General features: G+C 47.8%; 1 protein-coding gene across 1 annotated transcript; it reads right to left on the minus strand.

Annotated features, from left to right (window-relative positions):
- Positions 1-8,711: 8,711 nt before the first annotated feature.
- On the minus strand, positions 8,712-59,191 carry LOC132831010 (insulin-like growth factor-binding protein 4). The gene is made up of 4 exons (XM_060849032.1): positions 58,658-59,191; positions 18,401-18,564; positions 15,847-15,975; positions 8,712-14,417 (listed from the first exon to the last, which is right to left on the minus strand). Exons 1-4 carry the CDS (start codon positions 59,022-59,024, stop codon positions 14,280-14,282), a joined length of 798 nt encoding a protein of 265 aa, XP_060705015.1. The 5' UTR covers positions 59,025-59,191; the 3' UTR covers positions 8,712-14,279.
- Between the last annotated feature and the right edge of the window lie 12,898 nt (positions 59,192-72,089).

Below are 72,089 nucleotides of genomic sequence, written 5' to 3' on the forward strand. Positions count from 1 at the left end.
CCCCAGTGAGAGTCAGTGTGTGGGGGACTGTACCCCAGTGAGAGTCAGTGTGTGGGGTACTGTACCCCAGTGAGAGTCAGTGTGTGTGTGGGACTGTACCCCAGTGAGAGTCAGAGTGTGTGGGAGACTGTACCCCAGTGAGAGTCAGTGTGTGTGGGACTGTACCCCAGTGAGAGTCAGTGTGTGTGGGGGACTGTACCCCAGTGAGAGTCAGTGTGTGTGGGACTGTACCCCAGTGAGAGGCAGTGTGTGTGGGGTACTGTACCCAGTGAGAGTCAGTGTGTGGGAGACTGTACCCCAGTGAGAGTCAGTGTGTGGGGGGGACTGTGCCCCAGTGAGAGTCAGTGTGTGGGAGACTGTACCCCAGTGAGAGTCAGTGTGTGTGGGGGACTGTGTCCCAGTGAGAGTCAGTGTGTGGGAGACTGTACCCCAGTGAGAGTCAGTGTGTGGGGGGGACTGTGCCCCAGTGAGAGTCAGTGTGTGTGGGACTGTACCCCAGTGAGAGTCAGTGTGTGTGTGGGACCGTACCCCAGTGAGAGTCAGTCTGTGTGGTACTGTATCCCAGTGAGAGTCAGTATGTGTGGGACTGTACCCCAGTGAAAGTCTGTGTGTGGGGGGGACTGTACTCCAGTGAGAGTCAGTGTGTGTGTGGGACTGTACCCCAGTGAGAGTCAGTCTTTGTGGTACTGTACCCCAGTGAGAGTCAGTGTGTGTGTGGGACTGTACCCCAGTGAGAGTCAGTCTGTGGGGTACTGTACCCCAGTGAGAGTCAGTGTGTGTGGTACTCTACCCCAGTGAGAGTCAGTATGTGTGGGACTGTACCCCAGTGAAAGTCTGTGTGTGTGTGGGACTGTACTCCAGTGAGAGTCAGTGTGTGTGTGGGACTGTACCCCAGTGAGAGTCAGTCTGTGTGGTACTGTACCCCAGTGAGAGTCAGTGTGTGTGTGGGACTGTACCCCAGTGAGAGTCAGTGTGTGTGGTACTGTACCCCAGTGAGAGTCAGTGTGTGTGGGACTGTACCCCAGTGAAAGTCTGTGTGTGTGTGGGACTGTACTCCAGTGAGAGTCAGTGTGTGTGTGGGACTGTACCCCAGTGAGAGTCAGTCTGTGTGGTACTGTACCCCAGTGAGAGTCAGTGTGTGGTGGACTGTACCCCAGTGAGAATCAGTGTGTGGGAGACTGTACCCCAGTGAGAGTCAGTGTGTGGGGGACTGTACCCCAGTGAGAGTCAGTGTGTGTGGGACTGTACCCCAGTGAGAGTCAGTGTGTGTGGGAGTGTAGCCCAGTGAGAGCCAGTGTGTGTGGGACTGTACCCCAGTGAAAGTCTGTGTGTGTGTGGGACTGTACTCCAGTGAGAGTCAGTGTGTGTGTGGGACTGTACCCCAGTGAGAGTCAGAGTGTGTGGGAGACTGTACCCCAGTGAGAGTCAGTGTGTGTGGGACTGTACCCCAGTGAGAGTCAGTGTGTGTGGGGGACTGTACCCCAGTGAGAGTCAGTGTGTGTGGGACTGTACCCCAGTGAGAGGCAGTGTGTGTGGGGTACTGTACCCAGTGAGAGTCAGTGTGTGGGAGACTGTACCCCAGTGAGAGTCAGTGTGTGGGGGGGACTGTGCCCCAGTGAGAGTCAGTGTGTGGGAGACTGTACCCCAGTGAGAGTCAATGTGTGTGGGGGACTGTGTCCCAGTGAGAGTCAGTGTGTGGGAGACTGTACCCCAGTGAGAGTCAGTGTGTGGGGGGGACTGTGCCCCAGTGAGAGTCAGTGTGTGTGGGACTGTACCCCAGTGAGAGTCAGTGTGTGTGTGGGACCGTACCCCAGTGAGAGTCAGTCTGTGTGGTACTGTATCCCAGTGAGAGTCAGTATGTGTGGGACTGTACCCCAGTGAAAGTCTGTGTGTGTGTGGGACTGTACTCCAGTGAGAGTCAGTGTGTGTGTGGGACTGTACCCCAGTGAGAGTCAGTGTGTGTGGTACTGTACCCCAGTGAGAGTCAGTGTGTGTGGTACTGTACCCCAGTGAGAGTCAGTATGTGTGGGACTGTACCCCAGTGAAAGTCTGTGTGTGTGTGGGACTGTACTCCAGTGAGAGTCAGTGTGTGTGTGGGACTGTACCCCAGTGAGAGTCAGTCTGTGTGGTACTGTACCCCAGTGAGAGTCAGTGTGTGTGTGGGACTGTACCCCAGTGAGAGTCAGTGTGTGTGGGACTGTACCCCAGTGAAAGTCTGTGTGTGTGTGGGACTGTACTCCAGTGAGAGTCAGTGTGTGTGTGGGACTGTACCCCAGTGAGAGTCAGTCTGTGTGGTACTGTACCCCAGTGAGAGTCAGTGTGTGGTGGACTGTACCCCAGTGAGAATCAGTGTGTGTGGGACTGTACCCCAGTGAGAGTCAGTGTGTGTGGTACTGTACCCCAGTGAGAGTCAGTGTGTGTGTGGGACTGTACCCCAGTGAGAGTCAGTCTGTGTGGTACTGTACCGCAGTGAGAGTCAGTGTGTGTGGGACTGTACCCCAGTGAAAGTCTGTGTGTGTGTGGGACTGTACTCCAGTGAGAGTCAGTGTGTGTGTGGGACTGTACCCCAGTGAGAGTCAGTCTGTGTGGTACTGTACCCCAGTGAGAGTCAGTGTGTGTGTGGGACTGTACCCCAGTGAGAGTCAGTGTGTGTGGTACTGTACCCCAGTGAGAGTCAATGTGCGTGGGACTGTACCCCAGTGAAAGTCTGTGTGTGTGTGGGACTGTACTCCAGTGAGAGTCAGTGTGTGTGTGGGACTGTACCCCAGTGAGAGTCAGTGTGTGGGAGACTGTACCCCAGTGAGAGTCAGTGTGTGTGGGACTGTACCCCAGTGAGAGTCAGTGTGTGTGGGGGACTGTACCCCAGTGAGAGTCAGTGTGTGTGGGACTGTACCCCAGTGAGAGGCAGTGTGTGTGGGGTACTGTACCCAGTGAGAGTCAGTGTGTGGGAGACTGTACCCCAGTGAGAGTCAGTGTGTGGGGGGGACTGTGCCCCAGTGAGAGTCAGTGTGTGGGAGACTGTACCCCAGTGAGAGTCAGTGTGTGGGGGGGACTGTGCCCCAGTGAGAGTCAGTGTGTGGGAGACTGTACCCCAGTGAGAGTCAGTGTGTGGGGGGGCTGTGCCCCAGTGAGAGTCAGTGTGTGTGGGAATGTACCCCAGTGAGAGTCAGTCTGTGTGGTACTGTATCCCAGTGAGAGTCAGTGTGTGTGTGGGACTGTACCCCAGTGAGAGTCAGTCTGTGTGGTACTGTACCCCAGTGAGAGTCAGTGTGTGTGTGGGACTGTACCCCAGTGAGAGTCAGTCTGTGTGGTACTGTACCCCAGTGAGAGTCAGTGTGTGTGGTACTGTACCCCAGTGAGAGTCAGTATGTGTGGGACTGTACCCCAGTGAAAGTCTGTGTGTGTGTGGGACTGTACTCCAGTGAGAGTCAGTGTGTGTGTGGGACTGTACCCCAGTGAGAGTAAGTCTGTGTGGTACTGTACCCCAGTGAGAGTCAGTGTGTGTGTGGGACTGTACCCCAGTGAGAGTCAGTCTGTGTGGTACTGTACCCCAGTGAGAGTCAGTGTGTGTGGGACTGTACCCCAGTGAAAGTCTGTGTGTGAGTGGGACTGTACTCCAGTGAGAGTCAGTGTGTGTGTGGGACTGTACCCCAGTGAGAGTCAGAGTGTGTGGGAGACTGTACCCTAGTGAGAGTCAGTGTGTGGGGGACTGTACCCCAGTGAGAGTCAGTGTGTGTGGGGGACTGTACCCCAGTGAGAGTCAGTGTGTGTGGGACTGTACCCCAGTGAGAGTCAGTGTGTGTGGGGTACTGTACCCAGTGAGAGTCAGTGTGTGGGAGACTGTACCCCAGTGAGAGTCAGTGTGTGGGGGGGACTGTGCCCCAGTGAGAGTCAGTGTGTGGGAGACTGTACCCCAGTGAGAGTCAGTGTGTGGGGGGGACTGTGCCCCAGTGAGAGTCAGTGTGTGGGAGACTGTACCCCAGTGAGAGTCAGTGTGTGGGAGGGACTGTGCCCCAGTGAGAGTCAGTGTGTGTGGGACTGTACCCCAGTGAGAGTCAGTGTGTGTGGGGGACTATCCCAGTGAGAGTCATTGTGTGGGGGACTGTACCCCAGTGAGAGTCAGTGTGTGTGTGGGACTGTACCCCAGTGAGAGTCAGTGTGTGGGGGGGACTGTGCCCCAGTGAGAGTCATTGTGTGTGGGACTGTACCCCAGTGAGAGTCAGAGTGTGTGAGAGACTGTACCCCAGTGAGAGTCAGTGTGTGTGGGACGGTACCCCAGTGAGAGTCAGTGTGTGTGGGGGACTACCCCAGTGAGAGTCAGTGTGTGGTGGACTGTACCCCAGTGAGAATCAGTGTGTGTTGGAGTGTAGCCCAGTGAGGGTCAGTGTGTGTGTGGGACTGTACTCCAGTGAGAGTCAGTGTGTGTGTGGGACTGTACCCCAGTGAGAGTCAGTGTGTGTGTGGGACTGTACCCCAGTGAGAGTCAGAGTGTGTGAGATTGTACCCCAGTGAGGGTCAGTGTGTGTGGGACTGTACCCCAGTGAGAGTCAGTTTGTGTGTGGGACTGTACCCCAGTGAGAGTCAGTGTGTGGGGGACTGTACCCCAGTGAGAGTCTGCGTGTGTGTGGGACTGTACCCCAGTGAGAGTCAGAGTGTGTGGGAGACTGTACCCCAGTGAGAGTCAGTGTGTGTGGGACTGTACCCCAGTGAGAGTCAGTGTGTGTGGGAGTGTAGCCCAGTGAGGGTCAGTGTGTGTGTGGGACTGTACTCCAGTGAGAGTCAGTCTGTGTGGTACTGTACCCCAGTGAGAGTCAGTGTGTGTGGGGGACTGTGCCCCAGTGAGAGTCAGTGTGGGACTGTACCCCAGTGAGAGTCAGTGTGTGTGTGGGACTGTACCCCAGTGAGAGTCAGTGTGTGTGGGACTGTGCCCCAGTGAGAGTCAGTGTGTGTGTGGGACTGTACCCCAGTGAGAGTCAGTGTGTGGGGGACTGTTCCCCAGTGAGAGTCAGAGTGTGTGAGATTGTACCCCAGTGAGGGTCAGTGTGTGTGGGACTGTACCCCAGTGAGAGTCAGTGTGTGTGTGGGACTGTACCCCAGTGAGAGTCAGTGTGTGGGGGACTGTACCCCAGTGAGAGTCTGTGTGTGTGTGGGACTGTACCCCAGTGAGAGTCAGAGTGTGTGGGAGACTGTACCCCAGTGAGAGTCAGTGTGTGGGGGACTGTACCCCAGTGAGAGTCAGTGTGTGTGGGACTGTACCCCAGTGAGAGTCAGTGTGTGTGGGAGTGTAGCCCAGTGAGGGTCAGTGTGTGTGGGACTGTACCCCAGTGAGAGTCAGTGTGTGTGGGGGACTGTGCCCCAGTGAGAGTCATTGTGCGTGGGACTGTACCCCAGTGAGAGTCAGAGTGTGTGGGAGACTGTACCCCAGTGAGAGTCAGTGTGTGTGGGGGACTGTGCCCCAGTGAGGGTCAGTGTGTGTGGGACTGTACCCCAGTGAGAGTCAGTGTGTGTGGGGGACTGTGCCCCAGTGAGAGTCATTGTGCGTGGGACTGTACCCCAGTGAGAGTCAGAGTGTGTGGGAGACTGTACCCCAGTGAGAGTCAGTGTGTGTGGGGGACTGTGCCCCAGTGAGAGTCAGTGTGTGTGCGACTGTACCCCAGTGAGAGTCAGATTGTGTGGGTCTGTACCCCAGTGAGAGTCAGTGTGTGTGAGATTGTACCCCAGTGAGGATCAATGTGTGTGTGTAAATTTAATTGCCAAAGCAATGTGAACAGATGGTGGTCATTCATCCAAGTAATTTGGCTGTGCCTGACAATTACATCATGACTGATTTGTGACCTCAACACTACCTTTTGAGCTGGAGGTTTCCAATGATTTACAACCTTAAATTGAGGCAATTCCTCCTCATCTCATTCTAAATTAATCAGCCTTCTGTCATGAGACTGTGATTGGAGTTCATCGTGTTCCCTTCGTGTTCCAGCCTTCGAATGTCAACTGAGCTGCAGTGGAATGTTGTTTGAATTGGATTCCGTTTGTCCAGATATCCTGAGGATAATCCTAGCTGTAGGTGCTGCTCTGGTGCCAGAGCCACACTTCTGTTCTGTTCAGACTGCCACCAGCGCTGCTTGGTCAGTCTGATTCTTTATAGGAATTTCTGCATCGTTCCCTCTTTCTATTATTCTAAAGCAGCTGTGATATTTCCTCGTTGGCTCAGTCCTCCTCCAATCCTAATCCCTAGTGCGTGAGCAATAGCAGACAAAAGACATGGAACTGGCAATGTCAGCCATGAAAAGAAATAACCAGCAACTGGTCCATATTTGCAGTGAATTGCTCACCATGTTCTTTAGCATCAGTCAGCCTTGATGTAAAATTACTGCGACAGTTCTGGATTAGATTGTTCAAACTAAATGAACGTTTTTGGACAATTTTTGGTTCTAAATCAAATGCTGCAGGAGACTCAAACAGCAAAGAGTTTGTTTAACTGTGAAAGGTTACAGTTATTCCTGGCATTTCTAGCAGACACTGCCTCAGCTGTTAACTAGAAGACTGGCTCCAGGCCATTCAGTCCCTCAAACCTGTTCTATCTTTCAATCAGCTGATACTTGATTTGTATCTTAACTCTATCTATCCTCCCTCTGCTGGAATCTCAGGAGATCAGAACTCCTTGACTATGGGGCTTTCTGAGTCCAGGTATTTTTACACTTTTGAGTTTGTGAGTATTGGGGTGTATGTTAATTAGTGATTCTCAACATGACAGTGTTTTGTCTTTCTGCAGCAGCAACAGGAACAAAGATTAATCTGGACATTGGAAACGAAGGCTGGTTTTTCGAGCAACTGCGTATCTCACCTTGAAAATCTGATCTGGATGTTATTTGGGGGTTACATGGTCTAATGTGGTGAGTGACTGAAAAGGACCAGCCTCACCTGTGCTGAAAATGTCAGCGTTTTGACAGATGTTTATATCTCATCCACAAAAACCTTTAATAAAAAATTCTTATCCTCAAATCCCTCCATGACCTCTGTAACCTCTGCCACCTGTAAAAGCAATCCTGCAGGAATGCTGCTCCCCTCCAACAGTGACATTTGGTGAATCCCTCACTCCCCTTGTTCATCCTATTTGTGCTAAAGAAGCCTGGGGCCGAAACTCTGGACTTTCCTGAACAACTCTCTCTGGCTATTTTAAAGATGACCTCTTCAACGAAACACTTTGATCACCTTTCTGAATACCTCCTGCTTTGTCATGTTGTCAATTCTGCGTTTATGTCACCATTTCGATGTAAGTTGTTGAATGCCTCCTGCTTTGTCAAGTTTCCAAAGCTTCCTGGAAATGCGGCAGATTCTCTGAGAATGTGTGACTGTTGCTGCACTCAGTCTGTGGGTTGGCACTCCTCACATTTCCAGACAGTCTTGAAGCCAAAACTTGTGATCGAGGGAGAGTGTACAGGGGAGCTGCCAGAGTGACAGGCCATTCAGCCCTTCTGGTGTTAGTGATCCCATAAGTCTCCTCCTTGGTCTCACCCAACTAGCAAATCCTCCAGCCCCTTTTCACTCACATATTTCTCTGGGGTCTCCTTATACACATCTCAGCCACTCCTGGTAGTATCCAGCTCCCCCAGGTTAGTAGCTGGGGTTGGGTGGGTGTGTAGAGGGTTGACAGTTCACAGCCTCTACCCAGTCAAACCCTCTCAAAATCTTATTTGTTTCAACTGGATCATTTCTCGTCCTAAACATCAGAAACAAAGTCTCAATATCTGCTCATTGAACAATGCCAATCATCCCAGGATTCCACCTACAGCGAGGATATCCTGAGGTTAGTAGAGGGACACTAAGACAGGAACTAAACTCCTATCTCCCAGCCAATGGCATGCCTCTTACAATGGGCCCAATGTCCAGGAGAGAGTACAGCAGCTGAAGAGGGATTTCTAGACAGTCTTGTCCTCTCTGAAATCATCAGAGTGTTTGATGGGAAGGATGTAGAGAAGCTGAATTACATGGGTCTGGCCAATGGTATTCAGCTATTGGAGGTGGAATTGCCTTCCCTGAAGGGGCTGGAGCCACCCCCCTCTCCCCCCCAGCCTTCTCCAGTGTTGGTGGGGTCAGTTGGCTGGTGCAGCCCTGGAAAGTTGTTGTGAAGCCACGTGGGAACAGGGGAAGGGGTTACACCTAAGGCTGTCCGGCAGTGACCCCCAGAGTCTCGTAAGGAGATTTCTCCCTTGTGTCACTTCAATGAAACCTGGTCATTTGGAATGAGACTCTCCGTTGCTGACTTACTCCAAGTGTGGGGTAAATGGCCTTTACTGGACACGACTGTGACCCACCTTCAGGTCTCACTGGCCCCACAGGCAGTGAGCCGCCTGTTACTGCCCCAATTCACTGACAAAACAACTGGGAAGGGGGGGTGGGGAGCTGGGGGTCTGGCAAGACGGCAATGGCACAGTGGCTGTAAAGTATGGTCCATCAAGCTGGTTTTCTGCCTGAGCTGTGCATGTGGTTACATCTGATCAGGGAATGAGTTAAAGTGGGATCCTGTGGAACACTGAGGGCTGGGTCATTATTGTGACCTTAAGTCATCAAAATAAACTGTCTCTTTAAACTGGATTAGAAGTGTCGCAATGTCAAAAACACAGCAATCAATTCATGCACAGAAAGGTCCCACAAACATCAGAGCAACAACCTGATAGACAGGAGATCCTGAAAAAGCTGGGCACAGCAGCACCAATGGAATTTGCATTTATTACATTCCAATATTTTGCAAAAAAACACACTCTAACATAGTATTTTAAAAAAGATTCTGAATATCACAGGGTGTTAAAGATTGTTACCAGTAAATATCATATATAGGTCAACTGTGTTGGTAGGCACCTGTCTTCAGGCTCTGTACCAGTGAAAGTCACATCATCACATTTGGATTCCTCCCTTTGCTCACAGTCACAGGGCCCTGTGAACGCCCTTCCTGTTTCTCACACCAGTTCCTGTCACAAACAGGTCACTATTGAGCCTGTCCCCCATCCAATGATACCAAACAAACTGAATTTCTGTTCACACTTTCATTACACCAAGCATGAGGTGAGATTGAAAGAGCAGAGGTGGAAGGAATGACATCCATTCAAGGTCTAACCTTGTTACAGAGGCAGTTAACTCAATTCTCCTGACGGCCCCCTTTCTGTGTGGCAGTGTCAAGTTGTGCAGAGACCCTCAGTATACCAACACCAAGTGTCAGTGTGTATGATGGTTCCACCTGTCCCCGGAGTTGGGACTGGTCTCACTGCTGTGGAACGCTGCAAGTAGTTAGACCATTCCATGCCACCCGTCCTTGGGAAAAAAATCCATGAAGGAAAACACCTTTGACCAGCAGTCCATCAGGAAGTGGTCCACACATAGTGGGAAAAGGAGAGGGTGGATCCTGTCGGGTTGTTTCCTGACAGACTGTCAAAGTCAGAAGGTCTCATCACCAGAACTTTCCAACAAGCACCAAGTCATCACTTGGTCGGTGGTCTGTCAGATTTGTATGCCCAGTTGTTCTGTACCATCACACACCACCCTTGGAGCAGCTGTGGGGTTGGGGGAAGCAGTACAGAGGCTGTCACACATCTCCATCTGAACGTGCCTCAGCAAAGGGAGTCTGGAGGAAGATGCAGTGGTTTGTGTTGAGGTTCGTCCCGAGCAGCTCCGTGACACGGGACTCTGTGCTCTACTGCCTGGTCCCCAGGACGCACACGGAGACAAAATTGGACTGCGCCTGGAGGACCATCACCTCAGTGAGAGACACGTTTTTGGTCCGCCCGAAACCTGTGGGTCTTCCAGAGCAAGGAGTTGACCCTGATCCAGTGTTCCAGACTGGCACATTCCAAGGTTCAGGGCTACGTGCTGTGGGACACACTAAAACTGGGCCAGCAGCTGCCAAGGGGCATTGGGGAAAGACCATGGTCTTCCCGTCAGAGTATAATGAGGGTCCGTTCAGTTACCAGACCCTCCCGGTGCCTCCAATGTAAATGTATATCAGTATAGTCCTGCACAAGGAAGAAATGCCTTTGGTTTTCGCAGGGAGTGTCAGATTTCAATGTTTGCTTTTCCTGAAATGCAAAATCTGTACAGAACTGCTTTAATATCTGTGCATGTACATCGACTTTTTATGAACAAAGTATATTTTGCAATAAAAAAAATCTCTCCAAAGTGAGCAGAGCCCTGTTCTACTGGGGTCCTAAAAACTTGGCACTCAGTCTGGGCATTATGGTGGCTCAGTGGTTAGCACTGCTGCCTCTCAGCACCAGGGACCCGGCTTCGATTCTTACCCTCAGGTGACTGTCTGTGTGGAGTTTGCACGTTCTCCCTGTGTCTGTGAGGGTTTCTTCCGGGTTCTCCGGTTTCCTCCCACAGTCCAAGGATGTGCAGATTAGGGTGGAGTGGCCATGTTAAATGTGGGATTATGGGGATAGGGCAGAACGCTCTTCAGGGGCTCTGTGCAAACTGGATCCTTCCCTCGCTGTAGGGATTCTAAAGTGACAATGCTCACTGCTCCTCAGGAATTCTTCAGGTAAACTTCAACTTCAATGGTATCTGCGATCATTGTCAGCTCAGATAGTGACAGTACTAACCCCTTCATCTGGATGAACATTGGCTGATGGTTCCTGCTACAGTCTGATCTAGGTCTCAGCGTGAGGAAGTTGTTGAGGGGGGAGACGGATGGGCACTACCTTAATGTGACAGTCCCTGAAGGGTCTGCTTTTGAAGTGACACAATGTGGACCAGGGCAGACCTCAGCTGGGAATCTGCTCCCAACGGCCAGTGTCTGCCTTCCCACTGGTGACCTCCTTGTAACAGAGGTCACAGGTCACCCAGCTCTGAGCACAGCAATGACCAATGAGGAGGCTCCCTACTGCGACAGAGTGACATTAAATGAAGCATTGTGACAGGGAGCAGGGGGCTGGAAGGTGAAACATTCTCACTGAACGCTCCAGCAGGCAGCTATAGTGCATCTTCGGATGACCAGCCCAGACAACCCAGACCTCCCTGATGCTGCACGTGCTTGTTCTCCCAATCTGACCTGGTCACATTTACCTACATTTAGTCCATATCCCTCGAAAGCCTTCCTACTCATGTAGCCTTGCATAGTGACAGCAGTTTCAGTTCTGGACTCGGTCTCTCAGAGTGGCGTTCATGTTTTGAAACCAAGGGGAGCCCAGACATTGACAGGCAGAGTGGAAAGAACTCAGGGAGAATTATTCCTGCCTTTTATGTTCACCATTATTCTCTTTTTCTAAGTGACCGATTGCGAGATGTTCTTACACACCACTGCAGCAGGTGGGACTCGAACCCAGGCCTCCTGCTCAAGGGGTAGGGACACTACCATGGCATCACAAGAAGGGCCTTCAATGTCTACTATTGAAAGCATCCAGAATTACATTCAGCTGCAATCAATTCGAGGGGAGCTCTCCATTTCCCAGTGTTGTAACTGGGACTGAGAGGATAGTCACTCCCGCAGCTCCAACATTCACTCTCCCTTTCTTTGTGGGCTTGGTTCAAAGCCCCCAATCTCGCCAACAGTTTCCAGGTGATCGAGTCACTAAACAGATTGACATCCTCCACCATAAGTGAGTCTGAGGTTGGATCTGGCTTGGTTTCTGACCTGTGACACCAGCCTTTCCCCTGCATTATCTAACAGCTTCAGGTTATTGGCTGCTGTTGCATAGGAAGCAGCATCTCTCCCTTTTAACAAAAAGAACTCAACCACCAACTGTCCAGCGGACATTCTAAACTATCCTACAGTCTGAAATACCAATATAAGCAGAGGGTCTCACAACAGAGATCCAACCTCATTCCGGGGAAATAATACAACCCAGAAAATGTATTCTTTGGCTGAACCACCCTCCTCCCTCCTTCAGGAACAGAAACACTGAACCCAAACCCTGGGGAGGGATTGAGTGTGGACAGTCCCAGTTGATCAGCTGAAGACAAACTGATCCATCACCCAAGTGAAGGGAATGGCTCAATGTCCTAGTTTGGGGCAGAGGAGGTTTTATTATCCACCAACTCCAACAATTACAATGGTATAGGAACAGTCCCTATAATCAGACCAGAATATCTTTTCCCACACGTCTCCTGCTCTCTGCTTCAACCATTCCAGACTGGGCTTTGGTTAGTATCTAGGTGAAAGGGAGGACTGCAAATGCTGGAGATCAGAGTCAAGCTTAGAGTGGTGCTGGAAAAGCACACTGATAAAGGGCTTTTGCCCGAAACGTCAATTTTCCTGCTCCTCGGATGCTGCCTGACCTGCTGTGCTTTTCCAGCACCACTCTAATCTTGACTTTGGTTAGTATCTGCCAGTTGGCCAGATGGAAAGGTAGTTCTAATAAACAGGAAAGTGTAAATAATCAATATCAATGATTGATACTTCCAATACTGAAATGTATAGGCACCAGTGGAATTAATGGAGCATTGAATAATCCATGCTGAGTGTGGAACATGGAGAGTTTGATCGTCTCTCCCAGGCCACAAGCCTTCAAACAGCTGCCACATCTTGTGTTCCTAGCCAGCAGTCACCCAGACAGCCTGGGGACACACTCAGGGGCAGGAGAAGACCATCCACCCCAATGCTGCTGAAGCTGCCTCATGTCTCACTGGCAGACCGTCACTTCCTGAAAAGAGATTGCAAACACAGAGATTCCTCCTTTCATTCTTCCATGGGACGGATACACTATTGATGAGGGCTGTCCCTGACTGTGTCCACACACTCTCCCTGATTGTTCTCCCAGATGACAGTTACACATCAATCACATCGCTGTGTCTCTGGAGTCATATGTAGGCCAGACCAGGTAAGGATGGCAGATTTCCTTCCCTCGAGGAGATTAGTGAATTAGGTGGGTTTTTCTAACAATCAATGATAGTTTTAGGGCCAGTAAGATTGAGACTAGCTTTCAATTCCTGATTTTAAATGAATTAAAATTCTACGAGTTTCTGTGGTGGGATTTGAACCAATGCTGTCAAACCATTCTCTGGGTCTCTAGTTTATTTGTTCAGTGACATTATCGGTGACTTCTGAAGGCATAGAAGCATTCACGGTGAAACTTTGCACAATTTTAAATTCCTCCTCTCCCTGTTGCTCAGGAATTAGTGATCTCTGCAGCAGCGATAACAGCCAACTATCTTCCTCCAGCAATCTGCCCCAACGGCTCAGTGACTACCCCCTCAGTATCCCATCTGCCACCTTTCACAAGAGATTTATAAAACTTGATTGAGAAGCCACAGGGCTGAATGGAGCTGCGAGTGGACAGAGGCTGAGTGAGTGAGGTATTCATGTCATTGGGAGGATCTGTCCTAGTAACCCACTGGGTGCCATTAGAAGGACTAAGGCTAGGTGCAGAATAATAGGCAAAAGGAGAGTCATAAGGAAGGAAGGAAGAGCTCTTTAAGGGTCACCTTGGTGGTCATCCCATCCCAAATATCAACGGACAACACAAGCCCCTTCAACACTGGATCAAACTTCCATTGGCCATGAGTAAATATCAAAGAGACTCCTGCAAGAAACAGGTTTCTGGGCTTCTCATCGAGACAGAATGAGGCACTAAGTGAGATGTGGATGCATTTTTGTTTGGAGTGTCAGTGCCCTATTGGCACTTTGTAGGATTTAATACTGATTCATGCATTTCTCCCCTATCCCCAATATTTCAATACCCTTTCTTACGGGCTCGGGTGAGACTGTTTAGCACCAGGTCACTGGAAAGACACAACGACTTTGGTTGGTTGTTGTAAGTTAAGGAGTTTGGTTCAGTCAGCTCAGAGAGTTAGACTGAAAGACCATGAACACCTTTAGGCTAGAATGGCACACAGGTGAACATAGACTTTCCCTCATGGTCCTCACTCCCTGTGACCTGACACTCACTAATTATCTGACTACAGTCTGAGCACAGGCCACAGGGAGAATGGCCACTTACTGTGGGTGCTCACAATGGGACCTACTTGGAGTGAGAGATTGAGAATGTGGCAAACCCACAGGAACAGGCAACAGGAACATCAGAAAGATATCAAAATTGGAAGACGTTAGACAACAGAAACACTTCTATAAGGAGCAGACAAAAGCTTAAAGGGATTCTGTGATTGTCAATGTAACTGAGCACTGATTCAGTGAGGTTTGAATGAGCAATGACTGCACACTCCTGCATCTCACAGAAGACACTGACTCAACTTGTGGGAGTTCCCTCTCCATCTTACAAAGATAACATCAGAAAGAACAGTGGATTTTTTTGGAAAGAACAGTGAAGCATCATTCTGTTGGAAGCAGCTGCTCAGTCCTTCTCCTGCTCCAGGAGAAACTGCTGACAGTCAATGTCTCCCTTCACCTCTGGAGAGCCAATCAGCTTCACCCCTGTTTTTGGTTCGACACACCAGCACTTGCCCCTTTCTCCATCCAGCGAGGGGTGACACTGTGAGGAGGAGGAGGTGGGAGGAGACGGGAAACAGAGTCATCAGAAACATGGATTCCACAGTCAGCAGCTCAATAACATCACTTTCAAATTCAACCCGAAGTTGTCTACACATGGCGGGTTAGGCTGGGACTTTATTTCCCAGGAGCGTTGGGGGTTGAGGGGTGACCTTATAGATGTTTATAAAATCATGAGGGGCTGGAGGTGTTTTTCCTGGTGTGGGGAGGTGGGGTGGTCCACAACTAGAGGGCATAGGTTTAGGGTGAGAGGGGAAAGATTTAAAATGGACCAAAGGGGCAACATTTTTCCACACAGAGGGTGGTGCGTGTGTGAGCTACCAGAGGAAATGATACAGGTTGGGACAATTACACCATTTAAAAAGACCTGATACATGAACAGGAAACGTTGAGATGGAGTTTAGTTAAATGCAGGCAAATGGAACTAGCTCAGTTTGAGAAGCCTGACCATCATTGACCAGTTGGGCCAAAGGGCCTGTTTCTGAGGAAGGGTCACCAGACATGAAACGTTAACTTTGATTTCTCTCCACAGATTCTGCCAGAGCCTGCAGAAAACCTGCAGCAATTTCTGTTTTTGCGTCTGTTTCTGTGCTGTGTGACTGCACAACACAATCCAGCCAGGAATCAATTTATATACATAACAAACCCTTCCATTTGACATCATTGGGATTAATTTATAAAACTCCAAATCAGAAAGGCCAGTCAGCTTTACTCTGTATCTAACACCGCACTGTCCCTGTCCTGGGAGTGTTTGATGGGGGGACAGTGTAGAGAGAGCTTTACTCTGTATCTAACCCCGCACTGTCCCTGTCCTGGGAGTGTTTGATAGGGGACAGTGTGGAGGGAGCTTTACTCTGTATCTAACCCCGTGCTGTCCCTGTCCTGGGAGTGTTTGATGGGGGACAATGTAGAGAGAGCTTTACTCTGTATCTAACACCGCACTGTCCCTGTCCTGGAAGCGTTTGATGGGGGACAGTGTAGAGAGAGCTGTACTCTGTATCTAACCCCGTGCTGTCCCTGTCCTGGGAGTGTTTGATGGGGGGACAGTGTAGAGAGAGCTTTACTCTGTATCTAACCCCGCACTGTCCCTGTCCTGGGAGTGTTTGATAGGGGACAGTGTCGAGGGAGCTTTACTCTGTATCTAACCCTGCGCTGTCCCTGTCCCTGGGGAGTGTTTGATGGGGGACAGTGTAGAGGGAGCTGTACTCTGTATCTAACCCCGTGCTGTCCCTGTCCTGTTGTTTGGTCATTGAGACGTGTACAATCAGAGCAGCAATAGGCATGCCTCCAATTGTCGGTGTCTCTGTGGGGAGAATTTCCCGGGTGGAATCGAGGAGAGCTGACTGTTCTTCTGGAAGTGGAGAAGCAGCTCTGCTGGTGCATTTAGTGATCATTGCCAATGAAACACAAACCTGCTTTGGATGATAAAATCCTTTCCTGTCACAGTTTGGGATGGGAATATGGTACAGGTTTTCATGTGTCTGACTCAGTGACATCGCAAACCTCTCAAGCGCTCGCTGCAGCTGTCCGTGACAAGGTCCCTGTGAAAGGAAACATCAAGAAGACGTTGATTAATTCACTTCACCCGCATCATGGCTGATAATAATCATAAACAGGAAATTGCTGAATAAAATGAAATTCAAAAACTATAATTGTTGATTGGAGGAAATGTGACAATGTCCTCTGAAAGGATGGCACTGGTAGGAGGGAGAGAGAAGGTTGAAGTCTGCAGTTAGAAATGAAAACCTTCAGAAGAAACTCAGTCAGGGAATTCTAATATTAATTCGGAAAAACAATACCGAAGAGTCATAATCTGGGAGAGTGGAATCAAAACAGAGAAATTCAAACCGATGGAGAGCAATTTGAAACAGAAAGACCAAATTGGAAAATGGTCACTTGTAATTGAAGGGGCGATATTCCGAAGAATTGACAGGTTAAGTTCACAAATAAAAACATTATACTGTTTCAGAATATAGTGAGATGTAGAAAATTAGAAGTGTGAGAGGGAGGGTTTCAATGGGATAATATTGATGAAATTTCTTCACACAGAAATATTTACAAAAAATATTAATCACACTGCGGGCGGCAAAATGAAAGAACATTATTGAAGTTTCAGTTGGAAAGTCAATCCATTAGATTGGATCCAACCCAATTATTAATCCACTTGGAGAGCTAGCAGCAAGAGTTAAACAGTTTGGATTTGAGCTTCTGCTGGGTCTAGTGAAAGAGGAGTTAGGGTTTTATAGCAGGTGCTCAGGCCGACTGTGTTTCCAAAGTTTATTTTGTTTTGTTCCCTGATGTTGGGCAGGTTTGTTCTCAGGCAGCCTGCTCCGTGGAGAATGGGAGAGTGGAGCCACAGAGCAGCTCCATAACAGCACTGCACCCAGGCCTAAAGCACATGGCCAAGGCACTTAAATCATGAGAAAATGGCTGCTACTAAACAAAGAGCTGAGAGGAGGGTAAGAAGTAGAGGTGAAACTTGCTGAGGAGTAATGGAGTGCATTAATAGCTTCAGCCATTTAACAGAGACAGCTGCACAAGGCAGCGTGGTGACTGACTTGCTGTTTGTACATTATTCCCCTGGTTCCTCAGATGTCAAGCCAAGTTTAAAGCAACTTCAAACATGGTCAATGCTGCACTGATCCAACACCAGAGCAAACCATTCCCCAGCGACACGGAAACAACTGGGTTTATCAACATTTTGCAAATCATTTCACATCTACAGAATCATAGAGTCACAAACAAAGCAGCCACTATTGTAATGTAGTTTACAAACAGCAAGCTCACACAAACAGCAGGTCAGCATCAGATCTTTATGTCAGTGATGTTTGTTGAGGGATAAATATTGTTCATGTCAAAAATGAGAAATCCCTGTTCACCTACAAGACAGTAGGTCATTTCCAGCTGCCTGTGAGAGCAGACAGACAGACAGACAGCACTGCACTTAGCAACTCACTCAAAAAAACACTCTCATTGAGGGAGCATGGTGCTCTCTGACCGTCTGCTCTGACAGGAGCACAGCAAGGAGAGAGAGGGAAAGAGAGAGAGAAAAAGAGAGTGAAAGAGAGAGAAAAACAGAGGGAAAGAGAGCGAGAGACACAGGGGAAGAGAGAGAGAGAGACAGAGGGAGATAAGAAAGAGAGACGGGGAGAGGGCAAGAGAGAGAGAGAAATGAGAGAGATAGAGATGGGGGGAGAGAGAGAGACAGTGGGGAGAGCAAGAAAGTGAGAGAGACATGGAGAAGGAGAGAGGGAGAGAAAGACAAAAGGGAGAGCCGAGTGAGACAGAGACAAAGGGTGAGAGAGAAAGAGCGCTGGAGAGGGAGAGAGAGAGAGAGAGCACGCTGGAGAGAGAGAGAGAGAGAGAGCACGCTGGAGAGGGGTAGAGAGAGAAAAAGAGCAGAGCGCCAGAGAGGGGGAGGGAGAGAGAGAGAGAGAGAGAGAGCAGAGCGCCAGAGAGGGGGAGAGAGAGAGAGCGCGCTGGAGAGGGAGAGAGGGAGCGTGCAGGAGATGAGGGAGAGAGAGCGCGCCGGAGAGGGGGAGAGAGCGCGCCGGAGAGGGGGAGAGAGAGCGCTGGAGAGGGGGAGAGAGCGCGCCGGAGAGGGGGAGAGAGCGCGCCGGAGAGGGAGAGGGGGAGAGAGAGCGCGCCGGAGAGGGGGAGAGAGAGCGCGCGCGAGAGGGGGAGAGAGAGCGCGCCGGAGAGGGGGAGAGAGAGCGCGCCGGAGAGGGGGAGAGAGTGCGCACTGGAGAGGGGGGGAGAGAGAGCACCGGAGAGGGAGAGAGAGAGAGCCAGAGAGAAAAACAGAGATGAAGACAGACAGAATGACTGAGAGACAGGCAGAGAGAGACACAAACAGTGACATGGAGAGACAGATCGACATAGAGTGAATGAACATTAGACATCCAGACAGACACACACAGACAGAGACTCAAGGTGGAAATGGTACAATACTGATACCAAACTTGCCATTATTCGTGGTTCATCACGGATGTGGTTGTTCTTTGACCTCCCATTGTTGTGAGTTTTCTCACGAATCCGAGCGTAGTGTTTGGCGATGCATTTCTTGTCATAGGAGTGGCAAGGGATGTGACTGCTGTCTGGGTGTTCCAGTTCCCAGTAATCCTCCAACTCTGCAGCAATAACGACAGCTTGAAACTTCAGTAGGAAAGCAAAAACACAAACGTTTCCAAAACCTCACAGCCAATCACTTCACTCCTGGAGCCACACACACAGTTAACAGGAGGCGTAGTCAAAGAATGTGGTGCTGGAGAGGCCCAGCAGGTCAGGCAGCATCTCAGGAGCAGGAGAGTCGATGTTTCAGGCATAAACCCTTCATCAGGAATCTGCCCCTCGGATGCTGCCTGACCCGCTGCGCTTTTCCAGCAACACACTTTTCGACTCTGATCTCCAGCATCTGCAGTCCTCACTTTCTCCCAGTTAATAGGTAGCAGTCTGTAACAAATCTCTGTGTTTCACTCATCAACGCAGACACACACAGGCCCAGACACAGAAACACTAGCTGAACATTCTAAAGAAATCTACACTTCAGTACAACCCCCCGACAGTGCGGCACTCCCTCAGCACCGACCCTCCGACAGTGTGGCACTCCCTCAGCACCGACCCTCCGACAGTGCGGCCCCCCCCAGCACCGACCCTCTAACAATGTGACACTCCCCCAGCACTGACCCTCCGACAGTGCGACACTCCCCCAGCACTGACCCTCTGACAGTGCGGCACTCCCTTAGCACCGACCCTCCGACAGTGCGACACTCCCTGAGCACTGACCCTCCGACAGTGCGGCACTCCCTCAGCACTAACCCTCCGACAGTGCGGCGCTCCCTCAGACAGGGATTTGAAAGAATAAGTGATAGTCACAGGTGAGGTGCCAGAAGTCTGGAGCTTGGCTAACGTGGTGCCACTGTTTAAGAGGGGTGATAAGGACAAGCCAGGGAACTATAGACCAGTGAGCCCGACCTCGGTAGTGGGCAAGTTGTTGGAGGGAATCCTGAGGGACAGGATGTACATGTATTTGGAAAGGCAAGGACTGATTAGGGATAGTCAACATGGCTTTGTGCGTGGATAATCATGTCTCACAAACTTGATTGAGTTTTTTGATGAAGTAACAAAGAAGATTGATGAGGGCAGAGCAGTAGATGTGATCTATATGGACTTCAGTAAGGCGTTCGACAAGATTCCACATGGGATACTGATTAGCAAGGTTAGATCTCATGGAATACAGGGAGAACTAGCCATTTGGATACAAAACTGGCTCAAAGGTAGAAGACAGAAGGTGGTGGTGGAGGGTTGTTTTTCAGACTGGAGGCCTGTGACCAGTGGAGTGCCACAAGGATCGGTGCTGGGTCCACTACTTTTTGTCATTTACATAAATGATTTGGATGTGAGAATAAGAGGTATAGTTAGGAAGTTTGCAGATGACACCAAAATTGGAGGTGTAGTGGACAGCAAAGAGGGTTACCTCAGATTACAACAGGATCTGGACCAGATGGGCCAATGGGCTGAGGAGTGGCAGATAGAGTTTAATTCAGATAAATGCAAGGTGTTGCATTTTGGGAAGGCAAATCTTAGCAGGACTTATACACTTCATGGTAAGGTCCTAGGGAGTGTTGCTGAACAAAGAGACCTTGGAGTGCAGGTTCATAGCTCCTTGAAAGTGGAGTCGTAGGTAGATAGGATAGTGAAGAAAGTGTTTGGTATGCTTTCCTTTATTGGTCAGAGTACTGAACACAGGAGTTGAGAGGTCATGTTGCGGCTGTACGGGACATTGGTTAGGCCATTGTTGGAATATTGTGTGCAATTCTGATCTCCTTCCTATCGGAAAGATGTTGTGAAACTTGAAAGGGTTCAGATAAGACTTACAAGGATGTTGCCAGGGTTGGAGGATCTGAGCTACAGGGAGAGGCTGAACAGGCTGGGGCTGTTTTCCCTGGAGCGTCAGAGGCTGAGGGGTGACCTTATAGAGGTTTACAAAATCATGACGGGTATGGATAGAATAAATAGGCAAAGTCTTTTCCCTGGGGTTGGGGAGTCCAGAACTAGAGGGCATAGGTTTAGGGTGAGGGGGGAAAGATATAAGAGAGACCTAAGGGGCAACATTTTCACACAGAGGGTGGTGCGTGTATGGAATGAGCTGCCAGAGGATGTGGTGGAGGCTGGTACAATTGCAACATTTAAGAGGCATTTGGATGGGTATATGAATAGAAAGGGTTTGGAGGGATATGGGCCGGGTGCTGGCAGGTGGGACTAGATTGGGTTGGGATATCTGGTCGGCATGGACGGGTTGTACATCTCTATGACTCTATGACATACGATCTTGAGGGGTCTTGATGGGTGGATGTGGAGAGTGTTGAAGGATTCTGAGGAAGAGTCATATCAGCCTCAAAATGTTAGCGCTGCTTTTCCCTCTACACATGCTGCTGAGTCTTTGAAGCATTCTGTGTTTATGCCGGATGTGGACGAATCTAGAATGAGGGATCACTGCTCAGAATCAGAGGTCTTCCATTTACATCAGACAAGAGGGACTTTTTAATCGGACAGAGGATTGTGGGTCTTTAGGCCTCTCTTCCTGAAAAGCTGGTGGAAGCCGAATAGAAATATTTTTATGTTGGAGGTGAATCGGTTTGTATTCAGCTCGGAGGTGGACGGTTTCCAGCGGTAGGTGTTAATGTGGACTGTGGGTTCCTGTTGAAACAGCCATGGTCTTACGGATTGGCACAGCAGACTCAAGGGGCTGAATGGCCTCCTCCCACTCCTTGCTGGTATATCCATATGCTACAGGCTGGGGTGGAATCTGGAGACAAATAGCAGCAGCTCCTCAGTAAGTCATACAATCATAGAGTCAGAGAGATGTACCCTTTGGTCCAACCCGTCCATGCCGACCAGATATACTAAATTAATCCAAACCCATTTGCCAGCACCTGGCCTATATGCCTCCAAACCCTTCCTATTCATATACCCATCCAGATGCTTGTTAAATGTTGCAATTGTACCAGCCTCCACCACATCCTCTGGCAGCTCATTCCATACACGTACCAACTTCTGTGTGAAAAAGTTGCCCCGTAGGTCTCTTATATATCTTTCCCCTCTCACCCTAAACCTACGCCCCCTAGTTCTGGACTCCCCGACCCCAGGGAAAAGACCTTGTCTATTTATCCTATCCATGCCCCTCATAATTTTGTAAACCTCGATATGCTGACCGTCGAAAAAAGTATGTTGCTGGAAAAGTGCAGCAGGTCAGGCAGCATCCCAGGAGCAGATTCCTGATGAAGGAATGCCTGAAACCTCGACTCTCCTGCCCCTCAGACGCTGCCTGACCTGCTGTGCTTTTCCAGCACCAGACTTTTTTGACACTGACTCTCCAGCATCTGCAGTCCTCACTTTCTCCCAGAAGGTCACCCCCTCATCCTCCAACGCTCCAGGGAAAACAGTCCCAGCCTGTTCAGCCTCTCTCTACAGCTCAAATCCTTCAACCCTGGCAACATCTTTGTAAATCCTTTCTGAACCCTTCCTCATGATTAAACCACTTGTTTTCACATGTGGTCTGATTCAGCTGCAGCAGTGAGTGAGGCCTATTAGGACTGGGGCCACTAGGGTTTGGAGTAACTGTTCATCATTGCTCTGGGTCAAATGTAACACAATGTCAAACCACACCTTGGTGACAGAATCTCACTTGGGCCACTCTGCTGCCACTTTTCCCACTTCAAAATCTCCAGATTCCAAAATCGCAGACTTCCTCCCCCCACCCCCACTCTCTCTCATTCCTCTCTCTCTCTCACCCCTCTCTAACTCTCCCTCCGTCCCTCTCTTCCACTCTCACTTTCCTCCTTCTAACTCTCCCCCACTTCCCTTCACCTCCTTTCATCACCCCGCCCCCACTCCTCTCCCCCTCTTTCTTTCTCTCTCGTTCTGCGTTCTACAGAGAATTGAAGAGTTAAGGAAGCACTTCCCTTGGTGCCAGTTCTAACTGCAGCCAATCAGATTCTAATTCCAAAAATACACAGAGTTAAAGGCATTGAGGGAATCTCTTCTGCTTCCGACCCTCGCCAAGAAATTCTTTTAGGAATTGCTTTTGCAAAAGCAACAAGTCAACAGACTTCAGCAGCGCGCAGCTTAAAAATGTGTTGCTGGAAAAGCGCAGCAGGTCAGGCAGCATCCAAGGAACAGGAGGATTTGACATTTCGGGCATGAGCCCTTCTTCAGGCTCATGCCCGAAACATCGACTCTCCTGTTCCTTGGATGCTGCCTGACCTGCTGCGCTTTTCCAGCAACACATTTTCAGCTCTGATCTCCAGCATCTGCAGTCCTCACTTTCTCCCTCAGCAGCTCGCAGTCCCTTACCAAGATTTAACAGTTTGTTGGTTCACACTCTGAAGGGTTTCATATTAAAAAGCAGCCCCCCCACACATGATCCAAACTGCACCTCGCTCCCCACCCCCACACACAAACATCCATCCCATTTGCTCTGTGAGGGCTCCTGGCTGAAGGGGGGGGGGAGGGGAGGGACAACGGAAGGGGCTACTCTCTCAGGCTTTGGAACCACAGAAAGCGCCACATCAGCCCTGACCCAAGGGGAAGGAACAGGCTGAAGGAGGCAGAGTCTCCTGTTGTTCTCATCGCAGGGAAGGATACTGAGGAGGTGGCCATTTGATCCATTCTCCCTGTGTTGGCCCCTGCTATCAATTTAATGAATCCCATTCCTCTGCCCTTATTCATACAGTGGTTTTGTTTATGCGTTTCTCTACATGCCTTTTAGAAGTTGCCATTGGATCAGCATTGAGAGTGTTGTGTTTCCCAGATCATGATGGATCCATTTGTAACAATGTTAGTGTAAGGAGGGTGAATGGGCTTAAAACAATAACTCTTGTTTCCCTCTCTCTTCACAGACGCTGAAACACCTGCTGAGTTTCTCCAACTCCCTGTTATCCCGGCTAATTTCACCTCTTCCTACAGGTTATTTTATTAAACTAGTGTACCTCCAGTGCAGCACAATTCGGGAGTCTCGGGTGCGGCTGAGTGACTGGGCTGTCTCTCTCTCTCTCTCTCTCTGTGTAGGCACTGCCTGTGAAAGCACCATCCACATCTGAGAGCCTCAGAACCCAAGGTCAATGTGTAAGATCGTTCCTCCCATCCTGGCCGGAGGTCAGGGGAAAGCAGGAAATGACTGGGTTTTTAAAAACTTTCCTTTTCAGTAATTTTGATTCTCTCCAGTGGGTCCAACTGATAATTTTATATCAAATAGAGAGTTAAAGAAAGCATTTTTATAACCATTCTAATAGCTCTGGTACAACCGCAAAGACTGAATCATTATTCAAAAGCCTCAAACACATGGTTCTCATTACACAGCTCACAAGGGGATAATTAACAATACGAACCCTGCGTTGGCTGACAGACTGTTTCTGATCCTCTAATGCAAGCAGCCAGGTGAGCTAATTACACCAGACAATCATTTCAACAGTTTCTCCAGAATTCCTTGGCTTTAAAAAGGTTCCTGAATGGCTGCATTTGCACTCGGTATTAGAAAGGCCAACAAACATCAAACTGACTAGACATCAATGGCCCACAGGGATAGCCAGGCACACACTGACAGCAGCACTATCAGAATGGCCAAAATATGTGTCTGCCAGAACATCAGAGAGTGTGAGCTCAGGACAGCAACAAACCCAGAGGGACAGAAAAACCACCAATAGCAACTTCAGAACAAAGTCAAGGTTTGTTTGATTGGGTCCAAATCATCATGGAATCAAGTCCAGATTGCCCTGGGATGTTCAGTGGAAACCCTGTCCCTTGCAGGCCACCTCTCTGAATGGTAAATTGAAGTCACTGTAACGGTCTAAACTGTTGGGGTTACATTGTTCTTGCAAATGTCAGGCTGCAGATTACAGGCACACTCATTAGTAACAAAGTCCCAATGCAGTACATCCTCTGAAGTCAACGCAGTAATTCTGGATGTAGTTTTCTGTTAACATCTTCAGTGAGCCTCCGATGTGTTTGGGTTTCTTTGGGTTGGTGATTACATTTCCTGTGGTGACATCACTTTCGGCGGTGACGTCATTTCCTGTTCTTTTTCTCAGTGGGTGGTAGATGGGGTCTAACTGAGATATAAGGATACTAGTGAGAGAGGGTCACCAGGGTATGTGAACACCAACTAGCCACAAAAAGACATGACCCTCTCACTGGTATCCTCACATACGGATGAGGAAGGACACCACTTCAGATGGGACAACACATCCATTCTAGGACAAGCCAAACAGAGACACGAATGAGAATTCCTAGAAGCATGGCATTCCAACCGGAACTCTATCAACAAACACATCGAGTTAGACCCTATCTACCATCCCTGAGAGAAAGAACAAGAAATGACATCACCACAGGAAATGATGTCACCACAGAAAATGACATCACCAACCCAAAGAAACCCAAACATATAAATAGAAAGCAGGAATTTTCAGCAGTGCTTTGCCCGGAGACCCACTGAAGATGCTACCTAGTAGGGTAACGAAACGTCCAGAAATGAACTTTCCCATCTCAGTGGGCAAACCTACATCCAGATCCTCAACCTGATCTATAAATCTTCTCAAAACTTGCTCAATGCATTAGTCATTAGTCATTAGTCATTTATCTAAAGTCAACACAGCAAGAGTTGATCAATGCTTCTCAAAACCACTAGACCTAGGGGCAGAACAGGCCATTCAGCCCATTGAATATGCTTCATCATTCAATAAGATCATGGATAATCCTCAACTCCACTTGCCTGTTTTTTTCCCAGGATCCTAGATTCCCTTTTTACTGTTTCAATATCTACCTCAGCCTGGAAGATACTAAATGACCCAGCCTCAACAATCCTCCATGGGAAAGAATTCCACAAATTCATTACCGGGAGAGGGAAAAAAAACTCATCTTCCTGAAATGGGCAACCCCTTATTCTGAGATAATGCCCTCAGCTTCCACAAGGGGGATATAAGTGGACATCGCCATCTGGAAAAACGTCCCCTTGATCCAAACTTTTCTGTTAATTAGCCAATCCTCCATCTCCAGAAGCATGGGGTTATATCTTGTTAAGTCAGTTAACAGGTGGTATCTTGTTAAATCTCTTTGAAAATCCAAATATATTACATTTGCTGATTCCCCTTTATCCATCCTACTTGTTGTCCCCTCAAAGAATTCCAATATATTTTTCCAGGCATGGTTTCCCCTTCCTGAAGCTGTGCTCACCCTGCCTGATCATATTATACATTTCTAAATGTTCTGCTGTTACATCCTTCAGAATAGATGCTGCCATTTCCCAATAACAAACATGAAGCCACCTGACCTATAGGTACCTGCTTTCATCTGACTCTATTTTTGAATAAAGCATTACATTGACAGTTTTCCAATCTGGAACTCCTGAATCTAAGAATTCTTGGAAGATTATTACCAAGGAAAGTATCTTGGTAGCTACTTCTTTTAAGTTCCAAGAATGGATCCCATCAGATCCAGGGGACTCATTGGTCTGTAGCAGAGTAGTTTCCTTATTACTATTTCTATAGTTATAGTATTTATTTCCTTCTCTTGAATATTTAGTAATTTTGGAATGCCAGTAACATTCTCCACCTTAAAGGCTGATGCAAAGTATTTATTAAACTCCTCTACCATTCCCTGGTTCTCCATTATTATTATTTCCCCAGCCTCGTTCCCCAACAGCTCATTTTCACTTTGGCCTTGTGCCTCCTTTTGATGTATTGAAAGAAGCTAGTACTGTCTTTTTCTCTCACTTGTTAGTTTAGACAATAAACAATAGGTGCAGGAGTAGGCCGTTCTGCCCTTTGAGCCAGCACCACCATTCATTATGATCATGGCTGATCATCCTCAATCAGTATCCTGTTCCTGCCTTATCTCCATAACCCTTGATTCCATTATCCTTGAGAGCTCTATCCAACTTTTTCTTGAAAGTATCTAGAGACTGGGCCTCCACTGCCCTCTGGGGCAGAGCATTCCACACAGCCACCACTCTCTGGGTGAAGACGTTTCTCCTCATCTCTGTTTATTTACATTATTTATCTTCTTGCTTTTTTTAGAATATTTTGACTTTTAAAATTTACCCAAACCTCTGGTTTACCACTAATATTTACCACATTGTATGTGGTTTTTCTTTCAATTTAATATTATCTTTAACTTCTTTGGCTGTTTAACTCCTTCCTAGGATCATCCATCCTCATTGGGGTATATCTTTGTTATGATTCTTCAACTATTTTCCTACACAACTGCCATTATTAATCAACCTGATTTTGATAAACTCCTTTTCTAGTCCATTCCAGCTACCTCAGCCCTCATTCTGAATGCTAAATGCTAGCTTGTTATGGTCACTGTTTCCCAGTGAAACCTCAGCTCTCATTCCGAATGCTAAATGCTAGCTTGTTATGGTCACTGTTTCCCAGTGAAATTTCACTCCAAGATCATTTATTAAACTTGACTCATTACACATTCCCAGAATCAAAATCACCCGAGTCCTGGTTGGATCTAATCAAACTAGTTCTGGGAAAATGTCCCGAGCGCACTCGATGAATTCTTTGTGAATATCTCTGCCAATTGATTTTCCTAAACTACATGATGGTTACTGTACTGCCTTTTTTATATGTCCTCCTTACCTCTTGATTTATTCTCTGTCCTACAGCATTGTTGTTTTGGGGAGGGGGGGGGGTTGTTGCCAGCAGTGAGTCTCCCCCCTTTTCATTTTTAATATCCAATCGTTAGACCCAGGAGTTGCTGACTGGGCTCAGTATTTATTGCCCGTCCCTAGTTGCCCCTGGGGGTGAGCTGCTTTCTAGAACCACTGCAGTCCATGTGCTGTAGGTAGACCCACAATGCCCTGAGGGAGGGAATTCCAGGATTCTGACCCAGCGACAATGAAGGAACAGCGATATATTTCCAAGTCAAGATGGTGAGTAGCTCGGAGGGGAACTTGCAGGGGGTGGTGTTCCCATGTATCTGCTGCCCTTGTCCTTCTGGATGGAAGTGGTTGTGGGTTTGGAAGGTGCTGTCTGAGGATCTTTGGTGAATTTCTGCAGGGCATCACTGCTGCAACTGAGTGTCAGTGGTGGAGGGAGGGGCTGCTGAAGGTGGGGGATGTGGTGCCAGTCAAGTGGCTGCTTTGGCCTGGATGGTGTTGATCTTAAAGAGTGTTGTTGGAGCTGTACATCTGCAGCTGAAATTGTTGCCTCCACCCTTATGAACTGTATATTTTCCAATCCAAGGTCATTTCTTGCTTTCATACTCCATCTGCTCCGCAGCGATAGATCTACCCCACCAGCCTTTCCTTGCTGCATAGTTTTTCAAAAAAATCACATTCCCTGAATAATTTGTTCCCAGCTTTGATGTCCTTGTCTCCATAATGCCCACAATACAGTCCCCCTTTAACTCTACATGCTACTCATTCAGTTCTTGTCTCTCCACTTTGACCCTACCTGTTATGGACGCTGGTCCTTCCTGTCCCACACTGGATACTATCATCCAGAGGGATGCCTTGTATCCCACCTTACTTTCTAGGCCTATGTATCCCTCTCCAGAAACTCTCCCTCGATCTAGTTTAAAGTTGTCTCTACAGCCCTAGTTATTTGATTTATGAAGGACACTGGTCCCAGTATGGTTCAAATCAACTAGGATCCAGGTACTGCCTTTCTACTCCAGCTTGGGTGTCAGTGCCCCACCCAATCACTGTGCCACATGTTTAACTCCTTGGCATTATTTACCCTGGGTCAGTTTGTCCATAGCTCAGGTAGTAGTTCAGAGATTATTACCTCTTGGTTCTGTTTTAATTTAGCTTCTAACTGTTCAAAATCTTTCAACAAAATCTCCTTTCTCATCCTACCAATGCTTTGCTGCTGATGTGGACGACAACAATTAGATTCCAACCCACTGTCCTCCCCCCAGCTAACTCTAAGCTCACCTTCCCCAGCCCTGGCAAGGTGTCCTGACTTCTGCACTGGCTGATTTCACCAACAAGTTAATAAAACAGTGTTGACTACTGGAGTTGTGGGAGCTCAATTATCAGGAGCATGTCTCCTGCACCAGCCATAACATACTGTGGAAACACACCCCACTTAAGCACAGTGTCGATGTGGGTTTAACAGTGAAAAGCACAGTGCATGCGTGGTACAGTGAACAGGGTTTGGGATGGAGGTGCCCCACACCATAACCCATTGCTTTGATAAACACACAGTTTATCACGAGATGTTGGTGTTGGACTGGGGTGTACAAAGTTAAAAATCACACAACACCAGGTTATTGTGACAACCACCTGATGAAGGAGCGTCGCTCCGAAAGCTAGTGCTTCCAATTAAACCTGTTGGACTATAACCTGGTGTTCTGTGATCTTTAACTTTGTCCACTATATCACGCAATACGTTTCAGTGCACGTACCGATGGAACCAGGAAAATTACCCTCCACTTCCCCTGACAAGACGCATTCAGTGTCTGGATCAGCTACACATGGTGCTGTTCACTGGGACTCAGTGACAAAGTACTTTGCAGAGTATTTCCAGCAGGAGTGGGCCATTTGGCCCTTCAGCACCATGCTGGGTTTTCTGCTGTACATGAATGTTTACTCAGCCCCTTAACAATCAGCTTCTCCTTCTCTTCCTTTCTTCATCCCGTGTTTATGTGGCTACCTCCCCCACCCCCACTCCCCATACTCAATGTATCAACACTATTTCAGGAATAAAGGATTGAAAGAACAGGGCATGCACGGTGACACAGAGTCAGCAGCACAGCTTGCCATGGAGACGTTATGCCTGACAAAGCTGTCGGAATTATTTGAGGAGGTAACAAGCAAGTTTGACAAAGAAGAGCCAGTGGATGGGAGCTACCTGGATCTCCAGAAGGGCCTTGGCAAAATAAGGTCAGAGTTGATGGTGTTAGGGGCAAAGTACTGGCATGGACAGAGGATCGGCTGACTGGCAGAAGGCAGGGGGTGGGGAGAAAGGGGGGTCTTTTCAGGATGGCAGCTGGTGACTAGTGGAGTTCCACAGGGATCTGTGTTGGGATCACAACCATTCACACTGTACATGAAGGATCTGGATGAAGGAACTGAGGGCATTATTGCTAAGTTTGTGTCATCTACAAAGTTAGATGGAGGAACAGTTAATGTTGACAAAGTGGGGAGGCTGCAGAAGGACTTGAACAGGTTGGGGGAGTTGTAGATAGAATACAATGTGGGAAAGTGTGAGGTTGTGAACTTTGGTAGAATAGAGGCATGGACTATTGTCTAAAATGGAAAGGCTTTGTAAATCTGAAGCACTAAGGCACTTGGATGTGCACGTTCATGATTCTCTTAAAGTTAATATTCAGGTTCAGTCAGCAGTTAGGAAGGTAATGCAATGTTAGCACTTCATTTCAAGAGGGCTAGGTTACAAGAGCAGAGAGGTACCGCTGAGGCTGTATAAGGCTGTGGTCAGATACCGCTGAGGCTGTGTAAGGCTGTGGTCAGACCACATTTGGAATATTGTGAGCAGTTCTGGACCCTGGATCTAAGGAAGGATGGGCTGGTGGTGGAGAGGGTCCAGAGGAGATTTACAACAATGATCCTGGGGTGAAGGGTTTGTCACATGAGGAGTGGGTGACGACTCTGGGACTGTACTCGATGGAGCTTAGAAGGGTGGGGGGAGGGGGGGTGCAGAATACTGAGGGGTCTGGATAGAGTGAACATGGAGAAGATGTTTCTGGTGGGCTTCAAGGGCCAAATGGCCTACTCCTGCATTTATTTTCTATGTTTCTAGTAGGAGGAGAGACTAGGACCCAAGGGTGCAGCCTCAGGGTGAAGGGACGACCCTGTTGTAGTGAGATGAGGAGGAATTGTTTCAGCCAGTGAGTGGTGAATCTGTGGAACTCAATGCCAAAGAGGACTGTGGAGGCCAAGTCATTGAGTATATTTAAGACCGAGATAGATGGATAGGGAGGTTCTTGATTAGTAAGAGGGTCAAGAGTTACAGGAGAATGGCAGGAGAATGGGGTTGAGAAACATAAAAGCCACAATTAAATGGTGGGCCAGACAGTATCAGGAGGTGGAGACATCGATGTCTCGGGTGTAACCGATTGGTCGTGAAGAAGGGTTACACCCGAAACGTCGACGTCCACACCTCCTGGTGCTGTCTGGCTTCCTGTGCTCTTCTTGTCTCCTGCTTGTCGATTTTGGATTCCAGTATCTGCTGTTTTCCTGTCACGATCAAATGGTGGAGCAGACTCAATGGGCTGAATGGCCTAATTCTACACCGTGTTCGTACACCCTACTGGGTACACCCTGACATGTACACTCTAAGACTGCCACTTCTTTACATCACAGATGGTGTCGAATTCAGCTGTATCTAGGAAATGTTCAGGCTGGCCTCAGTCTGTCAGGAAGCTTACTTCCTAACCAGCTTTATAGTTCTCACACTTTATCAGGAAATAAGCCAAAGGTACAATGGAATTTCAGTAATTCCCACTAGCAGGGAGTCTCAGATTTCAATTCCCTTATCTCTGGAGATTGCTCTCATGTTAAACATTAACAGATAAACAGTGAGCTGGCTGGCAGGGAGTAAGATTGAACAAAGCAGTTACTGAGAGGTCAATACATGTCTTTGTTCGTTCATGTGGAGAGCAGGAGTGATTAAACTAACCTCATCAGGAGAAGTAACTAAGACAAAAGGAATCAGCTGGAAACCCTCTACCTGATGCCTCCCAGAGCCTCACTTTAAACCTGCCTCATGTGTTGCGAGTCCAGTTTTATTTTGGATCAGTACTGACCTGGCTGTTTGGGTCTGTCACATCGGTTACCAAGACGCTGGCAGAGTGAGAGCAGAGAGGAAAAAGCAAACTTCAAACACTGGCTTTTCATGTTGAAACTTTGTACTTTCTCCATTACAAAGTCACTTTTCAAAAGGTTTGTTCCCGGAGATTTAATTTCCTCTCAGACCAAGCAATAGGGTCCATTTAAAATCAGCACTGTCTCCACATGGAGCTCTCCTGCTGCTCTGGGCCTGTTGAACAGTTGAACCCAATTCCATCCTCACTCCAGCTAGTATGGTGAGTGAGACAGAGAGGGGCACAAGACACGGGAGTGGGGGTAGGGTCGTTGTTTCGAGCCACTCCTGCTCCACTAACCCTCAGAAAAACCATGTGGCACCAATTAATGGCACTTAATTTCTTTAAGTAATTTGTCACAGCATTTTTTAAATCCAGAACAAAATGGAACTTCCAGTTTTTTGCTGGATGAAACTGAACAACCATCAGGAAATCCATTTTAGCTCCGTCTTCAACACCGTAATTCCAACCAAACTGATCTCCAAACTCCGAGACCTCTGCCTCTACTCCCCCCTCTGCTACTGGATCCTCGACTTCCTGACCCACAGACAATCAGTAAAGATAACCAACAGCACCTCCTCCACGATAATCCTCAACAGGTTCCCCAGCAAGGCCGCATACTCATCCTTTTGCTGTACTCCTTATACACTCAAGACTGTGGATAAATTCAGCTCTAACTCCATTGACAAATTTGCTGAGTGAGTTGGATCTCAAACAACGACATGATAGAGTATAGGAAAGAGACAGAGCTGAGTGACATGGCGGAAAGACAATTTCTCCCTCAACGTCATTGACTTCAGGGAGCGGAGTAAGGGACATCCCTGCCTGTATCAGTGGTGCTCAGGTGGAGATGGTCAAGAGCTTCAAGTTCCTGGGAGTAAACATCACCAACCAGAAAGTACACCGACGTCTCTACTTCCTCAGGAGGCTAAGGAAATCCCTGATGGCCACAATGACTCTGACCAATTTTTATTGATGCACCACAGAAAACATTCTCTCCGGATGCATCACAACTCAGTCTGGCAACTGCACTACCCAAGACTACAAGAAAGTACAGAGAGTTGTGAACGCGGCCCAGTCCATCACATAAATCAGCCTTCCTTCCATTGCCTCTGTCTACACATCCAGCTGCCTCAGGAAAGCAGTCAACATCAAAGACCCCCCCCACCCCAGTTATACTCTCTTCCTCCCACTTCCATCAGGTAGAAGATATAAACATTTGAAAACATGTAACAACAGATTTAAGAACAGCTTCTTCCCCACTGTTGTCAGACTCATGAATGGATCTTTCATATATTAGAGTTGATCTTTCTCTGTAGCTGTAACACTACTCTACATTCTGTTGTATTTCCCTGATGCACCTACATAAGGTAGGTATCTGGACAGCAGGCAAACCAATGAGAGAGACAGGCAGAGAGAGAGACACAGGCAGAGAGAGAGACACAGGCAGAGAGAGATACAGGCAGAGAGAGAGACAGGGGCAGAGAGTGAGACACGGGCAGAGAGACAGACACGGGCAGAGAGTGAGGGAAGGAAGGAGGAGAGAGAGGGGAGAAGGGAGAGAAGGATGAGGGAGGGAGCAGTAGAGAGAGAGATACTGCAAATACAGAGAGGCACATTTCCAGCAGGGGCTAAGTGGATAATGATCAGATTGGCGCCTGGCTGACTTTCCTGTGCCTATCCTGAGGCTCACAGGCTACATTTAGCGTCTTCATTGTTATTGCAGCTAATGAGCTACAGATGGATTGGATGCCTTTACAGCAGCTGAGAACTGACAGAGAGAAGCTCTCATTGTCTCACGGTCTGCTGTGATGCTGAGGCACACTCACCCCAAGGTGCACTGATCCCTGTTCCAGTCTGCACACCTTCAGCAACCGCCCATTTCAAATCAGCTCCTTAGGACCAGACTCTGAGTCAGGGTTAATGTGTGAGGCACTGGCATGGCTTTAGGAGAGAGTCCGAGAAAATCTCAAACCTCCGTCAAACTACAATCAGATCAGCAAGAGCAGCATTCCTCCCCCTCCCTCTGCCCCCAAACCTGCACTCTCTGGGGAAGCAGACTGCCTCACACTTTGTGAATCTCAGTCATTACCACCTGCTGTGCACAGGATTCCTACTCACCTCAAGCTTCACAGAAACCCCGCTCAGTGTAAAAGCACAAAACAGTAATTCCCCAACTCCATCCCCTCCATCCACCTCCCCAATAATCAGCTTCATTGTACACACCAGCACAGTGGCTCAGTGGTTAGCACTGTTACCTCAGGGCACCAGGGACCCAGATTCGATCCCAGCCTTGGGTGACTGTCTGTGTGGATCTTGCACATTCTCTCAGTGTCTGGGTGAGTTTCCTGTGGGTGCTCGGATTTCCTCCCACAGTCCAAAGATGTGCAGGTTAGGTGGATTAGCCATGGGAAATGCAGGATTACAGGGATAGCATGGGATACTCTTTGGAGAGTCTGTGCAGATTTGATGGGCCAAACAGCCTCTAACTGCACAGTAGAGAATCTACAGAGGGGTGGCTTAGTATTTAAAGTAAAACTAAAAAAGGAGAAGGCTGAAAAAGATCACGGTATCTACAAGAGACACAGAGAGAGACGACAGCAGCTACGGGTGGGGTCAATGACTGAGAGTAACTTATTTTTGATCAGGGGATCTCAATGATTCTGGAATAAACAGAGGTAAGATATAAAGCAGTCATGTTCACATCAGGGTGGAGCAGCCCGAACCTGTGCCTGGGCAATGAGAGGGCACGAGGAAAGGGGAAACGGCTGGGTGTTCACCTCATGGAATCAGCAGAAACCATCTACAAAATTCTTCCACATCCAGATGGTAGGTGCAAGGAAAACTAAACCGAAAAACCAAACTGACACTATTTGTGGTGTGAGCCACAGTGAATTCTGACAAAGGGAACATAGTTTCAGGCAATACAGACAGCTGTAGGGATCTGTAGATAGCACATTAACTATCAACATTTTGGGAGAGAAATGTAAGCTCTTTCACAATTGACACAAAGTCAAAGAGCTTTCTTTTTAAATTTACACTGACTTCATGTCTAACATTTTAAGGCAGAATCATAGAAAGCAGAAACCTCATTATGGAATATTGTCAACATTAGAGTGGTGCTGGAAAAGCACAGCAGGTCAGACAGCATCTGAGGAGCAGGAAAAAGAATGTTCCAGGTAAAAGCTGCTGAAACGTCGATTTTCCTGCTCCTCGGATGCTGCCTGACCTGCTGTGCTTTTCCAGCACCACTCTAATCTTGTCGTCTAATCTTCAGAATCTGCAGTCCTCACTTCTGCCTCATTATGGAATGATGGAAAAGGGTCACTGAACCTGGGACAATCACTCAACTTTCTCTCCTTGGACACTGCCAAAACTGCTGAGTTTCTCCAGCAATTTCTGCTTTTGTCAGTAACACCGTTACAAATGACAACTATTCAAGCAACATATGCTGTTGTATTTTCCATTCAAATGGTCTAAGATCCAGAGCAAAACAAAACTCTCAAAACCTTGCTTGTCATCAGCACAGAGGTCTCTGACCTGCGCTTCCTGTGGATGGTCAGAAAGATTCAGGAAAGCTCCAGCAAGCTCACAAATACTAGATCACCGTACAAATAATCTTCAGCCTCAGATCTGGCGGTGGAGGCAAATATGATAAGGGGCATTAAAGAGACTTTTAGATAAGTACATGAATATGTCAGGAATGGAGGGATATGGACCAAGTGCAGGCAGAAGGGATTAGTTTAATATGGCGTCATGTTTGATACAACATGGTGGGCCCAAGGGCCTGTTTCTGTGCTGTACTGTTCGATGTTCTAACTCATATCATACAGGCAGCAATCCCAAGAGTGTATTGACCAGATTATCAGAAAGACTGTCAGAGAGACTCAATGTGTTGGTCATTACTGGGCCACCAATTAAAGCTTTAAGGAAGGATCTTTGGGCAAGAAAAAGGCCACACCATTGGTGCAACACTTAAACAGAGTCAAATGTGAAGGTCTGGGGTAGCTCAATGACAATCCCATGTTTTAGGGAGAGTCAGCAACTGCTGTAAAACAGCATGATCTGAAACTGATGCAGTTTGTCACAACTACTCCAACACTGTCCAGCTCTGAGCATGTGCAGGAAACCTGTGTTCAAAGGCAAAGGCAGATCCCAAAACAGCCCAACGAAGCCTTACAGTACTGACAGCTGAGAGTGGGTTGAGAAGGTGCACAGACACCGACACATCAATCACATACAGGCTCAAACAAGTGAAAGGCCAGTTTCTGAATTTCCATATTGTTAACGTCACACACTCTCTCATCGCTATTGACACCATATCTCCTAAAAAGGCAGGGTGGTATATTCATAAAGCTAAAATTGACATGGGAGCTAGTGCCCAAATATTATCCCTACACATCTTGAAGGAGATTTTGCTCAGCAAGTGCCACTCCATGATACAGCCCAGGATTGATCCCAGAGGTGAGGGGTTTGTTTTATAACGATAGGTTGAGCAATTTGCGCCGAAACACTCTGGAGTTTAGAAGAATGAGATGAGATCTAATTGACAAAGTAGAGAGAGAGGATGTTTCCTCATGTGGGGGGCAGTCTAAAACAAAAAAAACAAAGAACCTTACAGCACAGGAACAGGCCCTTCGACCCTCCAAGCCTGCATCGATCCAGATCCTCTACCTAAACCTGTTGCCAATCTTTTTAAGGATCTGTATCCCTCTGCTCCCAGCTCATTCATGTCCCTGTCTATATACATCTTCAATGACATTATCATTCCTGTCCCCACCGCCTCTCTTGGCTACGCGTTCCTGGCCCCCACCACCCTCTACATAAAGAACTTTCCACGCATATCTCTCTTAAACTTTTCCCCTCTCACTTTGAACACGTGACCCCTAGTAGTTCAGTTCCTCACTGGGAAAAGGTTTCTTGCTATCCACCCTGTCTACACCTCTCATGATTTTGCAGGACTCAATCAGGTCCCCCCCCCCACAACTTAGTCTTTCCAAGGAAAATAATCCTGATGTCCTCAAATCTCTCCTCATAGCTAGCACTCTCCATACCAGGCAACATCCTGGTGAATCCTCGCTGCACCCTCTCCAAAGCATCCACATCCTTTTGGTAATGTGGTGACCAGAACTGTGTGCAGTGTTCCAAATGTGCCCGAACCAAAGTCCGATACACCTGTAACATGACCTGCCAACTCTTGTACGTGATGGAGGTAAACATGCTGTGTGCCTTCATGACTACTCTACTGACCTGCATTGCCACCTTCAGGGAACAGTTGACCTAATCACCCAGATCTCTCTATATATCAATTTTCCCCAGGACCTTTCCATTTACTGTATAGTTTGCTCTGGAATTGCATCTCCAAAATGCATCACCTCACATTTGTCTGGACTAAACTCCATCTGCCAGTTCTCTGCCTACCTCTCCAATCTACCTATATTCTGCTGTATTCTCTGACAGTCCCCTTCACTATCAGCTACTCCACCAATCTTAGCGTCATCTGCAAACTTGCTAATGAGGCAATCTACACCTGTCACGGGATCCATTACTTCTTCATGAAAAGACTCGATTCCTCTGTGGAATTTTACCTGATTATATTATATTGTATAAGATTAAACTTAACAACAATGATGCTATTAACTCGTTAAGTGTCATGGGATCCATCTACTTCTTTATGAAAAGACTCGATTCCTCTGTGGAATTTTACCTGATTATATTATATTGTATAAGATTAAGCTTAACAGCAATGATGCTATTAACTCGTTAAGTGTCATGGGATCTGTCTACTTCTTCATGAAAAGACTCAATTCTTCTGTGGAATTTTACCTGATTATATTAGATTGTAGCAACAATGATACTATTAACTCTTTATTGTATTTTAGCCTAGCAACAATTAAGTATAACTATGACTATGTGGCAACTGCTCTCTACCAGCTACTTATCAGCTACTTATTGTTTTCTCAGCTAATTAAGTGTTTAACGCGACCTTTAAACAATGCTGACCGAGGTACAGTTTGAGATTCCAGTTCTTTAAACAAATGATGTAATTGCTTAACTTAGACTGTAAGGGATATAAAGCAGAGCTAAAACAGACAGAACTCACTCTTGTCTTGAAACACAGACAATGAGTCACCCAACCATCCTCTGAACCACCAGGCTTGCAGAAAAGACACATTTGTGCAAAATACGGACCGATCGGATGAAACATACGGACGGCTAAGAGCTTGCTGAAATACGCCTGCCTAAAAGATTCTCGGTTGAGGCACTGCATTCTAGCCTGAAGAAGATACAATCTGAACCAACTAGCTGATACACGCTAGTCTATGAAGATCCCATTTGGGACACTCAGGTATTAAGCTCTGCTTTTATCCTAGGTATCTTTTAAGAACATTCAAAAAGGCTGTAACGATTGTGATTAACTGAAAACATCTGATTGTGAGTATTCAACTTATTATATTGATAAATTTCTATTATATTTTACACCACACACTTCGTATTCGCCGAACCTTTATTTGATAAGATATGTTTACCATTGTGTTGGTATGTTAAGTCTAGAACTTAGCTGAGAAGGCATTAGGATTGACTTAAAGTGAATCCCTCTCACTCCTAGGTGAAAGGATAAACTGAAGGGACCTAGAGACCTGCGATAAACCCAGCCGAGTTTGTAGCTATCAGGACCATACAGTCAATAGGGACCACTGGTAAACTTGACAGGTAACGGCCTCAGGTATATGCCCGAGGTACTGTAGTTTAATCCGGTAGTAACCCATACCTATTGAGGATATCCACCTGAATAACATAACACACCTTCCAAATCATTTAAGTATATCACAACCAACACTGGTCCCAGCACGGAGCCCTGTGGTCACAGGTCTCCATTTTGAGAAGCTCCCTTCCATTACTACTCTCTGTCTCCCGTGGTATAAGTGGTTGTCCTCATTTTAGGATAAGGAGGAGCAAATTTAACACAGATGAGCAGAAATGACTCAGAGTTGTAAATCTGTGGAATTCACTCAACCAGGGAACAGTGGATGCTGGGTCATTGGGTAAATTTAAGGAGGAGATAGACAGATCTTTAATTGATAACAAGTTGAAGGGTTCTGGGTACAGGCAGGAAAGTGGAGTTGCGGCAGGAATGAGATCAGCCAGGGATCATATTAAATGGGACAGTAGGCTCGATGGGCTGAATGGCCTACTCCTGCTTCTAGTTGTTTTCTTCTACAGTTTTTATGAGACACCATCTACAGCATATAACCGATTCTATGTACTGCCAGAACCAGGCTGCTGTGCCAATACACCAACAGGTGCTTGATTTGTGAAACCTCTACTTTGTAGACTCGCAAAGTGTTTCAGGGAACATCCCTGCACCAACCAACCCCACTTCAACTCCCCCCTCCCACCAAAGACATGCAGGTCCTGGGCCTCCTCCACCACCAAATCCTAGCCACCCAATGCCTGCAGGAAGAACGTCTCATCTTCCGCCTTGGCACCCTCCAACCACATGGCATCAACATTGACTTCACCAGTTTCCTCATCTCCCCACACCCCCGACCCAACCCTCCAACCCAATACCACCCTCTTGAACTGTCCTACCTGTCCATTTTCCTTCCCACCCATCTGCTCCACCCTCCACTCTGACCAATCAACATCACCCCACACCTGCCTCCACCTATCGCCTTCCCAGCTACCTTGCCCCCAGCCCCAATCCCTCCTATTTATCTCAGCCCCTTTCTTCCCACCCCCCTCATTACTGATGAAGGGCTTTTGCCTGAAATGTTGAGTCTCTTGCTCCTCGGATGTTGCCTGCCTTGCTGTGCTTTTCCAGCACCACACCTTTTGACACGGTCAGTAACTGCCAAAAGTTGGACATCTCAGAGTTACAAAAGGTACTTTTCCCAGGGTTGGCCGAACAGTGTTAAGAGTGGAGACAGTAAAGTTTTATGAAGTAACTCCCTGTAGCCATGCAGAGACAACACAGTACATCAGGACAAGTAACTGCCAATGGCAACCAGTCCCGAAAAACATTCCAGCAAGATCTCAGTCCATTTTACATCAGGGACACCAGAATTGACCAGGAGCTGTCTGTGAATCCGTGCCCTGGCCTGAGATGAACCAGGGTATTCAAAGACGTGTGGTTGGTTGTGAGGGAGCACCTGTGCCCACATTCTGTGAATGAAAGTAGCAATGGACCTATTGACAATGTATGGGGAAGATGCCATCGTTAGTAATGGTTTATAATCAGACAGCACAGAGAAGGCACCTCAGCCCAGTGAGTCTGCACCAACTACAGTAATTCCACTTCGCCCAGAATGTTACTCCAAGTGCTTATCCAAGTTCTCTTTAAAGGTGTGAGGTTTCCTGAAATCCAGATCTCCACCCCTCTCAAATCTCCTCTAAACCTGCTGCCTCTCACCTTAAATTTATGTCCCCTTGTTACTGACCCTTCTGAACCACCTTGTCCAAGCCCCTCATCATCTTATGCAGCACAATAAAAGTTCAGTTCCTTCAATTCTCCAACCTTCACTGACTCAGCAGCATAAGCACTAAGCATGCTCTACAGACTAGAGTCTCTCAGACAATGGATCACAGCTCAGTGGCAAACCATTCTGTTACATATCCATTCAGTGGGGAATGACACATTTCACATCGTCATTCCACAGTTCATGCTGAAGCAGGTCAGATCAGATACTACGTTCCATCAAATCAATGCTCAGCAAGTGTCAAGCAACACCCTTTTCACATCGCATTGCTCCACCTATTACCACACCCAGCACAACTCATGGTCAGATGGCAAGTGCAAGGTTACATAGAGGAGACTTTTCTCCAGAGGCAGTGAAGAATGAGTGAGGTAAATGATAAACTAACAAGAAGAGAACTACAAACACCACGTAATGGGTACAGAGTACAAGTTAGAAAGACAGTTACAGAAACATGGTCAGCAGCAAAGATTTCTCAAACATTCATGTGGGCCAGCATACATACAGTCACAACTGATCGTGGGGCGACAGGACATGGAACAGAAACTAGCTCAGACCCAGTGACAGAGTGAAAACGACCACTCTAGTGATCACGATAAGGTGGTGCTATTGAGTGATCACAAGCAGCAGCAAGACAACCAACTTGTCAAATAAGAGTGGCAGAGAACAACGGATTTCTCTGAAGATGATTGGACAATCATGGGACCAGAGTTGACCAATGTGGTGCTGGAAAGACACAGCATCCGAGGAGCAGGAGAATCGACGTTTCAGGCATAAGCCCTTCTTCAGGAATGAGGCTGGTGTGCCAAGCGGACTGAGATAAAAGGTAGGGGGAATGGAATTTGGGGGAGGGGAGCTGGAAATACAGGTCAGATCAGATATATTCCCAGTGCCCCCCACCCAAATTCCCTCCCCCCCACCTTTTATCTCAGCCCGCTTGGCACACCAGCCTCATTCCTGAAGAAGGGCTTATGCCTGAAACTGTGTTGTAGTTCTAGTGGGAAGAATCCACTGGGAATCAAGCCTCACTAACTCATCACAAACATATAAAGAACCAATCGAATCTCTTGGATGGATAATTTGAACAAAGAGAAAAGAACATTACAGCACAGGAACAGGCCCTTCGGCCCTCCAGGCCTGCGCTGACACATTTCGCCAGTCCCCCCCGTACTAAAACTGCCTTCACTTACAGCATCCATATCCCTCTATTCCCTTTCCTATTCCTGTATTTGTCCAGGTGCTTCTTGAAAGCTGCTATTGTGTCCGCTTCCACCACATCCTCTGGCAGCGCATTCCAGACACTCACCACCCTTTGTGTGAAAACCTTGCTTCGCACATCTCTTTCAAACTCCCACCAACCTCCCCACCCCCGCACCTCCAGCACCTTGAACCTGTGTTCCACCCCCCCAAGGAAAAAGCCTCAGACTTCCCACTCTATCACACTATGCCACCAATCACAATCTTATTAACTTCAATCAGGTCGCCCCCACAACCTCCTGCATTCCAGCGAAAGCAAAGATAGTCTATCCAAACTTTCTTCATAACTAAAATCCCCTAGACCAGGCAACATTCTGGTAAACCCTTTCTGTACCCTCTCCAAAGCATCCCGTTGTTCTGGTAGTGTGGTGACCAGAACTGTACACAATATTCTAAGTGTGGCCTAACTGAAGTTCAATAAAGCTGCAGTATAACGTGTCTATCCTTATACTCAATGCCCCTTCCAATGAAGGTAAGCTTGCCATAGCCTTTGTTACTCCCTTATCTACCTGCACTGCCACCTTCAGTGATCTGTGGACCTGCTCACCCAGATCCCTCTGCAACTGAGGTTTTAGTGAAGAAAAAGAAGGTAGCAGATGTCAGGTACAGACAGCAGAGAGCCAGTGAATCCTGAGAAGAGTATAAAGGCAGTAGAGGTATACTTTAGAGGGAAATCAGGAGGGCAAAAAGGGGGCATGAGATAACCCTATTTGCCAAAGCTAAGGAGAATCCAAAGGGTTTTTATAAATACATTAAGGACATAAGGGTAACGAGGGAGAGAATAGGACTCCTCAAAGATCAGCAGGAGTCACAGGAGATGGGGGAGTTTTCAAATGAGTATTTTGCATCAGTGTTTACTGTAGAAAAGAGCATATAAGATAGAGAACGGAAGGGAAGTAGATGGTGACATCTTGAAAAATGTCCATTTTACAAAGGTGGATTTCTTGAAATGCATAAAAGTGGATAAATCCCCAGGACCTGATCAGGTGTACCCTAGAACTCTGTGGGAAGCTAGAAAAGTGATTGCTGGGCCTCTTGCTGAGATATTTGTATCATCGATATTCACAGGTGAGGTGCCGGAAGACTGGACGTTGGCAAACATGGTGCCACTGTTTAAGAAGGGCGGTAAAGACAAGTCAGGAAACTATAGACCGATGAGCCTGATGTCAATGGTGGGCAAGTTGTTGGAGGAAACCCTGAGTGACAGGTTTTGTGCGTGGGAAATCATGTCTCATGAACTTGATTGAGTTTTTTGAAGAAGTAGCAAAGAAGATTGATAAGGGCGGAGCAGTAGATGTGATCTATATGGACTTCAGTAAGGCTTTCGACAAGGTTCCCCGTGGGAGGCTGATTAGTAAAGTTAGATCTCACAGAATACAGGGAGAACTAGCCATTTAGACACAGAACTGGCTCAAAGGTAGAAGACAGAGGGTGGTAGTAGAGGGTTGTTTTTCAGACTGGAGGCCTGTGACTAGTGGAGTGCCACAAGGATCGGTGCTGGGCCCTCTACTTTTCATCATTTATATAAATGATTTGGATGTGAACATAAGAGGTACAGTTAGCAAGTTTAAAGATGACACCAAAATTGGAGGTGTAGCAGACAGCAAAAAGGGTTACCTCAGATTACAACAGGATCTTGATCAGATGGGCCAATGGGCTGAGGAGTGGCAGATGGAATTTAATTTAGTTAAATGTGAGGTGCTGCATTTTGGGAAAGCAAATCTTAGTAGGAGTTATACACTTAATAGTAAGGTCCTAGGGAGTGTTGCTGAACAAAGAGACCTTGGAGTGCAGGTTCATAGCTCCTTGAAAGTGGAGTCACAGGTAGATAGGATAGTGAAGACGACGTTAGGTATGCTTTCCTTTCTTGGTCAGAGTATTGAGTACAGGAGTCGGGAGGTCATGTTGCGGCTGTACAGGACATTGGTTAGCCCACTTTTGCCTAAACTTTCATTATTCACAATTCTAAACAATCAATAAATTAATAGGATGTGAGTGCTGCTGGTTAGGCCAGGAGCAGCAGGGCAATGAAATGAACAATAGGACTGGAGACTGAACTCAGAGTCATACCCTGCCTCACCTGGTCTGCAGTCCAACTGGTTGCTTTTTTATTATTCACTCGGGAGATATGGGCATCACTGACTGGTGCAGCATTTATTGCCCATCCCTAGTTGCCCCCTTGAGAAGGTGGGGGTGAGCTGCCTTCTTGAAACCCTGCAGTCCATGTGCTGTGGGTTGACCCACAATGTCATTAGAATTGGACTTAAAAGTTTTGACCCAGTGACAGTGAAGGAACGATGATACATTTCCAAGTCAAAATGGTGAGGGGCTTGGAGGGAAATTGCAGGGGGTGGTGTTCCATGTAACTACTGCCCTTGTCTTTCTAGGTGGAAGTGGTCATGGTTTTGGAAGGTGTTGTCTGAGGATTTTTGATGAGTTTCTGCAGTGCATCTAGTAAACGGTACACATTGTTGCTACTGAGCGTCAACGGTGGAGGAAGTGGGTGTTGGTGAATATGGCACCAGTCAAGCTCTTGAACATTTTTCACTAAAGGCTTGAGATATTTGGGATAGAAGGGGCACTGAGTGGCCTGCATGTGGGACAAACATGGGAGTTCTTCAGGCTCCCAACTCTCTCCATCACCAGGGGCTTCCTCCCCTGATCAGAAATCAATTACAGTGATTGGTTGTAGCATCACCCTCACTCGATCATACAACCATCCAATGGGAGAAGGAAAGCTGCTTGGTCCTCAGTCTTCACCCAGGTCTGATGGATCTTTCCAGAATCTCCATGTGACCAGACTATTATTCTCCCCCTTCATTATTACAGTCAGTACAAAGATCACTCTGTATTTAAGCCAGTGTTATACCTATCATGGGGAGTGCTAGGGACAATATAGAACAACTTTATTTTCTGTTGAAAAGAGTAAAGGCAGCTTTACTCTGTATCTAAACCCACAATGTACCAGTCCTTGGGAGTATTTGAAGGTGGACACAGAAAAACAGACAAGAGAACAAACACAGTCCCATTTCCTCACAAAGGGAGACCTGCAGGATGTGTGTCTGCATCGAGGGTCCCGTTAATAAACAGGAATGCCCCACTTCTGGGAGAGCTGATTATTGCTGAGTTTTGGGAGGAAGCATGTTCCATTGTTCATTACCAGGATCCACTGTGACCTTCAGCAGCTCAAACAGAATTGGAAATATAAAACAAAATGGGAACCAGATGTGGAAATGTTATTGGAAACTGAGAGCTCATTAGGCAATCTTGTATTTAACCCCTGAGATTCTGGAGTTTCTTTTAGATCCTGTTCGGATCCATTCTCTTCTGTTAAAATGCTATCTTTGCCCCAACTGATAACCACACTAAACACTGGAGCAGCCATTTAAAAACAGAGAGACTGACAGAGGATGATTGAAACAGACAGAAAGGATAAAATGGGCTGAAACAAAAGACTCAGGGGTGACCTGTTAAAAGGTCTTTAAAATTGTGAAAGGCTTTTGACGCAGTTGTCTATTCAGATGATATTTCAGGTTTGGCAAATGCAGAATGAGGGGGACCATGGTAGAAGCCAGTCATTAATAAAGTCAGAAATTCTGGAGTGCCTTGGTCCATGGAGTGGGAGTAATCCCACAGGGATTTACCAAGTTGTTGGAGTATTAGAGATCAGAAGGAGCCCATCACTTCTGCACCAGCTCTCCCATTAGCTTCTCACCTGGTACCATTCTCTTATAAACTCTATCCCTGCACATTATTCCGTTCAAATCGTTAGCTGATTTGCCCAAGTGTTGCAGTTTAACCTGGTTCCTCTCCCCTTTGCAGGAGCCCAGTCCCCAGAGCTCCTTCTTAGATGCTCCTCATCTCCCTGTTGATTGACTGTACCCTTTACACTTTCCACCCTCACACAAATGGAAACATTTTCTTCCTTGTCACCCTCCCCTGACTTCTAATGGCTCGGATTACTCCAATCAGATCTCCACACACAGTGTTCAGTCAACTGAAATATTGTCCTTGGCCATCTGATGTGAACCTCGTTCAGCCCCACACCTGTCACCTTGGTTCAACACCGCACCATCAGCAGGTAATGCCTGGAGGAAGCAGCATAAGAAACAAAGACTGCATTCAACTCAACTTCCTGTTTTCCCAGTGTTCAACATCCTCAGATTCCTGGGAAAAGCTGGTTCATGACAGACACAGATTTACTGACAGGGTGAGTGAGAAAAGGAGAATACTCCGGTGGAGCAGCACAGAGTAATTGGGCTGAAGGGCCAGTTTCTAGAACAATGATTTGATACAACGATCAACAGTAAAACAATGGCCTCGAATAGAAAAACGGTAATTTGATGAGGAAGATTGTGAAAACGTCAGCAACTGAAGGGTGCGCCTGGTTTTGAATTGATCTTCCCAACAGGAGAGAGCACGGAGTGTTCATTGAACCATCAAAACATTGGATAAACATATCACTGTGAGGAGGCTTGGCTCAGAGCTCAGCTATCCTCAGATTCTATTGCCTTTCCTGGCATCTCAGCTCTGCATTCTCTCCGACTGCAGCTGGCTGCTGGTTCTGTTCCTCTTGATTCAGTGTCGGGACCTCAGGCTCCACACATACACTCCCTTTGCCTGCTATTGTCGCTCAGTCCAGCTGAACTCGCTTTTCTGGCTTCAGATTGCAATCGTGCCACACGTCCTGACATTGTTTCACATTAACTATCCTTTATAATCCTTTCTCCGATTATAAATAGATGGCTTTGAAAACATGATAAATCATCTCCTGGATCTTTCTCTGAAACTACAGTCTATCTTCATTGACGATGAAATATTGGTTTAAGTCAGAGATTGGTTATCACCAACAAATCACCAGCTGTTCCCAGTTTGTTGCATTCACTCACCAAGTTATGTTAAAATGGTATAACCTCCACATTTGTCAAGATTCCAGGTCCCAGGAATGTGTAATACTGCACATTATTTTGACCTCATACAAGACTTCCCATATCGCTTATTCACTTGGGGCATATGGGTGTCACTGGCTGACCCCAGCATTTATTGCCCCTTGAGAAGGTGGGGGTGAGCTGCTCTCCTGAACCGCTGCAGTCCATGTGCTGTAGGTTGACCCACAATGACATTAAAGAGGAGATTGCAGGATTTTGACCCAGCAACAGTGAAGGAACGGTGAGTGGAGTGAGTGAAATTTTAAAGGTGACTATTTGAGTTGCTGTTGGATGGAGACAGGTCTTGGCAGCAGGTGGTCATGTTGCCACATGACAGGCAGCAATCTGGGAGCCCTCAGTGAACTCCTGGTATTGTTTCAGATCAGGAGGATTGCTCAGTTGTACAGAATTAAGGGCTAATTATGTTTTTAAATATTTTGATTGGGCTTTCTGCATCGTCAAAGACCATCTTGAGGAAAATCTCAGAGATATAACTCCACCTAACTTTTCACAATCCACTCCCACCCCACTCAATTCTCCCTCCCACACACCCACCCACACCTAAACAAACACCCCGCCCCACCCACACCCATCCACACATCCCACCCACACCTAAACACACACCCACCCTCTCCTCACCCATCCACGCACCCACCCTCTCCTCACCCATCCACGCACCCACCCTCTCCTCACCCATCCACGCACCAACATTGTCAGTGCAGTCTCAATCAATGGGTGGGAATCCGATACCTTCCCAGTCAGATCTGGAGTCAGGCAGGGCTGCCCTCTCTCTCCTGCCTTGTTTGTGTGCTGCATAGAGCCATTTGCCGAGTCCATCAGGAAGGATGCGAGCCTGAGAGGGGTGACTATTCCGGGCAGCGGGGGCCTGCAGGTTAAGGCCTCCCTGTACATGGATGACGTCGCCGTTTTCTGCTCGGATCCGCTGTCCGTGCGCAGACTCATGTGCATATGTGACCAATTCGAACGGGCCTCGGAGGCCAAGGTAAACTGAGGCAAGAGCGAGGCCATGCTCTTCGGGAACTGGGCTGACCAATCCTCGATCCCCTTCACCGTCAGGACCGACCACCTGAAGGTGCTGGATATTTGGTTCGGGGGGGCTGGGGCGTGCGCTAAGTCTTGGGAGGAGCGGATCAGCAAAGTGAGGCAGAAACTGGGCAGATGGAAGCTACGGTCGCTCTCCATCGTGGGAAAAAACCTGGTCATCAGGTGTGAGGCACTGTCATTGCTGTTATACATGGCACAGGTCTGGCCTGTTCCCAGAACCTGTGCCGCTGCAGTCACCCGGGCCATCTTCCAGTTTATATGGAGTTCAAAGATGGACCGGGTCAGAAGGGACTCGCTGTACAAAGATCTGGGCAACGGGGGGAAAAAATACACCCAATGCCACCCTCCCCCTGATGGCTACCTTTGTGTGTGGCTGCTTCAAGCTGTGCGTGGATCCCCGGTTCACAAACACCAAGTGTCACTCCGTACTGAGGTTCTACCTGTCCCCGGTGTTGCGAAGGATGGGCCTGGCCTCGCTGCCGCGGAACGCTCCGAGTAGTTGGACTGTTCCGTATCACCTGTCCTTCGTGGAGAAGTTTATAAAGAAAAACACCTTTGACCACAAGTCCATCAGGAAGTGGTCAGCACGTAGTGTCCTTGAGACCCTCAGGAAAAGGAGAGGGCGGATCCTATCGAGCGGTTCCCTGAGCAGACTGTCAAAGCCATTTGGCACAATGCCTCATTGCCAGAACTGTCCAACAAGCACCAAGACATGGCTTGGCTGGTGGTGAGAAGGGCTCTGCCTGTGAGATCCTTTATGCACGCCAGACTCTCAGCCGCACCGCACGCTGCCCTCGAAGCGGCTGCGGGGGGGAAGAGACTGTCACACACCTCCTTCTGGAATGTGCCTATGCAGAGGAAGTCTGGAGAGGAATGCAGTGGTATTTGTCGAGGTTCGTCCCGAGCAGCGCCGTGACGCGGGACTCCGTGCTCTACGGCCTGTTCCCCGGGACGCACACCGCAACGAATATCAACTGCGCCTGGAGGATCACCAACCCAGTGAAGGACGCTCTCTGGGTGGTCCGAAACCTGTTGATCTTCCAGCTGAAGGAGTTGACCCCGACTGAGTGTTGCAGACTGGCACATTCCAAGGTCCAGGACTACGTGCTGAGGGACGCGCTGAAGCTTGGGGCAGCTGCCGTCAAGGCGCGGTGGGGAAAGACCACCGTGTAACATCTGCCTGCCTAAGAAGAACAGGGGGCCCATGCAGTCAGTTGGGCTCCACTGACGCCTCAACAGAGGAGCTGGGTAGTAAATGTACAGACTTGTATATAGGATTTCGATGTCTGTATGTAAAGCAGTGTAATGTATACACAAGAATGACATGACCAATTGTATAGAGATCCAAATAATTTTATGAATAAAGTATATTTTGAAATTTAAAAAAATCCACACACCTAAACATACACCTTTCCCCCATGCCCCCCCCCACCTCCACCCATACACCCACACCATCCCCCCTTCCCCACACACCCTTCCCCAACCCACCCATATCCGCCCTCCACTCTATTCCCCACACACATCATTCAGGGTCAGGAGGATCTCACCCTGAGCCTGTGTGTCTGTCTATTTGATCCAGGCCTTGGTAATCTCCTGCCCATCAGTAAAATGAAGGTAAAGCCACAAATGTAGAGGGAGCTGGTTAAATACTCACTTGTTGGAGATGCTCATTGTCTAAGTTTACATTAGACTTTTGTTCCATTTTCAGTCAGAATTTAATGTAAACTCAGTTGTAGTGACTTAATGACCAGGGCAGACTCACTGATGGCATTTTTAAAGCAGTATCAGTTCAGGGAATGGAATCAAGGTCTAGATTTTGATGATGGAATTAGGCTGTGTTAAAGTTAACAGGATCACAAATGATGGGTGCAAAGTCAAATTAACACATCGATGCTCCTCAGCATCTCGTGATCAATCAGGGCCATGCTGAACGACACAGGGGGTCAGAGAGACTGCACGACACAGGGGGTCAGACAGGCTGTACAGCACAGGGGGTCAGAGAGGCTGCACAGCACAAGGGGTCAGAGAGGCTGCACAGCACAGGGGGTCAGACAGGCTGCATGACACGGGGTCAGAGAGACTGCATGACACAGGGGGTCAGAGAGGCTGAATGCTCTGTCCCTCTGTTTGTGCCGTTTCATCGTCAACTGTTTCCAAGGGGTCCTGGATCTGGATCCTGTCACCTGAATCGACAGCTGCCAGATTGTAACCAATAACCTGGTTCCTCAAACTTCCCCAGAACACAACACGACAAAGACCGAGGGGGAGAGCGAGGGCCACACAAGGAGACCAAGGGGGGAGACCGAGGGGGACACAGGGAGACCGAGGGGGGAGACCAAGGGGGAAATCGAGGGCCACACAGGGAGACCGAGGGGGAGAGCGAGGGGGAGCGCGAGGGCTACACAGGGAGACCGAGGGGGAGAGCGAGGGCCACACAGGGAGACTGAAGGAGAGACCAAAGGGGAGAGCGAGGGCCACACAAGGAGACCGAGGGGGAGACCGAGGCAGCTGTTCTGTGTGGACCCTCTGTCAATGCACTGACTCATAAGCCTCAGTGATAAGTTCAAAGTGGCTTCAGGAACCAAGGTAAATGAAGGCTCGATCAAGGCCATATTTACTGGGAACTGGGCCACTTGATCCTTTATGCCCTTCACCATTAGGATAGGTGCTGGGAATATGGTTTAGAAAGGATGGGGAGTGTGTTAAACGTTAAAGGACTGGCTGTGGTCCAACAAAGGCAGTGTTTGGAGGCACCGCGCACTCCCATTGTGGCAACAGTCCTGGTCAGGGGTGAGAACCTCTCAGTGTTCCTGCACATGGGGAAGGATCTGAGCCATTCCTCAGTCTTGCACGGGGCAAATCACCTGAACCATTGTATGCCATCTCAGGGATTGGGGGTGATGGGGGGTGTGCTTGTTGAAGATGGCCTGTCTTCATGGGGATCTGATGGACAGCCCTCTCAATCAAGGAGAATGAAGAAGTACCTGACATCACCCTCACCCTGTGTGTGCATACTTGCATTAAACAGTGTACAGACCCTCAGTACCCAAACACTGATTATCACTCCCTGCTGAGTGTCCAGGTGGGGAACGATGATGGGTCTGCAGGTTGTGAGAATGTGTTCCAGTAGTTGGACAGGACAGGACCAGTCCCATAGAGATGTTTCTGCAGGAAACCCCCTTTGAGCACAGGTCCATCAGGAAGTGGTCAGCATGTAGTGACCTCGAGACCCTTGGGGGGTGGGGAGGTCCTGTCACACGGTTCCCTGAGCAGACTGTGAAAGTCAATTAGCAGAATGCCTCATCACCAGAACATCCCAACAAGCGCCAAGACGGAACTTGGCTGGTCCTGAGAAGGGCACTACCCGTCAAATTTTTTCTATATGCCCAGAGTCTCAGCCTCCGCATCCTGCCCTGGAGGGGACTGTGATGGGAAAGAGACAATTATCCACTTCCTTGTGGAATGTGCTTTTGTAATGAATCTCCAAAATATGATGCAGTGGGTTTTGTCAAAGTTCATTCCGAGCTGTTCCATGACATAGGACTCGGTGCTCCAAAGGCTGTTCCCTGGGAAACACAGAGACCACCAGCGACTGTGCCTGGAGAGTCATCGACTCAGTGAAAGATGTCCCTCGGTCTGCCTGAAACGTGTTGGTCTTCTTGTGTAGACAGTTGTCCTCACCCGAGTGTTACAGACTGGCACCTTCCAAAGGTCCAGGATTACCCGCTGAGGAACTCTCCAAAGCTTGGGGCATCTGCTTCAGAGGAGCAGTGGGGAAAGGTCACTGTCTGAGGCCCATCAGCCAGAGTACAGAGAGGCTGAGACTGTGCAAAGCCCAGTAAGGAACGTATGATGCAAATCAAAATTATTAAAAACGTATGAAGGCACAGAATGGAATGCAGCAAATACGCAAATGTTTATTGCACGGTTGGTCATTTTTCATTTGAAATGTTTTGTCCTGGTCTGTATCCTGACATGAAGTGTGCTTATTGTAAACACTAAAACTTGCAATCTTATTAAGTGGAACATGCTGCCTGGAGATAAGTTGAAACTTATTGCAAATTCTGTAATATACAAGGTGAAATATTTTGTGACATCGTGCGTTTTTGGGTAAAGTCACTTCGACAATGGAACACAATGACACGGGCTTTCACAGCATCCACCCAACAAAACACTGAGGGTTATTTGTGCTACCACACAGTCAGCTTCCAGCCCCACTGACAGCATCCCCTCCCTGAATCACGCATCACCTTCTATTCCCAAATCTCTGAGCATTGTTCTAACCAGCATCAGCGATGCTGTGCAGGTTTCCACAAGTGTCTAAGTGACAAATGTTTAACAGAACCAAGGTCACAAACTTGAATCCAGTCTGAGGCTACATCTGTGGAATAACAGTGACTTTGAACTCTGAACCCAAAAAATATCAAACTCCAGATGTCACGATTTTCGATGTTACTTCAAACACTTGGCCTTGTCAGGGAGCTGTTGGAAAATAACTTTTATTTTGAGAAAGGGCCATGACCCTGAATTCGAACAAAGCCTCAAAAATGGAACAACCATCAAAAGATCAACTTCAGAATTTTACTTTCCCCAAAGTTTACGAAATTAAAATCACACTGGGAAGGCAGCTCAGTGTAAATTAATCATTCTCACTCAATGCACCCTGTGTTAATAAAGCTGAAACAATTATTAACTTCTCCAACCAGCTTTCTACCCAACTCTCTGCAATGTCTTGTCAGGCCTGAAGAACAGAAGAAATAATTTCCTCTTGTTTGAAACATAGACAACTTTGTAAGGAGTACAGACAGCCAGCAGGGAGACAGGCTCTCGCTGCAGGTTGAGGGGTGGGGGTTGTGGGAGCAGTGACAGGGCAGCCAGCAGTAACTGCCTGACTTAATATTTCTCTGGGTCACCCTGTGCCAACATAACTACATCACATTCAGGGAGACTATGCCTGATATTGTAGATTAAAATAGGAAATATATTGAAATGCAACACAAAAACAATAAAACAATAACCTTTTTATCATCTTGTAAACAGCGTGCAGAAATTCAGGCTCATGATGTTGAGACTAATGCTCAGGTTTTGACTAAAGCAGTTAAGGTGACCCTTTGTGTCTGAGGAAGTTACTGAGTGTGACTACACCCAATGGAGCTCTCTCTCACACAATGACAAACACACAAAGGGAATGAGAGACCCTCCCACTCACAACCACTCCCCCCAACACCAGTGAGGACCATGTGCCAGCCCATCTGTTCACCAGGTTCCAATCTGTCCCCACTACCCACCTCCATGTCACAGCATCATAACGTCTTCAACTTGCAATGTTACAGTTAGGTCTCCATCCTACAGCCCCTTTGCAAACCTCTGTCCCTGTGAACTTCACATGATGTTGTGGGCAAAGTCTTAGAGAAAATTGTAAGGGATAGGATTTATGAACATCTGGATAGGAATAATGTGATCAAGGATAGTCAGCATGGTTTTGTGAAGGGCAGGTCGTGCCTCACAAACCTTATTGAATTCTTTGCGAAGGTGACTAAGGAGGTGGACGAGGGTAAAGCAGTAGATGTGGTGTATATGGATTTTAGTAAGGCGTTTGATAAGGTTCCCCATGGTAGGCTACTGCAAAAAATACGGAGGTATGGCATTGAGGGTGCGTTGGAGGTTTGGATTAGGAATTGGCTGGCTGGAAGGAGACAGAGGGTAGTAGTTGATGGTAAAGGTTCATCTTGGAGTGCAGTTACCAGCGGTGTTCCGCAAGGATCTGTTTTGGGACCATTGCTGTTTGTCATTTTTATAAATGACCTGGAGGAGGTGCTAGAAGGTTGGGTGAGCAAGTTTGCAGATGATACGAAAGTCGGTGGAGTTGTTGACAGTGAGGAAGGATGTGGCAGGTTACACGGGATATAGATAAGCTGCAGAGCTGGGCAGAAAGATGGCAGATGGAGTTCAATGTAGCTAAGTGTGAAGTGATTCACTTTGGTAAGAGTAACAAGAAGATGGAGTACTGGGCTAATGGTCGGATACTTGGTAGTGTGGATGAGCAGAGGGATCTTGGTGTCCATGTACACAGATCTCTGAAAGTTGCCACCCAGGTAAATAGTGCTATGAAGAAGGCATATGGTGTACTGGCTTTTATTGGTAGAGGAATGGAGTTCTGGAGTCCTGAGGTCATGTTGTAATTGTATAAGACTCTGGTGCGGCCGCATCTGGAGTAGTGTGTGCAGTTTTGGTCACCATACTATAGGAAGGATGTGGAGGCATTGGAACGAGTGCAGAGGAGGTTTACCAGGATGTTGCCTGGTATGGTAGGAAGATCATATGAGGAAAGGCTGAGGCACTTGGGGCTGTTTTCATTGGAGAAAAGAAGGTTTAGGGGTGACTTGATAGAGGTGTACAAGATGATTAGGGGTTTAGATAGGGTTGACCATGAGAACCTTTTTCCGCGTATGGAGTCAGCTATTACGAGGGGGCATAACTTTAAATTAAGGGGTGGTAGGTATAGGACAGATGTTAGGGGTAGATTCTTTACTCAGCGAGTTGTGAGTTCATGGAATGCCCTGCCAGTAACAGTGGTGGACTCTCCCTCTTTATGGGCATTTAAATGGGCATTGGATAGGCATATGGAGGATAGTGGGCTAGTGTAGGTTAGGTGGGCTTGGATCGGCGCAACATCGAGGGCCAAAGGGCCTGTACTGTGCTGTATTTTACTATGTTCTATGTTCACAATGAAGTGTTTGTGAATTGTATTCCACCGGATGTTGTGTTTCCTGCTGTATAACGTACACACTGAGATCACCCAAACCGCACGGTACTCAGGGTCAGAACATTTTCCAGCTTTGCTGAACACCTCGTTTTCATTTGCCTATTGGCTTCATCTTTTAATAATGCAGCGGACTCTCAGCCTGCCCCTTATACCCACAACTTCCACTAAACTCCAGCAGAAACTCAAGGGACAGCAGGGTGTGGTGGAAAGGGTCACTGTGTTGTAAGCTCACTTCACGATCAAATCCAATGCTGAGGTTGTGAACATTACGGTTCAGCCTGAAACTCCGACCAGGGAAGTGGTTAGGGCAGTCACTCATCTTTTCAAAAGCACTTTGAGATGGGCAGGAAATGCTGGTCTTAGAGGAGAGGTTGTTGATGTTGGCAAGGGAGAGCATTCAGAGGAGCAATAGGACGTGCCAAGGATTGATCCTTCGAGAACGCAGAAGGAACAGTGTGAGAGCAGCAAGAGAAGCCAATGCCAGGGATTCTCTGACTATAATTAGACAGAAAGAAAAGGAACAAGGCGTTAGCAGCTGAACCCTGCAACGCAGAGAGACATTGGAAAAGGACAATGTGGTTACGGTGTGACAGAGAGCAGACAGATCAAGAAGGTGAGAAAGTTTCCCCCTGTCACGGTCACAAAGAAGGTGATCAGTGACTCCGACAACATCAGCAGGAGAAACACTCCATTACAGAGCTTCAAAACAGAGTTCCAGAAAACACTTTGGGTAGCAGCAAGACATTCAAAAACAACTTTGGAGTCAAATGATTCAATATCAGAGACAGAGATAGAGAGACACATGTTCGAGATTGAGAGTGAAGTTAGAGACAGAAGAGAGGAAGATCAGAGAGAGATGGATAGATAAATAATAGAGCTTGGAGATAGAGGAGGAGATCCAACAGTCTGCAAGGAGGAAGAGGTCACTATGATTTTTTTGAGGGTGGGGGGGGGGGGGGGGGTGGGGGGGGGGGGGGGGGGGGGGGGGGGGGGGGGGGGGGGGGGGGGGGAGGCTGCTGACAGCAATATTGAAGTGCAGTAGAACAACAGCCCAAGGAGAGGAATGAGAAACCACGTGAAAAGGTGGAGGCCAGGAAGAGATGTGGAGTGTTTAGCATCTTGATGAAATCTCCTTTCAGAGAATGGAGAGCAAGCTGGAGGGAGGCAACTACTTTACAGGCTTGACACCTTTGTGGCATTTTTACAGCATCCTGCAAGCAGGTCAACGGTCACACAGTGAAAGAGATTAGATTAGATTACTTACAGTGTGGAAACAGGCCCTTCGGCCCAACGAGTCCACACTGACCCGCCAAAGCGCAACCCACCCATACCCCTACATTTACCCCTTACCTAACACTACAGGCAATTTAGCATGGCCAATTCACCTGACCCGCACATCTTTGTGACTGTGGGAGGAAACGGGAGCACCCGGAGGAAACCCACGCAGACACGGGGAGAACGTGCAAACTCTACACAGTCAGTCGCCTGAGTCGGGAATTGAACCCGGATCTCAGGCGCTGTGAGACAGCAGTGCTGACCACTGTGCCACCGTGCCGCCCACGGTGCATTGAAAAAGAGAATTCAAACATGCAGACTGAAATGACCACAACCAAAAGGCTTCTAGCTCTGTGCATGAGTGGTCAGTCAGTGGGTTAGTGTGCGCTGACCGAGTCTCCACTTATTTCCTTCAAAATACAAAGTTGAGGGAATATGAAAATATTTCTGTAAAACATCATGACCCATTACCAACCCTGTCCATATTGTTACTAACACAATACAACCAATTAGTGACCTGTAAGATTGTTACTAATATGGCATTACCCCATTACTGACCCTGCCTAAATTATTACTAGTACAGTACAAACTATTACTGACCCTGCCAGATAGTTACTAACACAGCAAACCCGTTACTAACCATGCCAAATTATACTAACATGATCCAGCTTGCATTGACAATGCAGAATAATTTTCATATATATTAGTCATACACCTCTCTATATGAAGACCATGACAAATGATAAGTGAGCATTCTTTCAATAAGACGTAGATTAGTTCTGTTTACACTGTGATCGAGAAAAAAAGTTTAAAACTTGCAAACAATTAATTTTAAATTGTCAATAACATTCTGGCATTGGTTTGTGTTTTTCTCTGTTATTTGGCATAGCAACCGGGTGTAGCTGGAAGCAAGTCTAACAAGGGGCAGTGGCCTCACATGTCTGCCCTTGGTGACTGCACTAAGCTAAGCTAATAATCGTAACAAGCACCAACATCAATCACGATCTGGAGGAGCGTGTGTTGAACTAGGGTGGACAAAGTTAAAAATCACACAACATCAGGTTATAGTCCAACAGGTTTAATTGGAAGCACTTGCTTTTGGAGCCCTGGTGGTTGTGGTACCTGATGAAGGAGCAGTGCTCTGAAAGCTACTGCTTCCAAATAAACCTGTTGGATTATAACCTGGTGTTGTGTGATTTTTAACAACCAGTCAGTGTCAGAATCCCCACAGTGTCAGATAGGCTTCATTTTGCTTCAAATGCAGCAGACAAAAAAGGCAGAATTTCTTTCCATATATTTTTTAAATTTCTTAATCTTCTCAACTCCCCTTCGGGATGGAGATGGTGCAATTGACATCTGCTGGAGATTTTGCATGAACTGTACCTTTACAAATACCTCCAAACAATGATCAGCACTCTGTCCTCAGGTATAATAGGATCTGAGCTTACTACTGGACTCTGCAGTCCCTACTCTGGTAAAAACAACGACTGCAGATGCTGGAAACCAGATTCTGGATTAGTGGTGCTGGAAGAGCGCAGCAGTTCAGGCAGCATCCGAGGAGCAGTGAAATGAGTGGTGAGCTCACTAACTGAGGACTAACATTTGCACCATCAGAGAGACAGATCTGTGAAATATCAGTGATTCTATTGGGACGTTTGACGCCTGGCACAACACATCGCCCTGAGTGTAGGTCTCGGAATCTGGAAGGGACATCAGCTCACTCCAGGAGATTCCCTTCCAAGTGTAAATTGCTCACATGGGACAAGCTGTGTAACTGCTTGGAAAGGGACACTCAGTGATTATGAAGTCGAGTTTGTCTGGACGAGGGGAAATGAGATAAATATTTGAAGTGGAAGAAATATGAACAAGGTTCTGATAAGGGAAACAGAAGATTGGAATCAGAGGTTGCACCAAAATAAGGGTGCCTTGTCTGCACTAGCATTTCAATGATTAACTCTCTTCACAATTTAAATAAATTATAAAACTATTCAAATGGATGAGGTGTGGCGTTAAATATTATACAAGGAATTTAATTCAGTGAGTTCCATTAATCTCAAAATTGGGACCCTCGGGGCATACTCCTAATGACAGACACTGCACAACCCCACCCTGATCCACTCTCAAATAGCCAGACTTCGCCTATTCCAAAATAAACCCGAAACGGTACACTCACATTTCAGTCAGTCTGCGAAAATCCACGTGAAAAATCACTGAAGGCAAACAAGGAAATCTCAAATTCCATTCACACTCAAACAAACACCTCCACCAAATTCCTGGAGGTTTCTCTGATGTTTACAGATCCATTAACCCTGGACCCATTTCTCCACAACAACCCCCACCACCCCCCCACCTTAAGATCGCAGACCCCTTCCCAAAGCCCCATGTTCTCCGCAGCCCCCCTCTCCCCAATCCTCCACGAACCCCTTCCCTCCCAGACCCACCTTCCACTCTGTCCTCCACCTGCAACATCCAAACCCCAGACACTGACCGTTCTCCCACCGGAGCCACCCACCCCCCCATCCCCATCCTATCCCCATCCCCCTATCCCCATCCCCATCCCCCCATCTTCCCACGATCCCCATCCCCATCCTCCCCCATCCCCATCCTCCCCATCCCCATTCCATCCCCCCATTCCTATCCCCATCCCCCCTGTCCCCCGATCCCCTTCCCCCCATCCCCATTCCCCCCATCCCCATCCCCATATCCCCATCCCCCATCACCCCATCCCCATCCCCCCCATCCCCCCATCATCCCCATCCCCCCCATCCCCCCATCATCCCCATCCCCCCCCATCATCCCCATCCCCCCCATCATCCCCATCCCCCCCCCATCATCCCCATCCCCCCCATCATCCCCATCCCCATCCCCCCCATCCTCCCCATCCCCCCCATCCCCATCCCCCCCACCCCCCCATCCCCATCCCCCCCACCCCCCCATCCCCATCCCCCCCACCCCCCCCATCCCCATCCCCCCCATCCCCCCCATCCCCCCCATCCCCCCATCATCCCCATCCCCCCCCCATCATCCCCATCCCCCCCATCATCCCCATCCCCCCCCCATCATCCCCATCCCCCCCCCATCATCCCCATCCCCCCCATCATCCCCATCCCCATCCCCCCCATCCCCCCCATCCTCCCCATCCCCCCCATCCCCCCCATCCCCCCCATCCTCCCCATCCCCCCCATCCCCATCCCCCCCCACCCCCCCATCATCCCCATCCCCCCCACCCCCCCATCATCCCCATCCCCCCCACCCCCCCATCATCCCCACCCCCCCTTCATCCCCATCCCCATCCCCCCCACCCCCCCATCATCCCCATCCCCCCCACCCCCCCATCATCCCCATCCCCCCCCCCCCCCCCATCATCCCCATCCCCCCATCATCCCCATCCCCACATCATCCCCCCCACCCCCCCATCATCCCCCCCACCCCCCCATCATCCCCCCCACCCCCCCATCATCCCCATCCCCATCCGCCCCACCCCCCCATCATCCCCACCCCCCCATCATCCCCATCCCCATCCCCCTCATCATCCCCATCCTCTCTCCCCCCATCGCTGTCTCTCCCAGAGACCCACACCCTGACCCCCAGCCGCCTCTCCCCCACCCCCCGGGGGGGTACATACCTGTGCGGGGGAGGCTGCCCTGGATTTTCTCGATCTCTGCCGGTTCCATGCAGACTCCGTGTCCGTGCAGGAGGGAGTGCAGGGGCCTCTCGCAGCCCCTCCGGGGGAAGCAGCGGAGCCCGGAGCCACAGCGCGGGGTGTAGACGCCACAGCGGCGGCCCTTGGCCAGGGCACAGGTCCCGCAGCAGCCGCAGCCCGGCTCCCGGACCAGCTCCAGGCAGCCGGCAGGGACCTTACAGCCGGCCCGCCTCTCCTCGGAGCACGGGGCACAGCGGACAGGCCGCTCCGGGACAGGAGCCTCACACACGGTCACCGTCAGCAGCGCCCAGCCGGCGGCGGCCAGCAGCAGCACCGGGCCCCGGGCCATGGGCACCGGGCGGCGGGCACCGGGCACCGGGCGGAGCGGCAGCGGATCTCCGGGTCAGTCCGGGACCGGGGCTGGGGGCTGGGGGGAGCTCACTGTCCGCGGAGCAGCCGCCGGCTGCAGCTTTATAACCGGCCGGAGACACGCCTCCCGCCCGGGGAGGGACACAGCCTCCCCCACCCTGGGGCTGCCGGGGGGGGGGGGGGGGGGAGATGAACCTCCTCACCCTGGGGCTGGTCCCGACACTCCCCTCCCCTCCCCGGGGGTGGGGGTGAGTCTCTCCTGACCCTGGGGCTGACTCCCGCCCTCACCCCCACCCCTCAATGTTGCCCCCCACCCCATTCCAGGAGGCGGGGGAGGGGGTGGGTGGGTGCTGCTGGGTTTAGCCCCGAGGCTCCCCCACCCTCTGGCCCAGCTTTAGGGGAACTCGCTCTGTCTTCCCCACCCCCAAAGACAAAACCCGCAGCCTGTCCCTCCAGGGTATTCCGGTGGGAACCCACCGGGAAATGGATGTTGGGAATATCGCCGGGAGACAGTGTGGGCTGCAGCTGGGGGTGGGGGGAGTGTGGTGCTGGAGAAACTCAGCAGGTCGGGTAGTATCCGAGGGGCAGGAGAATCGGGGATTATACCTGAAACATCGACTCTCCTCCTGCCTCTCAGATGCTGCCGGACCTGCTGTGCTTTTCCAGCACCTCTCTCAATTACCCCTGGGAATCCAGTGACAACAAAAGGGCTTATTCCCACATTCTTTATCAACAACATGAACATCAAAGTGTCTGATCTGGAGATAAAGTGAGATTCGCTCAATCCCACGTTCTCATGTTTCATCAGGAAGAATCGTGTCAAACCGCTACAGAAATCCCAGGATTTTTTTTTCGTTTCAATAAAGGATCAGAAACTGGAAAAACTGCTAAACTTCTGAGGATTCCTGTTCCTAATTATTTTTTGAAAATCAGGTTTGAAAATGAATTGAACATTGACAGTATTATCAATGCTACACCCAGGTGAACACATGAGGACATTCAGTATCTCTCTCTGGGGAAAACACATGAATTCCTTGGGCCATACATTCCCGGAACTGATCAGCCAATAGGTACACAGAATCGGGGAGGTGAGGAGATGACAAGGAGCATGGTGGCTCAGTGGTTAGCACTACCACCTCAGAGCTGGGGAGCCACATTGGATCCTAGTTGTCTGGGTACTCTGGTTTCCTCCCACAGTCACAAAGATGTACAAGTTAGGTAGCTTAGACATGGGCAATGTGGGGGGGCAGGGGGGACCTGGGTGGGATAGGATGCTTTTTCTGAGGGTTGGTGTGGATTCGATGGGCCAAATGGCTTGCTTCTATTCTGTAGGAATTCCATTCTATGATTCTACAACCAACTATTCAGAGGATTAGTGCAAGGAAGACAAGGTAACCCTCAAACTGGGATTTGTGCTCAAAGATCGAGAATGATAGTGCTCCTGGAAGGAGAACCTTGGGGAACACCATGTACAGGCAGGTTTCATCAGGATTGGGTTCTGTAGAGAGGGTTCAGGAATGATTTATTGGATGTTGCTGGGGATGGAGAGTTTGAGTTATAAAGAAAGGCTGGATAGGGTGGGACCTTGTTCCCTGGAGCGTAGGAGGTTGAGAGGTGACCTTATAGAGGTTAATAAAATCACAAGGGGTATAGAGAAGGTAACTGGCAAAGATTTATTTCCTAGCGTGGGGGAGTTCAAAACTTTTAAAGGATCTTTTAAAGGTGAGGGAAGAAAGATTTTGAAAATACATGAGGGGCAACATTTTCACACAGAGGATGATTCATGTATGGAATAAACTGCCAGAGGAAGTGGTAGGTGCAGGTACAGTTACAACATTTAAAAGACTTTTGGACAGGTACATGAATAGGAAAACGTTGGAGAGATAAGAGCCAAATGTAAGCAAGTGGAACTAGTTTATTTGGGAACATGGTCAGTGTGGAAAAGTGTGGCACTGGAAAAGCACAGCAGGTCAGGTAGCATCCAAGCAGCAGGAGAGTTAACGTTTTGGGAATAAGTCTCCTCTACATCACGGAGACAGGACACCAACTCGTACGGCATTTCCAGGAACATCTCTGAGACACACGCACCAAACAACCCCACCGCCCTGTGACTGACCACTTCAACTCCCCCTCCCACTACACCAAGGACATGCGAATCCTGGGCCTCTTCCACCACCAAACCCAAGCCACCCAACGCCTAGAGGAAGAACACCTCATCTTCAAGTGCACGGCATCAATATCGGCTTCAGATGCTCTCCAGGCGCTGCCTGACCGGCTGTGCTTTTCCACGCTGACTCTCCAGCATCTGCAGTCCTCACTCTCTCTCAATACGGTCAGCACGGATGAGATGGACCAAAAGGTCTGTTTCCATGATGATGACTCTATGACTCCATCAACTCTAGAGTTAGATAAAGGTTCACTCATGCAGCGAGGGAGGTCTTATCAAAGAACTTAGAGAGAAGGGAGATAAGAAATGCACAGGGCTGGGAGAGGTAAATAGTGCAAAAGTACAGTTCAGAAATAGGAAGGATCATCAGGAGGAAATGTAAACTTAACTCTGTGTTCCTCCTGTATTGCTCGCAAGACAAAGCTTTTCACTGTGCCTCAGTACATACGACAATAAATTCAATCCAATTCAAAACAATTCAATTCAATTCAGTTGAAGGTTGAGTCAATGTATGTAAAGGCACTGATCAGCAAGTGGGTTAATGAGCTGCAGACACAAGTCACCACTTTGGGGTATGACATAACAGCAATAATGGAGATCTGGCTCAAAGGAGGAGATTACTGGAGACTTCATATTCCTGGCCATGAAATGTTCAGGAAAGAATGATAAGGAAAAGGAGGCCTAGGGTTGTAGTACTAATCAAATAAACTACCTCAATAACTGAGAACAATAGTGTACTTCAGAGATCAAATTAACATGATCCCAGTCTAGGCTGGAGTAGTCACAGCAGAGAAGGGCAGGTATTCCTGAAATAAGTATCTCTCTTTAACAGTACTTTCCTCAGTATGGAAGGAAGCAGTATTGGATCTAGCTATTGGGAATAAATTGGGATAAGTATTTCGTTGGGGTGGCATTAAGAAAAAGTAATTATAATCATAAAAATAATTAACTGGAAAACAGATAATTTCAATGGGATTGGGGTCGAAAGTTGACGTGGGCCAAACTGTAATTTAGCAATTTCACTGTAATTTAGCACTGCTGCCTCACAGCGCCAGGGACCCGGGTTCAATTCCAGCCTCAGGCAACTGTCTCTGTGGAGTTTGCACATTCTCCCCGTGTCTGCGTGGGTTTCCTCCGGGTGCTCCGGTTTCCTCCCACAGTCCAAAAATGTGCAGGTTAGGTGAATTGGCCATGCTAAATTGCCCGTAGTGTTAGGTGAAGTGGTAAATGTAGGGGAATGGATCTGGGTGAGTTGCTCGTCGGAGGGTCGGTGTGGACTTGTTGGGCCGAAGGGCCTGTTTCCACACTGTAAGGAATCTAATCTAATCAAACCAACTAGGTCCCTTCAAAGAAAAGATGGCTCAGATATAGAATAGACAAATTCCCACGATGTAGAAAATGATCCATGGTCTTAGTGAATATATCAGAAATCATTGGAGGTGGAAGGGTCAGTTGACAGGATAGGTAAATAAATGGATGGGATCCTTGATTTTATAATCCGAGGAATAAAATGCAAGATTAACAGAGTCAAACCGAGCTAGTTTTACAGGAATGGTCTCTGGGCTGTAGGATTTCAGTGAATGTGGGAACACTGGGGAAACTGGAATTGTTTCCCTTGGAGCAGAAAAGGTTGAGAATTTTCACAGAGATATTTGGAATTGTGAATGGTTTTATGGACACATTTTGTCAAACATTTCGATGTTTGTATTTCTTGTGAATGTCCTGATGAGTGCAAGATGCAAATCTTTGAGAAAATGTGACCTTTCTTTCAGCAGTACACAGGTTCTGCGTAAGCAAATGACTAGTTTTGAGAGAAAAGGTAAAGTCACCATAATCACACTAGATCACAGGGCTACTCTCAGACAGGTAAAAACAACGACTGCAGATGCTGGAAACCAGATACTGGATCAGTGGTGCTGGAAGAGCACAGCAGTTCAGGCAGCATCCAACGAGCAGCGAAATCGACGTTTCGGGCAAAAGCCCTTCATCAGGAATAAAGGCAGTGAGCCTGAAGCGTGGAGAGATAAGCTAGAGGAGGGTGGGGATGGGGAGGGAGTAGCATAGAGTACGATGGGTGAGGGGGGGGGGGATGAAGGTGATAGGTCAGGGAGGAGGGTGGAGTGGATAGGTGGAAAAGGAGCTAGGCAGGTAGGACAAGTCCGGACAAGTCATGGGGACAGTGCTGAGCTGGAAGTTTGGAACTAGGGTGAGGTGGGGGAAGGGGAAATGAGGAAACTGTTGAAGTCCACATTGTGCCCTGGGGTTGAAGTGTTCCGAGGCGGAAGATGAGGCGGTCGTCCTCCAGGCGTCTGGTGGTGAGGGAGCGGCGGTGAAGGAGGCCCAGGACCTCCATGTCCTCGACAGAATGGGAGGGGGAGTTGAAATGTTGGGCCACGGTGCGGTGTGGTTGATTGATGCGGGTGTCCTGGAGATGTTCCCTAAAGCGCTCTGCTAGGAGGCGCCCAGTCTCCCCAATGTAGAGGAGACCACATCGGGAGCAATGGATACAATAAATTACATTAATGGATGTGCAGGCAAAACTTTGATGGATGTGGAAGGCTCCTTTAGGGCCTTGGATGGAGGTGAGGGAGGAGGTGTGGGCAGGGGAAGGTGCCAGGATGGGAGGGTGGGTTGTGGGGGGGGGCGTGGACCTGACCAGATAGTCATGGAGAGAACGGTCTTTGCGGAAGACAGAAAGGGGTGGGGAGGGAAATATATCCCTGGTGGTGGGGTCTTTTTGGATGTGGCGGAAATGTCAGCAGATGATTTGGTTCATGCGAAGGTTGGTAGGGTGGAAGGTGAGCATCAGGGGCGTTCTGTCCTTGTTACGGTTGGAGGGGTGGGGTCTGAGGGCGGAGGTGCGGGATGTGGACGAGATGCGTTGGAGGATATCTTTAACCACGTGGGAAGGGAAATTGTGGTCTCTAAAGAAGGAGGCCATCTGGTGTGTTCTGTGGTGGAACTGGTCCTCCTGGGAGCAGATACGGCGGAGGCGGAGGAATTGGGAATACGGGATGGCATTTTTACAAGCGGTAGGGTGGGAAAATCCAGGTAGCTGTGGGAGTCGGTGGATTTGTAAAAAATGTCAGTGTCAAGTCAGTCGTCATTAATGGAGCTGGAGACGTCCAGGAAGCGGGGGGGGGGGGGAGTAATCAGGTCCTTCGGCCCAACTCTTCCATGCCAACCAGGTTTCCTAAACTGAACTAGTCCCATTTGCTTGTGTTGGGCCCATATCTCCCCATACCTTTCCTATCTATGTATCTATCCAAATGTCTTTTCAATGTTGTGATTGTACCCAGCTCCAGCTCTTCTCCTGGTAGTTCATTCCATTTACAAACCACCCGCTGTGTGAAAACACTGACCCTCTGGCCCCTTTTAAGTTTTTTACTCTCTCACCTTAAAATTATGCCCTCTAGTTTTGGACTCTCCTACCCTATGCAAAAGATCTTGGCCAGTCACCTTACCTATGCCCCTAATGATTTATAAGCCTTGATAAGGTCACCCTGCAGCCTCCAACACTCCACGGAAGTGAGTCCCAGCCTATCCAGCCTGTCCTTATAACTCAAATTCTAGACTCAGTAACAATCTTGTAAATTTTTTTTGCACCTTTTCCAGTTTAATAACATCCTTCCTATAGCAGGGCCACCAGAATTGTATGTAGTACTTCAAATATGGCCTCACTAATGTCCTACACATCTGCAACATGACATCCCAACTCCTATAGTCAATGCTCTGACCAATGAAGGCAAGCGTACCAAACATAGAGAGAGGGATGACTGGTGGTGGTTGAAGCTGAAAGGTTGAGGAGGAGAAGGAAGATAAATCCCCAGGACCTGATCAGATGTACCTGAGAACTCTGTGGGAAGCTAGAGAAGTGACTGCTGGGCTCTTGCTGAGATATTTGGATCATTGATAATCACAGGTGAGATGCCGGAAGACTGGAGGTTGGCAAACGTGGTGCCACTGTTTAAGAAGGGTGGTAAAGACAAGCCAGGGAACTATAAACCAGTGAGCCTGACCTCGGTAGTGGGCAAATTGTTGGAGGGAATCCTGAGTGACAGGATGTACATGTATTTGGAAAGGCAAGGACTGATTAGGGATAGTCAACATGGCTTTGTGTGTGGGAAATCATGTCTCACAAACTTGATTGAGTTTTTTGAGGAGCTGAAAATGTGTTGCTGGTCAAAGCACAGCAGGCCAGGCAGCATCTCAGGAATAGGGAATTCGACGTTTCGAGCATAAGCCCTTCATCGAGAAACTGATGAAGGGCTTATGCTCGAAACGTCGAATTCCCTATTCCTGAGATGCTGCCTGGCCTGCTGTGCTTTGACCAGCAAAACATTTTCAGCTGTGATCTCCAGCATCTGCAGATCTCATTTTTACTCGTGAGTTTTTTGAGGAAGTAACAAAGAGGATTGATGAGGGCAGAGCAGTAGATGTGATCTAAATGGACTTCAGTAAGGCGTTCGACAAGGTTCCCCATGGCAGATTGATTAGCAAGGTTAGATCTCATGGAATACAGGGAGAACTAACTATTTGGATACAGAACTGGCTCAAAGGTAGAAGACAGAGGGTGGTGACGGGGGGTGGTTGTTTTTTAAACTGGAGGTCTGTGACCAGTGGAGTGCCACAAGGATCAGTGTTGGACCCTCTACTTTTTGTCATTTACATAAATGATTTGTATGTGACCATAAGAGGTACAGTTAGTAAGTTTGCAGATGACTCCAAAATTGGAGATGTAGTGGACAGTGAAGTGGGTTACTTCAGATTACAACAGGATCTTGACCAGATGGGCCAATGGGCTGAGAAGTGGCAGATGGAGTTTAATTCAGATAAATGCGAGGTGCTGCATTTTGGGAAAGCAAATCTTAGCAGGACTTATGCACTTAATGGTAAGGTCCTAGGGAGTGTTGCTGAACAAAGAGACCTTGGAGTGCAGGTTCATAGCTCATTGAAAGTGGAAATAGGATAGTGAAGAAGGCGTTTGGTATGCTTTCCTTTATTGGTCAGAGTATTGAGTACAGGAGTTGGGAGGTCATGTTGCGGCTATACAGGACATTGGTTAGGCCACTGTTGGAATATTGCGTGCAATTTTGGTCTCCTTCCTATCGGAAAGATGTTGTGAAACTTGAAAGGGTTCAGAAAAGATTTACAAGGATGTTGCCAGGGTTGGAGGATCTGAGCTACAGGGAGAGGCTGAACAGGCTGGGGCTGTTTTCCCTGGACCGTCGGAGGCTGAGGGGTGACCTTACAAAATTATGAGGGGCATGGATAGGATAAATAGACAAAGTCTTTTCCCTGGGGTCGGGGAGTCCAGAACTAGAGGGCATAGGTTTAGGGTGAGAGGGGAAAGATATAAAAGAGACCTAAGGGGCAACTTTTTCACACAGAGGGTGGGGGTATGTGTATGGAATGAGCTGTAGAGGATGCGGTGGAGGCTGGTACAATTGCAACATTTAAGAGGCATTTAGATGGGTATATGAATAGAAATGGTTTGGAGGGATATGGGCCGGGTGCTGGCAGGTGGGACTAGATTGGGTTGGGATATCTGGTCAGCATGGACGGGTTGGACCGAAGGGTCTGTTTCCGTGCTGTACATCTCCATGACTCTATAACCTCAGTCAGCGCAAGAACCGAACCCACTCTGTTGGCATCACTCTGCATCAGCGAACCAACTGTCCAGCAAACTAACCCCCTTAACAGAGAAAGAGAGTGTTTCAGAGAGTGTTTTCCTGGTGCCTGGAAGGGTCATTAAGGAGATGATGGAAATTTAAGCTGGCTGACACAAAAGAAACCAAAATGACAGGAAGTCCCTTTTTTTATCGTACGATGTTGTTGTGCCTGGAAGGGCATTGGAAACAGATTAATTAGTAACTTTCAAGAGAGCATTCAATCAATATTTTAAGGGAAAAATGTGCAAGGCCTGTGGGGAAAGATCAATGAGTGAGTTTAATTTCACAGCTCTGCTAAAAGGCTGATATAGATATGATAGGCCGAATGGCCTTTTTCTGTGTTTTATAATGCTAGGATTCTCTGATAAAAATCCACCCAATAACTGCTTCTAGGTTAATGAATACATTTGCTGAGTGTAACAGATTACAGTGAGCTTTACATCAATGCAATCATCAGTACAATCTAATCCAGGTTCAAAGGAGGTGTCTCTGCTTTCAGTAAATATAAAAAGCTGGTAATAGGTTTCTTTCATTGATCTCTGTGCCCCTGGGCTAGAGAGGGGGGCGCAGGGAAAAATTAAACATTGCACCTGCTAAGACCCATAGAATTGGGCGTTGTTGCTTATTTAAGACACTCATTAAGACCATTGAAAGGAACTTTGCATAGAATGTGAGTTTTATAATTCCCGATGGAATGGAGCAAGGATCAAAGATATAGGGGAATTAAAGGATTTGGAGACAGGTTCTCCCCTGGAAATTATAGAAAGAATTAGCACAATATAGAGTTTGATGTGTCTCTCTCAAAATACCTTTTTACTGCGGGGATTTGAACCACCTGAGATTTTAAATAAAATTCGATGTGAATGTTGTAAGTCCTTTGTGGGGCAGATCTCATGTGGGCATGGTGTATGGGTGGAGTTATAAAGAACAGACATTTACAGAGCCCAGGTCACTCTGCTCTGCTCTCTGACATCTTCCTTGATGATTATATTGGCCGGTTTATTGATTCAGTAACTACAAGTCCCCGAGGTCAAGTCACGATCTCTCGTTCGCTGAGTTTGAAGAGATTAGTCTGTGGAGTGTCATTCCTTGATGCAGCTTTATTTGTGTATCTGTGTGGGACAGTGAGGAGATTGGCCTGTATTCTCTAAAGTCTCACACCAGGAGAAGTCACATTATTGAAACTTCCTAATTTCCTACAGAACATGCTAGGTGGATGTAGATAAAGTGTTTGGCCTGGCTGGTGTCTCCAGGAATGCGGAGATAATCTCAGCATAAGGTGTAGACCATTTACAGAGTCATCAAGTCCCGTAACATAGAAAAAGATTCTTTGGCCCATCAAGTCTGTGCTGATCAGAAACAACCTGGTAACTATTCTAATCCCTTTTTCAGCCCTGGGCCCAAGCCGTGTGTGCCTTGACACTGTAGGTGCACATCTGAATACTTTGTCAATGTTGTGAGGGTTTCTACCCCTACCAACCAGAAACAAAACAAATGGTGTATCTAAAATGAGAAAATATATTATATTTGAGGCTGTCGCTTCCCAATTAGCCAGGATTAAATTCCAACTTTAACAGTAACTACAATCCTCTCTCTCCCAGAGCCATTACCATAGAAGGGGGCTCTGCAGCCTATTGAGATTTATGGATGTGCTGCCAATCAAGTGAATTATTTTGGTCTGATGGAGTCAAGTTCCTTAAGTGTTGATGGAGCTGCCCCCATTCAGGCAGGTCAAGAGTGTTCCATCACTTTCTTGACTTGTGTCTTGTAGTTGGTGGACAGAGTCATAGAGATGTACAGCATGGAAACAGACCCTTCGGTCCAATCCATCCATGCCGACCAGATATCCCAACCCAATCTAGTCCCTCCTGCCAGCACCCGGCCCATATCCTTCCAAACCTTTCCTATTCATATACCCATCCAAATGCCTTTTAAATGTTGCAATTGTACCAGCCTCCACCACATCCTCTGGCAGCTTATTCCATACACATACCACCCTCTGCGTGAAAAAGTTGCCCCTTGGGTCTCTCACCCTAAACCTATGCCCTCTAGTTCTGGACTCCCCGACCTCAGGGAAAAGACTTTGTCTATTTACCCTATCCATGCCCCTCATAATTTTACAACCCTCTATAAGGTCACCCCCCAGCCTCTGATGCTCCAGGGAAAACAGCCCCAGTCTGTTCAGCCTCTCCCTGTAGCTCAAATCCTCCAACCCTGGCAACATCCTTGTAAATCTTTTCTGAACTCTTTCAAGTTTCACAACATCTTTGCAATAGGAAGGAGACCAGAATTGCACACAATATTCCAACAGTGGCCTAACCAATGTCCTGTACAGCCACAACATGACCTCCCAACTCCTGTACTCAATACTCTGACCAATAAAAGAAAGCGTACCAAATGTCTTCAGTTTGGAGAGTCAGGAGGCAAGGATCTTTCAGGGCCATGCGCCTTGTGGGCAAACGTAGAGGTAGAAATCAGAAAGCTGGAAAGTGAAGGAATCAGCAAAGCAGAGTAGTTTGCGGAGTGGGCAGTACCGATTGTACCAGCGAACATACAAGGTGATGTATAGTCCTTAGACTTTCCTGAGAAACTTCTGGATATTTTAATCAGGTCTTCAGTCAGCCAGCCATTTTCTAATTGAAAAATGTTGAGCCAATCTCGGTTAATCTCGCGCAGCCAATTTTGCCCCATCAAGCTTGGGCCCGAGTCTTTTACTATAATCACTGGTAATTATAAGAGACTGGATCTGAAGTTGTACCTTTAGTCTGTGAAGTTTCCCTAGATTCTCAACCTAGTCAAGGTCTTGCACGAAGCTAAGGGCTAGAGTCCTGAATTTTATTAAAAACTGGTTCCACAATCACCGAAATGGCCACACCGGTATCAACCTTCACTAGAAACAGGTGACTATATAACCAGACATTTGTCTTGAGTGGTTCTGATCTAGATGTTTGCTAAGCAATTTAACTGTTTCAAATCAGACGTAGTTGCGTTTTCTTGGATACCAGACCATGAGTCCTCTTACTCAATTTAAGATCTGGTGGGACTCTCTTCAAGCCTGTATACCCACAGCAACGACAATGGCTTGTCAGCCTGGATCCTGGGGAACATTTTAACCATTTGGCCAAGGCTTGGCTGTGTTTTGGGGTTTTGCTGTGGGCTGACCTAGAGTCTCCCTACTCAGGATGTGTGCTGAGTGAAGCTATGTAATTGGTGTTCACTCAAGTGGTGTTCCCCAAGCTCAGTCAGATGATGAGGGTGTTCACTTGCATCAGAAAACTCTGCAACTTAAATGCTCCACTTTCCACATTTTCCAATGATAAATCCAGCTGTAGTGCCTGTTTGAAGTTCAATTGAACTTCAGCTAGTAGGCACTTTTGCATCATTACCTCATTAATTCCACATACCCAAATGGTTTCTAAGCATCTCATGAAGGGATAAACCCAAGCCATGGGCTTCTGACAATTGTCTTAATTCGTCAAAAATCCCAATATGGATTCCCCTGGTTCTGGAATTGCTGAGTAAAACTGAAAGCATCTCAGAATATAATACTGCATGCAATTCTAGTCTCCCTCCTATCAGAAGGATGTTGTGAACCCTGAAAAGGTACAGAAAAGATTTACAAAGATGTTGCCAAGGTTGGAGGGTTTAAGCTATAGGGAGAGGCTGAATAGGTTGGGGCTGTTTTCCCTGGAGCGTCAGATGTGGAGAGATGACCTTACATGTTTCAATTCAATCACCCTACAATGTTCTAAACTCTTGAGGATATAGGCCCAGCCCTACCTAACCTTTCATCAAAAGACAATCCACTCATTCCTGGGATTAGTTGAGTAAACCTTCCCTGAATTGCTTCCAAAGCATTAGCATCACTATGTAAGTACAGTGACCAGTTCTGTACACAGCACTCCAGATGGACTCTCACCAATGCCCTGTATAACCACAGCATAACCTCCCTACTCCTGCATCAGCTCCCCTCATAATAAACCATCACATCTGTTAGCTTTCCTGATTACTTGTTGTATCCCTGCAGACTAACCTTCCCTGATTCATGCACTAGGACACCTAGATCCCTCTGCATCACAGAGCTGTGCAACCTCTCACAATTTAGATAATGCATTACTTTTTTATTCTTTCTGACAAAATGGACAATTTCACAATTTGTCAAATCTTCGCTCACTCACTGAATCTATCTGTTTCCCTTTGTAGGATGCTTATATTCTCTTCACAACCCATTTTCCTGCCTATTTTTGTGTCATTAGGAAGAGTTCCTGCACCTTCGATCCCATCATCCAGATTGTTTCCATAAATTGTGAAGAGCTGAGGTCCCAGCACTGACCACTGCGGTACACCATTTGGGACATCTAACAACCTGAAAATGACCCATTTATTCCTCCTCTCTGCTTCCTGTAATCCAGCCAACCATCTCTCTGTGTCACTATGTTACCCCAAACACAATGAGTTTTTATTATTCGCAGCGACCCTGGCTGTGGAACCTTATCAAATGTTCTCTGGAAATCTAAGTACAATACATCTACTGGTTCCCCTTTACCTACAGCACAACTTCCTTCTTCATAGAATTCTGGAAAATTAGTTAAACATGATTTCCCTTTGATGAAACCATTTAGTTCTGCCTGATTACCTTGAACTTATCCAAGTGTCTGTTATAACATTGTTAATAATAGCTTCTAACATTTCCCTATGGCAGAGGTTAAGATAACTGACCTATAGTTTCCTGCTTCCTGCTTCCCTCTCCTTTTGAACAAAAGAGTTACATTAAAACTTTTCCAATCTAAAGGAATCTTCACTGAATCTAATGAACTTTGGAAAATTAAAACCAACGCATCAACTGTTTCATTGTCTACTTCTTTTAAGACTCTGGGATGGAATCCGTCAGGACCTGGGGACTTGTCAGCTCTCATTTCCAACCATTTACTTTGTATTGCTTCCCTGGTAATTGTGAGTTGTTTTGGAGATCCTCCTTTCTTTCAGTTCCTGATCCACAGCCATTTCCGAGATGCTGTGTGTGTCCTCTCTGTTGATGACTGACATATAACATCTGTTCAATCCATCTGCCGTCTCTATATCCTCAATCACTAACTCCCCAGGCTCGTTTTCTGTTGGACCAACACTTACTTTCTTAACCCTTTTCTTTTTGAAATATCTGATGAAACGTTTCTTCTCGGTAATTATATTTTTGGCTAACTTTCTC

The sequence above is a fragment of the Hemiscyllium ocellatum genome, chromosome 32 (genome assembly GCF_020745735.1).
Source record: "Hemiscyllium ocellatum isolate sHemOce1 chromosome 32, sHemOce1.pat.X.cur, whole genome shotgun sequence".
Taxonomy (NCBI): Eukaryota; Metazoa; Chordata; class Chondrichthyes; order Orectolobiformes; family Hemiscylliidae; genus Hemiscyllium; species Hemiscyllium ocellatum.

Coding starts and splice junctions, on each gene's coding strand:
- LOC132831010 (XM_060849032.1), bottom strand. CDS start 59,024: ATGGCCCGGGGCCCGGTGCTGCTGCTGGCCGCCGCCGGCTGGGCGCTG. Junction 18,565..58,657: donor GGGCAGCCTCCCCCGCACAG/GTATGTACCCCC, acceptor TTATTGCTGCAG/AGTTGGAGGATTACTGGGAA. Junction 14,418..15,846: donor GATTTTATCATCCAAAGCAG/GTTTGTGTTTCA, acceptor TCCTCCTCACAG/TGTCACCCCTCGCTGGATGG.